This window comes from Schistocerca gregaria, chromosome 3 (genome assembly GCF_023897955.1).
Source record: "Schistocerca gregaria isolate iqSchGreg1 chromosome 3, iqSchGreg1.2, whole genome shotgun sequence".
NCBI classification, from domain to species: Eukaryota; Metazoa; Arthropoda; class Insecta; order Orthoptera; family Acrididae; genus Schistocerca; species Schistocerca gregaria.
Window position 1 is genome coordinate 763,740,332 of NC_064922.1, and position 72,089 is coordinate 763,812,420.

Here is a 72,089-nt window from a genome sequence, read left to right on the forward strand (position 1 = left end):
AAAATCGAAAAGTCCATTTCGATTCCTATAACAATGAAGATTTATTCTGTCACTTTCCTGCTCCTTCATCTCTGACGAACAGCAAAGTCGCAACGTACTTGGGAGTTCGCGTTTAACTGCCAGTTCCCCTGTACCTGCTTGGGTACGTCAGGTTGAAGCACAAAGGAATATAATGGCATACTAGTTCCACGATGGACGTGTCCAATCACTGTGGTGCTCAAATGTGCCTTCGGCTTGTTGGCAGCTTCGCTGTTGTGTGAAACGAAAGCAGAAGAAGGGAAGTTGGCAACACTGTCCGTGTACGCCCGAGAAACAAGAGATAGGAGGCAGTAACACCGAACACTCCAGTACATTTACAAGTGCAGCGTCGTCACTCGCCACACGTCTATACGGACAATAGCCTCGACAGTAGAGGGATTAAACAGTAATTGGCGCTTCTGCTTTACAATGCCATTCTTCTGTGCTATTTTTCCCCAGTATAAAGGGTATGAATCCCTGTTTCTTTGGAATACACTGTCGTCCGGTGCATGATATTCTACTTTTCCTAAATAAATGCCCTTTTTGCAAGTATGTCATCTCGTTCACGCACTCGACAAGCTTTCTACTTTGACATGTTTTAAAACCAAACATATAGGAAGAAAAATTTGTTTCACTGCGTCCTCTCTAGCTATGAATTTTTTGACAAAATCTGTAAATCTTAGTCTTCATTACAATATCACAGAAACTGCTGCCTGATAACGTACGTACCGTTATTGACACTGCACTGCTTGTTGCGAGCATTTGTCTTCTTTTTCTTTGGAGTAAGTACTTGAGTCTCAATCTGCACAGCATCCGCCATCTGCGCACTGACGTCGACTTACTCTAGTTTGAAATTTTTCCTATTTTCATCAACTTTTCCGCCAATACTGTCACTGCTTTCTCCTTCTTATTGTCGCCGGCCGCGGTAGTCTAGCGGTTCTAGGGGAGCAGTCCGGAGCCGCGCGACTGCTACAGTCGCAAGTTCGAATCCTGCCTCGGGCATGGACGTGTGTGATGTCCTTAGGTTAGTTAGGTTTAAGTAGTTCTAAGTTCTAGGGGACTGATGACCATAGCTGTTAAGTTCCATAGTGCTCAGAGCCATTTGAACCATCCTTCTTATTGTCAACAACTTTAATAAAGTTTATAGTAAGTCGAGATGACTGCTTGCGAAGGTATTTTCTGCGATCGCTTCTCACGTCTGCTGTGCGAAGCAACAAGGTGCAATGCTTAAACTACAAAGCAACTGTGCCCACTCACGGGCGCATCTTCATTTGGCTTTGTCTAATAATATGCTGTCACACATCCCGTGGTCAAAACATCTTTTGCGCTGTGGGACTGTGTTTATACCTGACGTGATGCACTTTCAAAATTTTATGGAGATACATAACGTAAGAGAAAATCTGTTCCTTCTGCAGTAACTGTGTAAGTACCAACATAACCAGTATCATACACTTAAACAGGTTTCATGAAGGGTAATAGCACCCAGCCGGTTGCACAAATTTTATTACTTGACCTGGTTTTGATACCGGTTAAGGGTGTCTCCATCAGATTAAGTTACAGTTACCTGTAATTGTCAATCAACATAGGAGAAAACAACCATACCAAAAATCTTAAGTACAATTAGAAATATTAAAAACGCAACAGATCTTACTTAGCTAAGTACGCACTGCATACAGAGATAATAAAATCGTGTAAGCTGAAGTGTTCAAGCCAAGTAGATAAAAGTTATAAAGCCAACATTAAAACCACAAGCATAGTAAGCCACTACGACTGACATCAGACTGATACCCTTTTGTGTAATTCAGGGGTCTACAAAATAATTCGTTATACTTACCCAGTTTATTACACAGAACAGACCGGAAGAACCATCAGTATCACATCTAAATGGCATTTATTACCATAAAGGGTACTAATGTGCATAATTCGTTGTTTGTGGATCATTTGCTGCAGGCCAAAAACCGAAGGCAGCCGATGAAGCTACCATGCTCCATAAAGAAAAGAAAGGTTAGAGGCTTGATATTCTTTAAAAAGTTTACTGTTACCAGTCACTGTTTATTTGTTTCCACGACGCGTTTCAAAGGTTTAAACCTCCATCATCAGGTGGATATACATCAGTTAATATGGCATTTGTGTGTTTGTGTTGTGTTACGATTTCTTTGGAGGAAGTTGTGACACTGTCTCCAGTGGTCACAGGATCCTTTCACAGTCGTAACACATCACATGAACACTATCATATTGTATAAACGTGTTTATACAATATGATAGTGTTCATGTGATGTGTTACGACTGTGAAAGGATCCTGTGACCACTGGAGACAGTGTCACAACTTCCTCCAAAGAAATCGTAACACAACACAAACACACAAATGCCATATTAACTGATGTATATCCACCTGATGATGGAGGTTTAAACCTTTGAAACGCGTCGTGGAAACAAATAAACAGTGACTGGTAACAGTAAACTTATTGTTTCATTTAATGTCAATAACAGTCACGGTAAAGCCTAACCTAAAAATGTTCGCATTTAAAAAAAAATTCTTTAAAAACTTGAAATTTTTAAGCATATGTCTGTTAACCATGCTCTCATTCCTAATGAACAGTTACAACTGGGAAATAAAAATTTTGTTAACGTCTTCAAATAGTTGTTCGCAACTTTTTGACATACTGTCGTTCTTTTGAATAAAGTCTTTAGACACACTTGTCAAAAATTATTTTCGTGCTCTTCTAATAGTTTGTGTTCTATTCCACAGCTGTTATTCCTACTATGCCAAGTCCGTTCATTTTCAGCTCTTTAATGCCATGAGCACTGCTCTTTCATTTTGCACCATTTCCTGTATATTTATTACCTGTTTTTATACTTATTTTATGAAGTATGGTCTCTTGTTGTAACTTCTTCCTTTTGTAATATAAATGTTTTCTTAATTTGTGACGGTCTAAGTTCTTCGCACCCCATGGTTGGCCTGCACTGCACTGTTCCCACTGAGCGGGATGAATACACCCTTAGTCGGTATAAATCAGGTCCTAGCAGTAAAATCTATGCAACCGGTTGGCTGTTTTTATCCTTGATTAAAAATGAAATACGGCTGCTCAAAGTTAGCCACGTTCAAGACTGTAGCATATAAATATATGAAAACTTTACTGCTTTCATTACAGCAAGGGAATAGCTAATTTGTTTAAACAGCTTCGTGGACGACTGTATTCGGCATGACAACGAGACACAGAAGGGTCCTCTAGAAAAAAATCAAACTCTTATGTATTTTGGGGCGCAAAGAAAACGACCTGTGGACTAGTAACCTACTAACGCCGAACATCATGTCGCGACTCAAAAAGTTTTACTTTGGCGGAGAAATGACTAAAATCATTTACAGGACATTGTAAAGAACTGAACGAGTCATATTAAAAAGGCGTCAGTGAAGATTGAAGCGGTGTAATAATTGGGCAGGATGTCGATTAGAAATAAACGATCATTCAAATTATGACCTTCCCAGTATTTCAAGTTGACTGGGTAAATGCAATAGTTTAGTTGGTTGTGATTCCTGTAATGGTGTCACACTTCTTATTGTTTAATTGCTTATGTTTAATTGTGTAAGTTTACTCATTGGCTATAATGATATTGTCGTTTGCTTTTGTGGGTCCTATAATGTTTAATTCGCTTAGATATTTGTGTCTTGTTGTATTATGGGTATTTGCCTCACACCACTTAACTGCCTTTGTGTCATGACTAATATATGAATTTTATATTATGTTGTACTATGTTCGTAGCTAGTATTTTTTTGTGTCATGACCTGTGTTTTAAGACGCGTCGTAATTTTATGGGCGAGAAGAGCACGTTGATTTGTTTGATTTTTTTTTTAGAAATTTATACGCTACCTTAAAATTTTTAGTCATTTGAAGAATTACTAAATTATGTTTTTCACAAATATAACTCTGTCAATATTTGCATACTGAAAAAATATTTGTGCTTAGCCACGTATAAAGCAATGTAGAGAAGTGTAAGGCAGCAATGTAGGGAAAAGTAAGGCAACTAAAATTAATCATCTCCATCACTACAATTTGAATGCTTGTAAATGCGCTTTTCAAGTAAAAAATGTCTTTTATTTGTCATGTTAAATTAATGATCCGATGGAGAGTGACTGAATAAGCAACCCACAAATCGAAGGAGAGCAGATCTCCAATAACAGTGTGACTGTTATAGTACGTAGTGATAATACCATTTGAGAAGTACTCTTTTCCTTTACTTATTGCAATAGATACATACGCAGATGAACAATGGTGCTCTATCTGTAGCCAGTAGTTTTTCAATTCTACAACTTCAGTAGGATCCGACTGACAGGAGGTAGTTTATATCCTCTCTGCGCTCGGCAGACCATATAGAACAAAAGGAACTCTCGCGTACATTCATTCCCCACGCTATTGTCCGTCCGTCCCTAGAACGCTTTCACTTTGAACTACGAAATGCATTCTCCAATAACATCATTGATTTGTGTTTCAATTTAGTCTCGCTCCATCCTTCATTCTGACGGTGGTCTGAAGAGGAAATGAATATACATCGTGGTGAAACCTGTGTTGTAATCTGGACAGGTAATATCCATCACTCTGCCGCGTTGTGCTCCAATAAACGCGGATCCTTTTTTTTTTAAATTTGAAAAACTTATAATGGAATATTTTACACATTATTTTCTTCAAGTACCCAATATGACCTACAATGTTTAATTAATTACAAAATGCCACCTTTGTTTTCATACATAACGAAGTGCAGGGATTAAAAAAGGCCTAAGAGAGGGATGCAGTCCAACAATGGAATTAAAATTCAGGTTAAAAGGATACCAAGGATAAGATTCGCTGATGACGTTGCTCTTCTCACTGAGGGTGAAGAAGAATCATAGGATTTGTTGAATGGAGTGAACAGTCGAATCAGTGCAAAATATGGATTGACAGTAAGTCGAAGAAAGATGAAAGTAGTGAAAAGGCGACAAACTTAACATCCGAATTGAGGATCACAAAGAATACAGATTTAAATAATTCTGGTGCATAGCAGCAAAATAACTAGTGATGTAAGGAGCAAGGAGGACATAAATAAGCAGACCAATAGTGGTAAAAAACACATTTTAGCCAGAAGACTACTACTATCAAACACAGGCCTTAATTTGAAGAAGAAATTTCTACGAATATACTGCCATGGTCAAAAGTATCCGAAGAACCTGAATTGCATTTCGCCTTATTCGCATGAAACCCGCATAACGCAGCTGTGTAGCAGGTCCTCTGTTGCTCCTTGGTACAGTTGTTTGACTATTGAAAATGGTTCCAAGAAGTCACCACTAGGAAACACTGCTGTGTAATGCAATAACTCAAGATGTAAAGTAATACCACGATACTACAAATATCAGGGAACACATTATCACAGCTAAGACTGTCCTTAAGCGTTGTAAGCTCACATTTCTTACAATAAACGACATACCTGATGTGTTAACACACTCATTATTACGTGAGATAGGTAATGCCGGTTGTAGGTTCGTCTGATTTCCTCTTCAAAGTAACATACCGTACTTATTATTTAACACAAAATTAGATTAAAAATTTAAGTTATTCACGAGCAGGTAGTTGAGAATATGTATGAACTTCAAATGACATTACGACTCGTCTCATTGTGTATATGGATTCAAATCCACGTCATGCATTCCAAGCAAAGGTTTCGTGACTGACGGAAACTAACAGTCATTCCTGACCAGGCATACAGACAGGTATATATCTCGATTTTAGACAGTATCAGTTAGCAAATATCATCTCTAAATTACATAACGTAAACATTTTTAACGGGCGCGAATTCCTACCCAGCATCGATTGTCCCTGTTAACGAACTACGAGAGATGTTAAATATTGCTTCTTCACAAGTAACTTGTTTGAAATGCCGTGAGGTAAGGCTTTGTGTTGGACAGGTTCAAAAAATGGCTCTAAGCACTATGGGACTTAACAGCTGAGGTCACCAGTCCCCTAGAACTTAGAACTACTTAAACCTGACTAATCTAAGGACATCACACACATCCATGCCCGAGGCAGGATTCGAACCTGCGATCGTAGCAGTCGTGCCGTTCCAGACCGAGCGCCTATAACCGCTCGGCCACCGCGGCCGTCTGTTGGACGGGGATTCAAAACCACAACCTAATCGGATTCTTATCGAAGCACAATCAACTGTGATGTACCTTTTTCAACTAGTATAAGAAAGGTTACTGGTGATAGTCCGGCCCTGACTAGCTTAGATTAATCAAAAGAAGTCTAGTATTACACGTTACTACTTTAACCACACGTGAGAAAAAATTCACAAAAGTCAATGAATAATTCACATCCTCAGACTGAATCAAATATCGTTCCTAAACTAATCACTATTTAGTTTTAGTGCGCAAATTCATTAGAATCACACTGAAATGTCCTAACGTAACAGTTTAATTAGCTCATCCAGTACATTAGTACAGTTCAAAAACTACTAAATCACGTTCACGATCAGTTAATCACCAAAGCCATACAAATGCGCCATCAAATCCCTGGCTATTCCGTCATTTTGCGGCCGTAATCGAGAATATTTTTAATCAATGTTTCATGTTCCGATATTTCGGTTGAGAACCTTTTTTTCATACTCAAGAGGAGATGCTGCCTGACAACATGAGTCAACAAATGTCAATGGATGTGTGAACATTTCGGAAGGCGAACTGCTCGCTGTTGAGAGGATTGTCGTTACACGTATTGCCAAATGCATTGAGGTTGCCGGACATCATTTTGAGCATTTATTGCATTAATGTGGTATTTACAAATAATCACGCTCTAACAGCATGCGCTCTCAGAATGGATAAGTTCACAAAGGTACATGTCACTCGAACAACCGAAATAAAATGTTCAAACGTACCTATGTTCTGTATTTTAATTTAAAATACCCACTTCTTACCAACTGTTCGTCTAAAATTGTGAGCCATATGTTTGTGACTATTACAGCGCCATCTATCACAAAGCGAAAAAAGTGATCCTATTAAACATTCATATTTCTGTACGTACTACACGAATATGTAATAAAAATGGGGGTTCCTATTTAAAAAGATGCATCTCAAATCCGTTTGACCTATGTCAGCGCCATCTAGCGGGCCAACCACGGCGCCATCTGGTTTCTACCTTCAAGTTAGACAAGTTTTGTTCATCGTAGTTTTGATTCTTATTTCGTGAGATATTCGGCCCGGTCACTATCAGTGGACCACCCTGTATATGTTTACGAAAAGACAGGAATATAGCAATGCGAGAGATAGAGCAACATAAGTCACTTAGGAAAGAAATAACTGACACGTTCTTCGGGAGGACGACGCTTCAATCCCGCTTGCGGCCATCCTGATATAGGTTTTCCGTGATTTCCCTAAATCCCTCCAGGCAAATGCCGGGATGGTTCCTTTGAAAGAGCACGGCCGACTTCCTTCCCCGTCCTTCTCTAAACCAATGAGACGGATGACATCGCTGGTTGGTCTTTTCCCCCAAACAACCCAATCCAAAGCAACTGACAAATTCAGTGAAGCGAAGGGAAAGTGAATGCAGTACAAATCCCAAGATTTTGAAAATGCCATGGTTATCCGAAGGACTGATTCAGTACACATTAAAGTCAATATAGCCATCAGTAAAAAAAAAAGCAATAGCGTCAACATTAAGAAGTCAAGATGAGTTCCTATGGTAAACACAGAGAAGAGGGCCGATGGGTAGAAAGAGTGTAGTGAAGTTCTCTACGAGGGGAGGAACAGTCTGATGGCATGATGAAAGAAGGGTGTGAGATCCTGTGTTAGAATTTAACAGAATTTTGCAAGGCTTGCAGATAAATAATGCGGAAGGCACAGATAAAATTACTTCCGAACTTCTAAACTCGTTGTGAGATGTGTAAAGAAATGCTTATTGAAGTTAGTTTGCGGAATCTATGAGTCTCGATATATATAGTACCAGAATTTTGGAAGAATATCATCCACACAGTCTCCGACGCAGGAAAAATTCTTCTACTAGGGAAAGAGAATAACACGTGACGGACGAAGCAGGGAGGCAAAACAAGCTTACTATCATTGACGAAGTGGGCATTCCTGGCAATGTGAAGAACCCAGGTATCAAACATAGATCTTAATTTGAAGAAGAAATTCCTGACGATGTACATTTGAAGAACCGGAGAAGGGGATCGAAGGTTTTAGAAAATCAGGTGGAAGAGGAACATACGGAAAACACTGACGTGAAGAAGATATAGGCTGATCGGATAGGTGTTAAGCCATCAAGGAATTATCTCCGTAGTACGTGAGGGCACTGTTGAGGGTAGAACCAATATTAGGAGTCAAATATTGATGTATATCCAATAAATAATTGAGGACGTTGTGTGCAGCTGATACAATGAGATGAAGAGGCTGATACAGCAGAGAAAATCGTACCAGCCCGCACTTAGGTCACGGATGTACACATTCTTTTCTCTAAACGTTGATGTGAAACGTAAAAAACAAGAATGGTGATTGTATCTTACACAAACTGCAGAGAAACTTTGTAGCTTCCAATGTATATCTCACAGATGTCCTAAAACAAGATGATAGTGTAGATACCCATACCTTCCAGATCGTATCCATTTGACATTCCTGTCATCTGGCAGTGGGCCTAAGGATGATGACAATCGTATAAATACCTTGTGGTTATAAGTAAATCGCAGCTCCTCACAGAGATCCAGTGTAGATTGTAATAACCGTATGGCAACGAAACTTGTGAAACATACTAATGCGTTAATGCGAACCGATTAGCGCCAGGAAATAATTAGTTCCAGTTCTGGCCCCGTGCATTTTTTTATGACCGTATGACATCGACTCCGTCATTTGACAAGACGAAATGGTTAGTAATAAAACCAACATAATGTCTTTCTCAGTTATTTGACCTTCTCTGCATACATCCCGTTCCTGATCCTTTACCTATCGAAACATTTCTGCTAAGTCTTTCTTGCATTCACTACACCAAATTTGTACCTGGTGGCAAAAATTCGAACTAATTTTTCCCCAGCGTAAATCTGCTCCACATTAATGCATTCGCATATCTACCAGTTTCGCTGCCATACGATAATTAAAGCTGCACTTTAACTATAACCACCCAGTGTATCCTCTGCAGGCTTTGTTATAAATTTATTTAGTATGATACTCTCAAACATTCAGAATAGTTCTTTAGGTATGCTTAAGAAAGCATATAATGTTTTTTTTACTAAGACGTCTACCATCTATCGTCGTAGACACAGGTACTATAATTTGTTTATATATGGTTCAGTAGGTAGAAGAACCTCTGTAGTTAATCTCTGTAGTTAAAGTGAATATACACTTGTATAGATGTTCGTGTAGATAAATAAAACAGGAAAGGTGTTTGTTGTTATTTATTATGTATATCGTCTGTAGACACAAAACAGTTTTGCGACATAAAATATTGTTGTTGTTGTTGTTGTGGTCTTCAGTCCTGAGACTGGTTTGATGCAGCTCTCCATGCCACTCTATCCTGTGCAAGCTTCTTCATCACCCAGTACCTACTGCAACCTACATCCTTCTGAATCTGCTTGGTGTATTCATCTCTTGGTCTCCCTCTACGATTTTTACCCTCCACGCTGCCCTCCACTACTAAATTGGTAATCCCTCGATGCCTCAGAACATGTCCTACCAACCGATCTCTTCTTCTAATCAAGGTGTACCACAAACTCCTCTTCTCCCCAGTTCTATTCAATACCTCCTCATTAGTTATGTGATCTACCCATCTAATCTTCAGCATTTTTCTGTAGCACCGCAATTCAAAAGCTTCAATTCTCTTCTTGTCCAAACTATGTTTCATTTCCATACATGGCTACACTCCATACAAATACTTTCAGAAATGATTCCCTGACACTCAAATCAATACTCGGTGTTAACAAATTTCTCTTCTTCAGAAACGCTTTCCTTGCCATTGGCAGTCTACATTTTATATTCTCTCTACTTCGACCATCATCGGTTATTTTGCTCCCCAAATAGCAAAAGTCCTTTACCATTTCCTAATCTAATACCCTCAGCATCTCCCGACTTAATTCGACTACATTCCACTGTCCTCGTTTTACTTTTGTTGATGTTCAACTTATATCCCCCCTTCAAGACGCTATCCAATCCGTTAAACTGCTCTTCCAAGCCCTTTGCTGTCTCTGACAGAATTACAATGTCATAGGCGAACCTCAAGGTTTTTATTTCTTCTCCATGGATTTTAATACCTACTCCATAAAATGATATTACCCAAGTTTCCTCAACATAGACTCTCGTAATTTTGAACCACAACGCTAATCAGATTACAATTTCATCTTCGTGTCCTTCATTGGTGAGACAGTGAACTTTCCCAGCTGTGTCTCACAGTTTATCAACCCGACATTATTTCCAGATATAAACCCACATTCGTGAAGAGGAATACAGATTTAGTTTCCATGTGCGTAGTACTTAAATCTGACACGAAGTTGTATTTCAGCACCCTCTTCACTTCCGTGTGAGCCATTTCATTCCAAAACAGCCCTAGGCCATGAGTAAGCTGTTTCCCAACACAACACGCGCGCTCCTCCACAGGGGATGCGTTATGCAGAGGGTGCAGCGCCTCGCCGAAGTTAGGAGAGTATATCAGTGTTAGCGCCACGTTGAAGCGTTCTGTTGTTCCATTATGCGCGCCCCGATAACCAACTACTAAAACGTGTGACAAAGATACAAATATGACTTCAAGATTTATTTGACACATCTTTGTCACGCGCTAAAATTAATTCTAGAACACACTCTACTGCCTTGTAAGATATCGTGCTGCATAAACAACGTGTTAACGCCCTTGGCACTTACAATGAACGCATAGTGATTCACCACCTGTTCCGGTAATCATTTCAGTTATTTGCATTGGCACGTATGTCACCAGTCGTTAATTGCAAGTTACTATCCTGCCACCTCTTTAGTACACTCGTAATGTGGATTATTTTCACATTGTTTATATTTCAGAGGTACACAGAGTGCCCCAGTAATTAATGGTAAGATAGAGGAGGATCCTGAACTCAGCACTTTGAGACGAGCAACTAATGGAAATGAATATTTCGTGTGTTTGTTTGACATATTAACATACCTTAGTACAGACGAAGTAGTGGATGCCTTTGAAATGCTTTGCGGAATTATGCTGAAGTTAAGATAGGTAAGTAAGATAAGCAATATTTCGGGTGATCCAGCTGCCCCTACCGACGTCATTTTATGCAACCTGCTATGATATATGTAGCCTTGAAAAACCAAGCGCAGGATTTCTCTTCCTCTCGCACGGTAAGCGCATACTTACAGAAAAAAATAATGAACGGGACCTTTCTGTAGCGCTGTTAAATTCTGTACTGCGATATGTTTTCGCTGGAGGAAACGGTTTTCGGGTTATTCAAGGAAAATCTACAAAAGTAACCTTGAAACGCACCGCCACCCCACTCCCATCTCTCACCAATCAGGATTTCTAGTATGTTGTTAGGTCGCACTCTCTCCTACCACTGGTAAAAAATTAACTTCTACACTGACTATTCCCGATGTTCGACTTGTTCTGGTCCTTATGATTGGGCTGCTACGCCACCAGCATAGTAGGCTATTTCACTACCATCATTAATTGGAAATGCCAGTGAGTGTAATGAAAGAAAGACGACTTTTGTGAACGTTACGCTAAAACAAATTTCGTTGAAAATTCGACCCAAACTTAATCCTTAAAAACACGGTAGTCTTGTAGTCAGCTGGCGTGATGCAAAGAACAATGTAATTGCTTATTTCATTAAATTTCGCAAAACTTCATTTTTACAGTTTTTAAGAGCTCTACTGAGCCGATTGTGTAATAAGGCCAGTCAATGAAGATCAAGAAAGATCGAACGTGAGAAATAATTTCTGTCGTTCAAATTTTGGTTCATCCATAAGAGGGAGTGCCATGAACAACACACTAGGAATCCTGACCAGTAGGGGCTGCGTGTGGGAGTGGAGTAGATTTTAACGTCACTTTTATAGTTTCTCATGCGTAACTAGAAAACTACGGTCTCTAGCGAAAATAAATCCCGATACAAAATACAACTACATTAAATTTCCTACAGAAAGGCCTCTTAATTATTTTTTCTGTAGCACATGTAGGATATGAAAATCTCGCATATAGTTCCTGAAGCCCAGAAATAACATTCCGTGTAGTGCACAACGACATAGGTAGGGACAGGTGTATAAATTGTCAATTTAGACTGGAAGAGTTGATATTTATGGATCAGCTTGACTAAAAAAGTGAGTTTGCGATATAACACATCGTGATACATCAAGAAAGAGTCACACTTTTACACTTAGAACAAAATCGACAAACATAAAGATAATTTCGGTAGTACCACAAGGTAGTGTTGTAGAGCCGTTAGTGCTTCCAGCTGACATTAGTGATCTAGTTGATAGCGCTGGAGGTTCCGTGAGATTATTCGCGGTCAATAGTCTTCTCTGTAGCAAGGTTGTAAAGCAAGAACACTATGGAAGTGCAAGAAGACCCGCAGAACGTTGACGATTCGTGGAGGTACTGGCAGTTGGCCTCTGAAATAAATGTACTTCGTGTAAATAGGCTGAAAGATCCAATACTTCTAGGCGCTCCAGTCCGGAGCTGCACTGCTGCTACTGTCGCAGGTTCGAATCCTGCCTCGGGCATGGATGTGTGTGATGTCCTTCGGTTAGTTAGGTTTAATTAGTTCTAAGTTCTAGGGGACTGATAACCACAGCAGTTGAGTCCCATAGTGCTCAGAGCCATTTGAACCATTTTTTTTGATCCAATACTGTCCGTATTATACGACTGGAGAGAAATCAATCTGAAAAGCAAGTACCGTAAAGTACCTATGAGTAACCACATTGAATGACCACGTAAAAAACAGTAGAAAAAGATGATTCGTTCGCAGAACAATAATTACAACAGTTCAAATGGCTCTCAGCATTATGGGACTTAACTTCTGAGGTCATCAGACCACTAGAACTTAGAACTACTTAAACCAAACTAACCTAAGGACACCACACACATCAATGCCCGAGGCAGGATTCGAACCTGCGACCGTAGCGGTCGCACGGTTCCAGACTGTAGCGCCTAGAACCGATCAGCCACCCTGGCCGGCAATTACAACAGTGATTTGTTGTTTATTAGTACATAAAGGTACATGTAGTACAGTACTGTAGTACTTTATGTGATATGAAGAGTTAAAAAGAAAAGAAACAGAAAAGCAACAGGTTTAATTGGAACTAATGCAGAGTTAATTACATGTATATCATTATCCCTACACCTTAAACCGTTATGTCTGCTTATTTAATACGTGCTGCAGACAAAAAACTGTACCTCTAAATTGGAAGAAAACATAAGTAATATCGATGTTCAAAAAATGAAAAAAATATATGTAAGAAATACAAAGTGAAAGGTGTGTTCCATCTTGAGAAACTTTCATATTTTAGTATCCAAACACATCTCTCTAGCGTTTTCCCATCTTCAATGGTATTTATTCATGATCATAAGTCTGTTCGCTATTTGTTGAATGGCGATACCTATTGCCTACCTGCATTTCAGTTTTTGTAGGTTTAAGGTGTTCGTGCTTCTATAGGGTACTGGTGTGGAGCCCTCTAATGTACACTGTTTCACGGTCTGTGCGATCTTCCAAGTGAGACTTTCTTTGGTGAGAGACTAGCCACGGGTTGACCGCACGGTTGGTTGAAAACAGTCTTGGTTATTATTTTAGATCTTTATTTTATAACTTCGCGTTTCCCTTATTTAGGAATCTTCAAGTTGATCTTAATTTGGTATTTCTTAGAACGATGCTTTAGACAGTGTAGCCAAAGGGCATTGTCGAATGCATCTGGCCAACATCGCCTTCGTTACACTCAGTAAAAACTTCCTAGATAGATGTTGGCCTGTATGTATTGCAACCAAGACTGTTTTCAACCAATAATGTCAAGCACTGGTTCGCTGTAAGCCACAGATGGATTGGAAGAATTTCTTGACCACAAGGCTCCGTATTGGGCCCAGCTTTCTGGAACGTTAGTATGAGCCGCTATTGAACACGTTGCAGGATGAGCCGGCCGTTCTTGTGGCGGACGACCTGGATTCAAGCCAGTTCCCGAAAACAGCTTTAGGAATGGTCCGCGATTGCTATGGAGTGCCAGATGAACCGATGCAGGAAGACCACATTGGCTGTTGCACCAGAAATTTCCAATTATATAATGTTCAAATGTAAGGTGCTAAGAGACCCGAGTATCAATATATCAGGTTCAACAGTAAAACTCCCAACATTCGCTAGATAGCCGGGTGTCCATTTTCACCAGTAGTTGAGCTTTGACTCGCGTATCGAGCAAGTGAGGATCAAGACTTTAGCATTGTATAATAAAATCATCAGCAGTGGACAGAAGAGATTTCATCTCCCCCATTAACTGATTAAAATATATAAATAACAACTTACTGGTATAAGTTGCGGGTTAAGGCTCTAGTGTCTAGGCCCATAAGCTCAGGTTGGTTAGACCAACCATGGCGGTACGAAGAGTGCCACTAAACATGATTATATGGCCGGTAGGTGCCTTTTGAAGCACACCCACCGATGGCCTATGCATAATTATGGGGTAGTGTCCTGTAGATCTGATCATTAGACAACGAGCCATTTAATGGCTTAAAAGGAGCGGTACGTGCGAGTGGAACAGATTATTGGAAAGATATTAAACAGCCAGTATATGAAGTTTGGCAAGGGGATTGGGAACATTCGGGGACAGCACATCAGAAATTTCAGTTTTACCGTCAGTAAGAGAAAGACTAACATTAAAACATCTAAAGCTAACTCGTGGACTGGTGCACTTTCCGTCCGGATATGGTCCGTATCAGTCGTATTTGCAGCGGATGGCGAAAAGACCCAGTCGATCCTATGAATGTGTTGTTGAGATGGGCATACCAGGACATGTTGATTGTCTAGTTTACGCACAGGTTGCCACCGACGAGAGGCAAAATCTTACCACCAACGATATAGATGAAATACTACGTCGTGTTCTTTTATCGAGACATTTATCAGTGTTAGCAGAAAAAATATCGTCCCACGCTCAGCTTCTTTATAAGAGGCAAATGCTGCAGCACGCCGATGAATAGGTAAGAAGAGCCGTGTGTGCCGAGAGTCAGACATGGGCAGCAATCAAACGCCCTGTGTAAGAAATGGAGTCCTTCCCAGGGTGGTCGTTAACGCTCTAGGCAAGGAGCTAAGTTGACGTGGAGTATAGAAGGAAGGGAGACTGCAAGCAGGGTAGGGTCTGGAAGGCATCCCCATCTAGTGAGAGTTAGGTTTCGGAAGTCCGTAGGGAAGGTTTATAGTTAAGGTATTTCCCCTCGCCATCCTAAACATTTAATTCATTATTGTGTTCTTTTAGGGGGTTCTCCAGTGGAAGAGTGTTTGAATATGGCAACAGCGCTTGTTTAGTTAATATTATGTTTTTGTATTTATATTTAAAACAGTTATAAAATGATAAAAATACAGTGGTTTTGCTAATAGTAGACCCCGCCCATTTCCCCTCACATAGGGACGGCTACTGGTCCCCTTCAGGGGGCTTGCTAAGAGTCAGTGAACTGTATTCAACAAATAAAATCATAATAATTATAATGGATTGTAACTTAAGCAAATGCGGTTTAGTGTAATTTCTGTTATTTCTTAATAGTAAGGTCTGTTCTGGGATAACGTAGATAGCAGACCGTAACATAACAGTAACTATAAAAAATGTTATTGCGGAGTCAACCGCTCACATGCTGGCAGTGCAGATGCCGTTTCGATGCGTCAAAGCCATACGCTGAAGACGGTGGCCGTGCTGAGCCCCGTCTTCTTGTGGCCGTTTATGCTCGTGACTGTCGCTGGCAGCAATCATATAACGTACATCGGCTACATTTCCGTCAAGCCTTTCTGCAATAAAGCAGAAAGAACCTGCAGCTTCTCGAAGCCCAGTTACACAACCTCGTACAAGGTCAGTGAGGTGCAGATAACGGCGTCTTTGTTGCCTTAGAGGTGTCCTTGGTAATATCAACTCACCACGACCATTCTCAAAGGTAATTAACGCTCACGAGCGTTATAACGGATATTTAAAGCAACGCGATTTGCAACCACATAGTGACCCCACTAGTGCCTCTCTTTTGTGTCTGTCACCAAATTTGAATAGGCATCATCTTTCAGATGTAGAAACACGCCAGCCAACTTCTGTTATGTCGCACACTCTTTCTTGGTGTTGCGATCATTTTCCGTCAATGAATTTTTACTAAACGCTTAGCCATTTGGAGCTCCCTCTTCTCTGACTTTCATTTCTGGTCGAGTCTGCATGTACCATAAATTTGGACGGTGTGAGGATTAACGATAACTCGTGGTCGTCTTGTCAAGAGAGAGAAAATATTTTCACAGAGTGGCCCTTAGGAGAACCCACCTACACGACGGATGCTTTCCCGCCTTGCTGTGACGCTTTAGGAAACGGAAAGCTTCAATCCGAGGCAAAGCAATCGTCTAGAGCTCCGACCGCTGAAGCCGCAGAAATTACTGTTCTCGCTTCTATGGCAATGAATCCAAACGAGGCTACACCATAACTGGAACAGGAGACTGGCATTGCTACATCCTGCGTACATGTTATTCTAAGACGTCGCCAATGACATTCTTATTACATTTTCCGTAGGTGAGTGGCATTTGTATCTTCTGTTCTTTGAGGTACATTGTACTCTTGTACGTACATAGTTCTTCAAATGAAGGTGAATGAGTGAATGATAGGTGAGCACTTCCCTTGTTTTATGGTTCAAATGGTTCAAATGACTCTGAGCACTATGGGACTCAACTGCTGTGGTCATTAGTCCCCTAGAACTTAGAACTACTTAAGCGTAACTAACCTAAGGACATCACACACATCCATGCCCGAGGCAGGATTCGAACCTGCGACCGTAGCAGTCGCACGCTTCCGGACTGCGCGCCTAGAACTGAGAGACCACGGCGGCCGGCCTTTGTCTTATCATTTGGTTACTTTCATCTGCATCAAGTGCATCAAGTGGACTAATTCCGCTACCGTGGGTGTCTGCTTTGTGTGCTAGTAGCGCAGTGGTATTGTCATTTCTGGGTTAGGTTTTTAATATCATGTTTGCATGTGATACATTGTTGAACAGGGCTACACAGCGTGGACTACCAGATGAAGAATTTAGTTTTCAGTTGAAAAAACTGAACAAGTGAGAGCATGGCTCACGCACTGAGGGTTCCTTCCGTACAAACTTAATGATCTGTATAGACACTTCATCTATAAGCTTAGATGGGTGAGTTTACGGATTTCAAAATACACTGTTCGGACCCATTACTGTGACGGCCTGTCGAAAGCCTGAAAACCCAACTTCTGTAGCGCAGACCACTTCGAGATGAGAAGGAAGAGAGTCAGTGAGGTTCCTGGAAGGTACCGACAGGCATGTGGAGCCATACCGACTCCAGTGACGTAGCCAGCTGCGCTAGTTTTCGGGGTTGAGCGCAATCGAGGTGGTCCATCTGATTCTCGATTGGGTATAAATCTTGGGAGTGTGTTAGCAAGGCCAATACGGTGAATTCATTCTGGTGCTCTTCCAGCCAGGCACGTACATTGCGAGCTGTGTAACACTTTGCACTGTCCTGCTGGGATTTGCCATCGTGCTGAGGAAAAACAAACTGCATGCCCGGATGGACATAGTCCCCAAGGGTAGGAACGTACGACTGTTGATCAGTTGTGACTTGAATGCCACGAAAACTTTCCCCAGACCATAACACTCCCTCCTTCGGCCTGGTCCACAACGACGAGTTTCGCAGGGTGTATGGTTTCAGACTTCTTACGCAGATGGAACATAAAACGTGATTCCACTCAGTGGACGTTCTGTTGCTGTACTGACGTGCAAATTCCAGTCTTCGGTGCCTATAAACAGCAGCCATCATGTGTACATGAACTAGGCGACTGCGACACAGGCCGACCGCTGTGGCCGAGCGGTTCTAGGCCCTTCAGTCCAGAAATGCATTGCTGCTACGGTTGCAGGTTCGAATCCTGCCTCGGGCATGGATTGTGTGATGTCCTTGGGTTGGTTAGGTTCAAGTAGGTAGAAGTCTAGGCGACTGATGACCTCAGATGTTAATCCCTATAGTGCTCAGAGCCATTTAGAGCCACTGCTGCATAGGGCCATAAGCAACAACATCCGCTGAACAGTCGCTGTGGAGGCGTTGCTGGTAGCCCCTAAGGTTACCTGGGTGGTCAGTTGCTCAACGTTGCACTTCTATTCACCCTCCCACGTCTCTGCAGCCGTCGTTCACCCACTTCATCTAAGGGCCGTGCTGCACCACAGTTGCCTGACCGTCGATTTTTTTTGTGTGTGTTTAGGGCGCTCAACTACTAAGGTCATTAGCGCGCAATCATTAACGTTAGTGCAGTAATGGCGTAGAAAAACTCAATGGGGCAACACCAGAAAGTACTTACAAAGTGGTAGACAAACAAAATAAAAGTTCTAGATCTCTTTGGACAAGTCCGTCAATGCAATAAAACTAAGGACACGAGCTTCATCAGCTAAACGTTCCTGTAAGGTAGACGGCAGACACAGGACAACACGAGAGTGAATAAAACGGGGACAGGACAATAAAACATGGCACATCGTCAAAGGATGACCACAGGGGCACTGCGGGGCCGGTTCACCGGACAACAGGTAGCGGTGGCTAAATCGGCAATGTCCAATCCTAAACCTGGCTAAAATGACATCATTTCCCCCGGAAGAGCGTGAGGAGATCGTCCAAGCCGTCAGGAAAGGTTTGGTGGCCCTAAGCTTATTTTCATGGAGAGAGGACCAATCCTCATGCCATAATGATGAAACACGCCGACAAAGAACCCCACTAACATCAGTTGATGGGACACAAAAGGAAGATGTCCGAGGCAGGAGGACAGCAACCTTGGCCGCAACATCAGCAGCTTCGTTCCCAGGCACACCAACGTGGCCAGGAATCCACAGAAAAAATGACACGAGCGCCGGTATCAGCTAGAGACTGAAGGGACCGTTGAATTCGTTGCGTGAGAGGGTGGTCCGAATATGGGTCACGGAGACTCTGAATGGCGCTCAAAGAATCAGACCAGATGGCACAGGGAGAATGATGATGGCGGCGGATATACTGAACAGCCTGAGAAAAAAGCTCAACTGTATAGCTTAAACACTCGTCAAGGAGCCGGTATTGAAAGGTATCAGCCCCAACGACAAAGGCCAGCAGTAGTCTTGGAGCCATCGGTGTAAATAAAGACGTTATTAGCGAGCCTCGAACGAAGCTCTACAAGCCTCGAGCGGTGTATCGAATCCGCGGTCCTCTCCTTTTGGAGCGAGTTCAAGGTGAACGCGAACCTGAGCCTGGAGCCAAGGTGGCGTCGGGCTCTCATCCACTCGAAAAGTCGTAGGGAGGGTAAAATCAAGTTTTTGAAGCAGGCGACGAAAGCGAACTCCACGATGTAGCAGGGCAGAGACATACAGCCCGTATTGGCGGTCGAGAGAGTCGTCAAAGAAGATTTTGGACAAAAAAAAAATTTGCTATGCACGCTATTCTTTAATCATGGAGGCACGCGAATAGTTTAGAAACTTACCCATTTGGGAAATGCTTTTACCCTTCACGTGAAAGCCAATTATCATGCCGTTTTGACTTCAGCTGAACCGCTCCGTTTCCGCATTACGATAATTACTGTGCTATTTTCCGCGTTTACCCAACCTGCCCGATGTTCTTTACATACCTTCCACTGCTAGTGCTGCAACCTGCTGTTGATGCCCGTTGATGTGGAACTTAGCTGGTGGTCACGTTAACGTGACTGCACTGTGTATGTGACATAAATAGCCGTATATTTTACTTGCACTGGCTTAGAATCTTAAAATATTTGCCCTGATAATGAACCATAGGCCTTGTTATTTGGCATAAGTTTATACTTCTACCCCATCCTGAGAAAAAAGTGTCTCAAGAGACTGACAGAGAGACAGGCAACAAAGTAATTTCGTATCAGCACACACTCCGCTTCAGAGGGGAAATTTCATTCTCGCTAATTGTATAAAGGTTTAGATTTTGCCGATTAAGGTTCAGAACCCTAAGATGATGTACTGCTGCCCACATCTTCGTAATGGATGAAATTACAAGCACGGTACTCGTGCTAGTTAATGTATTTTCGTAGCTAAATATTAACTTGACCCACTTTTTATGTTGCTTACGTTTCAGGGTCGCCATATGAAACGTCCCCTTAGAAAAATTATACACGACTGTGCTTAAACTGACACACAATAGTTTTTAGCGCAACCCAATCTGACTTTCAATAATCCCTACAAGAGAATGGCCCTGACTAACATTAACCTATATGTTTCAAAAATCACTTACCTCACAAAAATCTTCGTTACTCGAACTACTGCAATACAGCGAGCGCCACTACTGCCAGCTAACTAAAAGATTCAAACTACGGAAGTCACTACCTACTGATAGGCACAGTTAGCAAATGAAAGATTTTAATAGAGAACAAACAATGTATTTACCTTTATAGTCATAATATATATATCAGTTCATGACACCAATTCTTACAAATTTCAAAACTCCGCCATCTCTCCCCCCACGTCCACCACTGCTGGCGGCTCACCTCCAACTGCGCAACGCTACGCGCTGTTAGCATCCAGCTGCCGCTGCCCAACACTACAATGGCAGACAACAATGCAGACTAGCCACAGACTGCACACGGCACAGCCTGTGACTTTTATACAGAGCGCTATGTGGCGGCGGCGTTACCAATAAAAGAAACCTAAACAGCCTACTTATAACGGACCTTTTTTTTTGCCAGAGTAATTCAGATACACTGCATATTTCCACTCTCTGCCTAGAAGTGTGAGGGCCACCGTACTTCGACGATGCAGGACCACCAGGTTTAATTCCAACGGTCCTCTGATGCATGCAGTGCCGAGTAAAGAGTCGGCTGGCAGCTGGGAATGCAGGCGAATGCGGTACCCCACCTCGGCAGATACTGTGCTCCCCGGCTCTGCCCCTTTAGAAGGGCGACGCCGACTCTCTTTCTTGCGGAGCGCGGCCCGAGTAATGACGCCGGCGTCGATACGGAGTCCCGCCCTCACCTCGGCCCGCCCTCGTCGCCCCCGCACTCGCCCCCGCTGCCACCACCGCCCCCCACCCCCCTCACGTGTAAACACTGCCAAGACGCCGCAGCCGCCGGACGGCGGGCGTCAAGTGGAGCCCCACTAGCATCCAACGCCGAGGCTTCCGACCCTGCTCCTCAGGGCCACGAATAGCAAGACGAGACCAGTCACCACAGTGTTTCAGCTCACACTAACCCATAGGAAATAGGACGGTCGGTAGGTGGAAAGGCTTCGTTTTGTTTCAAGGGTCCTGGTGCAGTGGTGCATACTTCTAAAGAAAATCGCATAGAAGATGTTTGTGCTACCAATTGTATAATCTTGGTCCAGCGTTTGGAGGATTTCGTGAAGTAGGTACGATTACATAACGTCCTCCAGACTCTGAAACAATTCTCTATAAGCAGAACCACGAGTGTCTTTTATGCGTTTTCCTTTAGAAATGGACAGCAATGTATGAAGTAGATATGATAAGATTCCACCCATGAACCTTGGACCTTGCCGTTGATGAGTTAGCTTACGTGCCTCAGTGAAAAAGATAACCGTACCGTAGGTCGTCCCAGTCAAATGTATGGATCCTGGTAAGTGGGTACCAGCCTTTTTAGTAAAAAAAAATTTTCATAAATGTGTGAAATCTTATGGGACTTAACTGCTGAGGTCATCAGTCCCTAAGATTACACACTACTTAACCTAAATTATCCTAAGGACAAACACTTGCACACCCATGCCCGAGGGAGGACTCGGACCTCCGCCGGGACTAACCGCACAGTCAATGACTGCTGCGCCTTTTTAGTAGTTACAAGTCAAACGGTGTGCATGGTTCACTAATCTGGATTTCTAACTTCAGCCAAAACGGCTTTGCTGTGCAAACGGCTGAAAGCAAGGGCATGCAGCTCTACTAATAGGAAGTTTTCTTGAAGGTATTTGTGTGGAGTGTAGCCTCGTGGGGAAGTGTAACATGGGCGATAAACAGTTTAGACAAGAAGCGAATAGAAGCTTTTGAAATGTGGTATTGCAGAAGAGTGTTGAATATTAGATAGGTAGATGACATAACTAATGAAGAGATACTGAATAAAACTAGGAAGAAATAACATTTGTAGTACAAGCTACGTAGAAGAGGGGATCAATTGATGGGACATATTCTGAGATATCGAGGTGTTATTAGCTTAATATTAGAGTGAAGTATGGGTGATAGAAATAGCAGAGGGAGACTTCAAAAAACTGGTATTGGTAAATTTCACTGAATGCGATACATCGTTCGCTATGGAATATTACAACTAGTACACTCTAGACATATTTAAAAACCAACGTTTGCATAACCAATGTAAATAAATAATTAATAACACATGGTTATCGAAGATTAATTTGATTTCAAATACTACTCCGCAAAACTTCGAAAATGTCGAATAAAATGAACTGTTGCCTTTTTGTTCCCATCGCTTATCTTTTTCAACAGATGGCTGCACTCGTAAGACGTCAAATATCTTTAGCATAGTGTAACACACTATCGAGCCTCAAATTATTTTCAGCGTCTATCACGCTTGTCAGTTGCCACAATATTCCTTCCAAGATGGCAAAAATCGGTCAAGAATGCAAAAAAGTGCAATGTTTACGTCACATTGGTATAGAAAACGAGATTGCGACCTATAAAGTAAGTTTCCTAAGGCTTTTTCATGCTTCAACACATATGGCCTGTCAAACATGCAGGTAAGCTTCTTCTAAAATTTCTTTTGAATCATCAGTCTGACAGGTTTGATGTGCCCCTCCCCCCCCGCCCCTCCCTTTCCCATAAACTCGTCTCCTGCACTAGCCTATTCATCTCGGAACAGCATGTTCAGTTCTTTGGTAGATGTATTCAAATATCTGTTTTCCGCTACGATTTTTCCCGTTTACAGTTCCCTCTAATACCAACGAACTTATTCCCTGATGCCTTAATACTTGTCCTATTATCGAGTTCCCCCTCCTGCTCAAGTTTTCCATATTCTTTTTCCTTCGCGATTCTGCAGAGAACCTCCTCTTTGCTTATCTCATCGGGCCACCTGACTTTGTTCTGTAGCACCACGTCTCAAATTCTTCAATTCTCTTCTGTTGCCGTTTTCACAATGTCCATGATTCACTACCGCATAATGCTTTGCTCCAAATGTACATTCTCAGAAAATGTTTCCTCCGATTAAGGCCTATGTTTGATACCAGTAAACTCATATGTCTAGAAATCCCCTCTTTGCCTGTTCTAGTATGCTTTTTATATCCTCTTTGATGTGTCGATCATAGTTAATTTTACTACCAAGGTAGCACAATCCGTTTACTTTGTGATTCCCAACTTCGATGTTCCCTTTCCCACTATTCCCATTTCTGCTACAATTCTTTCCGATTTACTTACAGTCCATATTCTGTACTCACTGGGCTGTTCACTCCATCCAGTACATCCAAGCCTTCCTCACATCCATTAAGGACACCAGCGTCACAGCGAATCTTATCATTGATATCCTTTAACCTCAAATTCTGATCTCACTATAGAAACTTTCTTTTACACTCCTGGAAATGGAAAAAAGAACACATTGACACCGGTGTGTCAGACCCACCATACTTGCTCCGGACACTGCGAGAGAGCTGTACAAGCAATGATCACACGCACAGCACAGCGGACACACCAGGAACCGCGGTTTTGGCCGTCGAATGGCGCTAGCTGCGTAGCATCAGTGCACCGCCGCCGTCAGTGTCAGCCAGTTTGCCGTGGCATAGGAGCTCCATCGCTGTCTTTAACACTGGTAGCATGCGGCGACAGCGTGGACGTGAACCGTATGTGCAGTTGACGGACTTTGAGCGAGGGCGTATAGTGGACATGCGGGAGGCCGGGTGAACGTACCGCCGAATTGCTCAACACGTGGGACGTGAGGTCTCCACAGTACATCGATGTTGTCGCCAGTGGTCGGCGGAAGGTGCACGTGCCCGTCGACCTGGGATCGGACCGCAGCGACGCACGGATGCACGCCAAGACCGTAGGATCCTACGCAGTGCCGTAGGGGACCGCACCGCCACTTCCCAGCAAATTAGGGACACTTGCTCCTGGGGTATCGGCGAGGACCATTCGCAACCGTCTCCATGAAGCTGGGCTACGGTCCCGCACACCGTTAGGCCGTCTTCCGCTCATGCCCCAACATCGTGCAGCCCGCCTCTAGTGGTGTCGCGACAGGCGTGAATGGAGGGACGAATGGAGACGTGTCGTCTTCAGCGATGAGAGTCGCTTCTGCCTTGGTGCCAATGATGGTCGTATGCGTGTTTGGCGCCGTGCAGGTGAGCGCCACAATCAGGACTGCATTCGACCGAGGCACACAGGGCCCACACCCGGCATCATGGTGTGGGGAGCGATCTCCTAGACTGGCCGTACACCTCTGGTGATCGTCGAGGGGACACTGAATAGTGCACGGTACATCCAAACCGTCATCGAACCCATCGTTCTACCATTCCTAGACCGGCAAGGGAACTTGCTGTTCCAACAGGACAATGCACGTCCGCATGTATCCCGTGCCACCCAACGTGCTCTAGAAGGTGTAAGTCAACTACCCTGGCCAGCAAGATCTCCGGATCTGTCCCCCATTGAGCATGTTTGGGACTGGATGAAGCGTCGTCTCATGCGGTCTGCACGTCCAGCACGAACGCTGGTCCAACTGAGGCGCCAGGTGGAAATGGCATGGCAAGCCGTTCCACAGGACTACATCCAGCATCTCTACGATCTTCTCAATGGGAGAATAGCAGCCTGCATTGCTGCGAAAGGTGGATATATACTGTACTAGTGCCGACATTGTGCATGCTCTGTTGCCTGTGTCTATGTGTCTGTGGTTCTGTCAGTGTGATCATGTGATGTATCTGACCCCAGGAATGTGTCAATAAAGTTTCCCCTTCCTGGGAAATGAATTCACGGTGTTCGTATTTCAATTTCCAGGAGTGTATTTCTTTAACTGCTTTTTCGATCTATAGATGGAACAGTAGAGCCCTGCAGCCATAACTTACAGCTTTTTTAAACTGAACGTTTCGTTCTTGGTCTTCAAATCCAGTTGTCCGCTCTTGGTTCTTGTACATGTTATGTATTCCTTTGTTCCATCATCAAGCACACGTGAGAACTGCCTCTCTGATACCTTTATCCCTCCTAAAGCCAAACTAACAGAACCTCAGTTATCTCTTCCATTACTCTGTAGATTATTAGATGCTTGAGCTGTTAAGTGACCATGTGGTAGTTTTCACACTTTTCTGCTCCTCCTATCCGCGAAATTGTGGGAATGATATTTCTTCCGAGTGTGTGATGGTGCGTCGTTCGACTCATAGTTCCTACAAACCGACATGAATAATCGTTCGGTTACCACTTCCACCAACGTTTTTAGAAATTCCGATGTCATTTTATCTATCCCTTCTATTCTGTTTGATCTCATGTCTTTCCGAGCTCTTACACTCTGACTCTAATGCCGGATACTCTATGTTATACCTATCGACTCAAATTTCTTCTTATAAAACGTCATCTTCTCTCTCATACAGGCCTTCAGTATACTCTTTTCACCTGTTTGCTCTCTCTCTCTCTCTCTCTCTCTCTCTCTCTCTCTTCAGTGTTTAACAGTGGATTCTCCAGTGCACTCTAAAGGTTCTGACATTATAGGCTCCGACTAATAGAAAGTTATCCCTTCAGTTTTTCCCCCATTTTTTCTCGTAATCATCTCCCCCTTTGGCAGTCCCCTCCTGGCGATCCGAATGGGAGCTAAAATGGAATCTTTTACCAATGCAGAGATCATCATGACAGTGTTTTCATAGGCCATGTTTCCTGGAGATACAAATTATGTGCCTTTAATGCAGTGGTTTCTGTTGCCTTTTGCATCCTCATGCCGTTAATCATTGCTGAATTTTCTGACTTTAAGGACTAGTGTCCTACCCCAAGGGCAAGAGAATGCCCTGAACCTCTGTCTGCTCCTTCGTCCTCTTTGACAGGGCCATTGTCAGAACGAGGGTGACTTCATGCCGCGCGGTTAGGGGAGCCATGTCACTAATCGTGCGGTCCCTCCCGCTGGGTTCGAGTCCTCACTCGGGCATGGGCGTGAGTGTTGTCCATAGAGTTAAGATAATTTAAGTCGTGTGTAAGCCTAGGGACCGATGACCTCATCAGTTTGGTCCCTTTGGAATTCACACACATTTGAATATTTTTAACTTCTTATGCCGGAAGTCTATAGCCGCCTTTGTTATTGATGTTTATTCCGAATTTATGCTGTTATTTGGCTCGAACATATGGCACCGGACATTCTGATTAGCAGTAAGAGGTTCTAACACTAGACCATGGGTTGAAATAAAACATTTATGTATAAAACATCCTCTCTGTAAACAGTTGCAAACCAAGGAAACAGGCGGCAGTGTTGCGGAGCTACTAAAACGCTTGTGCCGTACATTGTTCCGTGGTCTTACTATTTCACCTACCACTGTGGGCGAGATAAGTCATGCTTATTCAGTTCGTGGCAACCTCCTTGCTGACATGCAAGCCAACTTTGATTTTTGCAAGATGGTGCCACCATCCATACTCAAATGTTCAGAATCCAAGTTCAGTTCTGTCATCTAGATCAGGGTCGGGCAAATATCGTTTCGCGAGTGCGGGGACTCGCAGATGCCTGCAAGTCCTGCCCGCGGCTCTCTCCAACTCTGTAGCAAGCAGTATCCCCCCCCCCCCCCCCATCTACACTCCTAGGCAAAAACGTCACTGCACCACGTGGACCCACTCGGTCAGTTTACTTATGTCGTTTCTATTGTCTGTGTGCAGACATTGCGTTCGCTATTTGTGATAAAACAGAACTAGTGGGTGTAAAAAGGATGAGGAGGAGTTAAAATCGTTGAAACGAGAGTCATTTGAACCTATACTCGTTAATCCACAGTGGGTAGAAGAGCACGTTTTTGTTGGAACGCAAAGCGGACCTCAGTGTGTGATTTGCCGTGCAACATTGCATTCGCGGGAGATGTTCAATGTGAAACCACATTATCAACCGCTTGACGAGAAGAATATAGTCTGAGTACTACAGAAAAAAAAAGCCAAACTTATCGAACTGAAGCAGAAAAAGGAGAAAGACGTACGTGTACATGTAGATAATTATGACATTGATTCACATCATTTCTCATATTAATAATATGTAATGTGCATTTGTCGTCACTTTTGCCTTCTCCTGTACGTATGTACAGGACGAAAACCTCATCATCCACAACGATGCAGCGTTGACAATAAGCTGTCATGTAACTTTTAAAATAAATAAAACAGCACAGTCGTTCACCGATGGAGAACTTCTGAAATAATGTTTCGTTGTTGCCGCAACAATTTTGTGCCCAGCAAGTCTTCCTGTTTTTAAAAACGTTCCTCTTTCACGGAGAAGGGTTTGCAGGCGCATTGAAGAAATGCCACGCGATGTGGAAGCTCAGTTGAGAAACAGGAGCAACGATTTGGTTTTCTTTTCATTATCATTGGACGAAAGCACTGATGTATGTAATGTTGCTCTACTCGCAGTCTTGTTGCGAGAATTTGATGCCCAGTTTAATGTTATTGACTAACTCCTCAATTCAGTACCAATGCGTTACACAACAACGGCCGACGATATACACTACTGGAAATTGAAACAAGAACACCGTGAATTCATTGTCCCAGGAAGGGGAAACTTTATTGACACATTCCTGGGGTCAGATACATCACATGATCACACTGACAGAACCACAGGCACATAGACACAGGCAACAGAGCATGCACAATGTCGGCACTAGTACAGTGTATATCCACCTTTCGCAGCAATGCAGGTTGCTATTCTCCCATGGAGACGATCGGTGAGATGCTGGATGTAGTCCTGTGGAACGGCTTGCCATGCCATTTCCACCTGGCGCCTCAGTTGGACCAGCGTTCGTGCTGGACGTGCAGACCGCGGGAGACGACGCTTCATCCAGTCCCAAACATGCTCAATGGGGGACAGATCCGGAGATCTTGCTGGCCAGGGTAGTTGACTTACACCTTCTAGAGCACGTTGGGTGGCACGGGATACACGCGGACGTGCATTGTCCTGTTGGAACAGCAAGTTCCCTTGCCGGTCTATGAATGGTAAAACGATGGGTTCGATGACGGTTTGGATGTACCGTGCACTATTCAGTGTCCCCTCGACGATCACCAGAGGTGTACGGCCAGTGTAGGAGATCGCTCCCCACACCATGATGCCGGGTGTTGGCCCTGTGTGCCTCGGTCGTATGCAGTCCTGATTGTGGCGCTCATCTGCACGGCGCCAAACACGCATACGACCATCATTGGCACCAAGGCAGAAGCAACTCTCATCGCTGAACACGACACGTCCCTCCATTCACGCCTGTCGCGACACCACTGGAGGCGGGCTGCACGATGTTGGGGCGTGAGCGGAAGACGGCCTAACGGTGTGCGGGACCTTAGCCCAGCTTCATAGAGACGGTTGCGAATGGTCCTCGCCGATACCTCAAGAGCAAGTGTCCCTAATTTGCTGGGAAGTGGCGGTGCGGTCCCCTACGGCACTGCGTAGGATCCTACGGTCTTGGCGTGCATCCGTGCGTCGCTGCGGTCCGGTCCCAGGTCGACGGGCACGTGCACCTTCCGCCGACCACTGGCGACAACATCGATGTACTGTGGAGACCTCACCCCCCACGTGTTGAGCAATTCGGCGGTACGTCCACCGGGCCTCCCGTATGCCCATTATACGCCCTCGCTCAAAGACCGTCAACTGCACATTCGGTTCACGTCCACGCTGTCGCGGCATGCTACCAGTGTTAAAGACTGCGATGGAGCTCCGTATGCCACGGCAAACTGGCTGACACTGACGGCGGCGGTGCACAAATGCTGCGCAGCTAGCGCCATTCGACGGCCAACACCGCGGTTCCTGGTGTATCCGCTGTGCCGTGCGTGTGATCATTGCTTGTACAGCCCTCTCGCAGTGTCCGGAGCAAGTATGGTGGGTCTGACACACCGGTGTCAATGTGTTCTTTTTTCCATTTCCAGGAGTGTATTTTCGTGCTTAAAACAAATGATAGAGAAATACGAGCTATGTTGTGAAAAACGTTCATCGGTTGCAACAGATGGGGCTCCTGCGATGATTCGTGATGTGTCTAGTGTTGTGGCTTTGATGCGAAAAAAGCTGAAAGCCGTCGATGTCCAGCACGAACTACCAGCAATACATTGTTTCCTTCACCGTGTTAATTTGCTAGCAAAATGTGCCAAACTAGTTAGCTCATGTAAATAGTTATAAAAACATTTAACTTTCTCCGATCACACGGTTTGGGGCACGGTCAATTCAAATCGTTCCTAGCAGATCTCGAGAGTGAATATGGCTATGTTCCATATTTTTAGGAAGTGCGCTGGTTGAGTTGAGGTGTTGTTTCAGAACGATTTTCTAATTTAGATGAAGATATAGCGTTATTCATGGACGCGAAAGGAAAAACGGGTGAGAGAATTAGACAACCCACCGTAGATTTTAGACCTTGCGTTTTTATCTGACGTAACCAAGCTTTCGAAGATCTTGAAGGAAGATTTGCAAGGAAGAAATTAGGTAATTACCGAAGTGTTTGACACGATTTTGGCAATCAAGAGAAAACTGTTTTTTTGGGCAAAGCAACTGTCAGAAATCTCGTGTGTACACTTCCAGAGCGTTGCAGTAGTTGTTAGTGAAAACACTTTGGAACAGGAGAAGCTCAAAGAACATTATGATGGGTTTGTAACGGTGCTACAGTCTCTGGAAGGCAGTTTTGATAGCAGATTTGAGAACTTTAACGACTGGAATGCGCGGTCCAGCTGTTGCCACTCCTCTTGTAGTTAACGTTGAAAATGTGCCTTCTGAAATTCAGTTGGAACTCATTGACTTTGAACGCAATCGTGTGCTTAAGGAGAAGTTTCGCACTGCAGAAACCAGGAAAAGGTTCTACAAAAGTTTCCCACATGCCATTTTCCATTTTTATATGAAATAGCTGCTCGTGTGTCTAGTTTTCTGTGCGAAAGTGTCTTCTACATAATGAAACTGACAAAATCAAAGTTTAGGAGTGGTCTTACTGACGGTCATCTGTATGGTGCAGTGGACCTATTGACCAGTAATTTTACACCAAATATCGAGATGCTAGTCCAGAATCATTGTAAAAACATCCAAGATGATGTTTATTAATGCCTATGTCCTATTTGTACGTAGTACCGCAACTCTAAACTAATCTCCTCTATGTAAATATAACGTAACATTTGCAATACAAATGTGTTCGTTTCTTAATCCTTTACGTCTGTATCCTACTTGTGGCCATGAAAGTAGATCGTGTTACTGTGGTCGAACGTGGGTCTTATCCGTACATGGCCAGCCGTTGCATGGCACAGGATACACGAACTTCGTGTAAGCACGTTTCACACTAATGTCCCACACACGCATGTTGTGCCACATACGATAGGCCCCCCGATGACCGTGTACCGGTGCTGTGTTCACCGACACCACACACGCGTGAAACGACCTCTGACGTATGTGTGTTCCACCTGCACTACGTACGTTAGCTTGTCCATAGTCAGCTGTGCGCGCGAAGCGCTCTCACAGCGGCACGGTTGCTCCCCAGTGCAGCCACATCGCTCAGCTCTGCTACCCGCATTACGTGCCCACCCAGCTGCTGAGCGTTGCCCTCGCGGCTCACGGTGCCCGCAGGCAACCATGCGGGCAGCTCTCGTGCCCACCCTTGGCCTAGATAATCGTGCACAGGGCTTCAGATTAACAAATACAGACCCTAAATAGGTCACAACTGAAAAATCTCGTGGGAAGGTCACCCAGTTGTCTTTGGAGAGTAACTTGATCAGTTCAAATGGCTCTGAGCACTATGGGACTTAACTACTGTGGTCATCAGTCCCCTAGAACTTAGAACTACTTAAACCTAACTAACCTAAGGACATCACACGCTTCCATGTCGAGGCAGCATTCGAACCCGCGACCGCAGCGGCGTGGGGGTCGTGGTGAAGGTTCTATTCCTGGACAGGCTGATCAGCAATAGATCTACAAGTTCACTGGTTGAGGCCGGACAGAAAGGTGGAAATAGTTTAACAAATTAACCAGCCCTTCTGATCAATGACGCAGGGAATCGCAAACGTTCAAAAATGGTTCAAATGGCTCTGAGCACTGTGGGACTTAACATCTGAGGTCATCAGTCCCCTAGAACTTAGAACTACTTAAACCTAACTAACCTAAGAACATCACACACATCCATGCTCGAGGCAGGAATAGAACCTGCGACCGTAGCGGTCAAGCGTTTCCAGACTGAAGTGCCTAGAACCGCTCGGCCACACCGGCCGGCTGAATCGCAAACGTATCTATTGACACAAATATAACGGTGGCAGACGTATTATAGGTATCTGCGGTCATCTTGTTTCCAATTCGTTAACATTTCCTCTTGTCTGCCGAATGACTCACGAGAAGGAAAGTATAACTGGTTAGGTGTGGGTGAAACATTGAGCTCGTTCCGAAGGAAAGATATACAAGGAAAGGCCAGCGTTGCAAAAACCTAGCGAGTCAACACTTTTATCGTGGCGAATTTCTTGTGCGTTACAACGAAAATGTCTGCATCTCAAAGACTGCTTTGTGCCTGAATCAGAAGCTGCTAATAACTTGTTGGAAGGGATGTATTCAGACGACAGCTCAAGGACTTTGTTTCCTAATAAATCCCGAAACTCCTCTGCGCTAGACAGATTAGTGTCCAGCATCGAAAATGTCCGCTACAGAGATGAGAAGCATGCTACGACACTGTTTCTAGAACGTGAGAGCAAAAGTCATTCACGTGGTGTGGTAAATCTGTCACGTTGTATGACGAATCTAATGCGAAGTTTCTGGTGCAGCCAGCAGGGCACTTGATGCCGGACAGCCGAATACCGCTAGAGAAGGGTGGGCGCCGTGCGGGCTCAGGCCGTTCTATAGATTTAGGTAGGTTAACAAAACGCTGCAGTAAGGTCAAGGTTCTTACATAGGCTGACTTACCGTTCGCGTGTGCTTCCGTGACCACGCTATTGGTTTCTGGTAATAGTATGTGCCCGGCGAACAGACAATGACTTGTTTTTGTAAGTTAACTTACATACAGAAATCGAGTATGATATGTCGCACTGTGAATGGGCAGTCATTGCCGGCGATGACGGGCAAGGTGCGACTGCATCTTCGTACTCAGAGGCTCTCTTGGGCCGTTGAATTACCATTATTGAAGGACTAAGCACTGTAGAGCTAATACAGTACGATTTTCTTGACCGCAACGGGTACTTTTCAAATTACGTCAGAACTGTCATTATATTCAAATTTAGGCCAGGGAAGAAGTACTTTTTTGTGGAGGCACAGGCAGAAAAGGAGCTTGTGCTCTGCAGAAGCAGCATGGTCACCATTTTCTACTGCCTACTTGAGTTAAGAGCAGGGACGTGCCTTGGAAGTCTTGCGATGGTACCCAGAAGTACTCAGCGATAGGCAAGGAGTCGCCGACAAAATTCAGAATAAGATCTAGTTGACGGATAAGGTGCCAGTTCGGCGGTCGCCCAACTAGATGCCAACGCCGGTAATTAGGAAAATTGTTCATCAGTTATTAGCTGATGGTGTGATTCTACCGCGTTGGAGCCGTACGAATGACTGATATTTTTGGTTCCCAAACCCAGTGGGGAGGGGTATCGACTGGTTGCGAATTGTAAGGCACTGATTCAGGAAACGTACCGTTTCGCAACCTTCACAACTGTTTTATTTGGTTTTCCAGTACACAATATTTCACAGTTCTTGACCTGAATCCACTTAAACCACTTACAGCTTTTTGCACACATTGGAACCTCTTTGAATAAAACCGAGTTCCACTCGGATTGCCCAGCGGGAGTTATCGTGCCTACTGGATTCTGTGCTGGGTGACTATCTACATCTATCTAGGAGACGTGGTTATTTACAGAAAAACCTTCACTGAGCACCTAGATCATGTAGACGAAGTGCTTTGCCGGCTCCAACAAGCCGGGCTGACAGCAAAACCCTCTTGTGCTCGACTTTGAAGTAAACGATTCGAATCCTAGTGTCAGTCATTTTTTCACCAACAGTAATCTGTACGGCGTAGAGAGGAGATCTGAGACAACAAAATTACTTTTCGCAAGGCAGAGCGTCGTTATCATGACTTCCCAAATGAGAATATCAGATGGAAAATCCGGATTTAATATCCCACCTACTATTATGTTACACTACTTTAAGCAACCTTCTTCTGATTTATTGCCATGCTAATTTGGATTTTCTTCCAGGTATTACGTAATAATTACACTGGCACCATTAGCCATGTGAAAGTATTATCTTTTGCCTACAACGGCATGTCCAGTGGGGCTTGAGATTCTGAGTAACATTTATTAAGGTTTCGGTGAACCTTGTCAATGCAGCTGGTTTTTATCCACAACCATTTACACACTTAAATTTGGCTTTTATATGCACTGAAGCGCCGAATAAACTGGTGTAGGCGTCATTATTCAAATACAGAGGTATGTAAACAGACACAATAAGGCGCTGCGGTCGACAACGCCTATGTGACAACAAGTATCTGTCGCAGCTGTTAGATTGGTTACTTCTGGTACAGTGGCAGGTTATCAAGGTTTGAGTGAGTTTGAACGTAGTGTTATAGTCGGCGCATGGGCGATGATACACAGCATCTCCGAGGTAGCGATGAAGTGGAAATTTTCGGTACGACCATTCAACGAGTGTACCGTGAATACCAGGAATCCGGTGAAACATCGTATCTCCGACATAGGTGCGGCCGGAAAAAGATGCTGCAAGAACGGTACCAACGACAACTGACGAGAATCATTCAACTTGACAGATGTGCAGCCCTTCCGAAAATTGCTGCAGATTATAATGTTGGGCCATCGAGAAGTGTCAGCGTGCGAATCATTCAACGAAATATCACCAGCATGGGCTTTCGGAGCCGAAGGCCCACTAATGTACTCGTGATGACGACACAAAGCTTTACGTCTCGCCTCGCCCTGTCAACACCGATATTGGACTGTTGATGACTGGAAACATGTTGCCTGGCCGGACGAGTCTGATTTTCAATTGTATCTAGCGGCTACACGAGTACGGGTATGGAGACAACCTCACGAATCAAGAGGGGACTGTTCAAACTGGTGGAGGCTCTGTAATGGTATGGGGCGTGTGCAGTTGGAGTGATATAGGGCCACTGATACGTGTAGATACGAATCTGGCAAGTGACAGGTACATAAGCATCACCTGCATCCATTCATGTCTCTCGTGCATTCCAATGGACATTGACAATTCCAGCAGGACAATGCGACACCCCACACCTCCGGAATTGCGGCTCCAGGAACACCATTCTGAGTTTAAACACTTGTACTGGCCGCCAAACTCCCCAGACATGAACAGTGTTGAACATATCTGGGACGCCTTGCAAGGGGATGTTCGTAAGAGTTCTCCATCCCCTCGTGCTTTTTCGTATTTATGGACAAACCTGCCGGATTCAAGGTGGCAGTTCCCTCCAGCACTACTTCCGACATTAGTCGAGGCCATGACACGTCATGTTGCGGTACCCCTGCGTGGCTCGCGGTGGCCCTGTTCGATATTAGGCTGGTGTACCAATTTGTTTGGTTCTTCAACGTATAAATTTGAGTTATACATGGTCCAGTGGCTGACAATTTTAAAACTTCGGCTACAGGGGCGGAATTTTTGTCGGCATTCTGCCAGAAACCGTATACTATTCTGTAAGATGTTCGAGGCGACAGCCATTCTTGCAGAAAGAGACAAATTACGTGCTGCAGAGCCAGTCAGTATGCTTGGCTTCAACAAGTAAATGATTTAACTTAAATCCCAATACAAAGAAACGTATTATGTAACACTCATGTGTACCTTTTAGGACACTATTGTACAAAGCACTTAATAAATTAATGCTGTTTGGTATTAGCTGCTCTTCATATTACTGAAAGAGTCTTTGCATCTAGTTTAGTGTCGCGTTCAATGCCATTATTCTTATGTTTTCTGTTCTTGTCGTGCATATAGAAAACGCACCTAGAGGATCGTAGAAGTTAAGTCAAGTAGCCTCTGGTGCTCATACCTCTTCCGCTGATTCTACTGTGCGACGCTGCTGGTAGCGCGACTGCAGGGCCTCCTAAGCGAAGCTGCTTGCGGTCTGCCGCGGAGTGACAACATGATTTCTCATCCACGACCAGCTGTACACCTGCAGCGACCATTGGCGGACTCCTCCTCGCTGGTGCAATAGTTTGTTTTTGCGGGCTCAGTATCATCAGTACCGACACTTACCATCGGGTGATCCATTAGGTCTTCTGCTCGAGGTTATAAATCCTCGTTGTACCTCGCTGCATGCGCAGAACTGCTGGGTGGCTAGTCTGTTATCCAGAAAGGCTCCGGTCGTGACTGAGGAAAGCATTGGTGTGGCTGGACGAAGCCAAATTGGCTGCTTTAAGTTATCGCTCTAGCCTTATCAGTTGCTATATTTAATAGTTCAGCTTGAGAGCAAGCTGCTACAAATTTTATTGACTGTATTCATAAATGTGGATAGTTAGTTTCGTAAAGGAAATTTTTTTGTCTTATTGAGGCTTAATCTCATTGAAGTAACAGCAGTATTTTTTCACCTATTGATAAATGGAGATTTATACATTTGTCTACTGAACTTGTTTTACTATCGTGTCCTTCACAAATTATTGTAGTTACATTTTGTAATTGCTTAAGAATTTGAAGTGTATCCATATCGCTGTTTCAAAATAATGTTTAAGCTGAATGAAGGTTTGAATATTGTTTTCTTTTAATAGGAGTCTTGAAGCTAATATGGTACTTTGTTTGGAAGAAAAGGCTCTGAGCATTATGCGATTTATCTTCTGAGGTCATCAGTCGCCTAGAGCTTAGAACTAATTAAACCTAACTAACCAAAGGACATCACACACATCCATGCTCGAGGCAGGATTCGAACCTGCGACCGTAGCGGTCGCTCGGCTCCAGACTGTAGCGCATAGAACCGCACGACCACTGCGGCCGGCTGGAAGACATGCATCACACACAACTCAACCTACTCCTTCCACTCATTTATTCGCAACAGCTGCAACGTAAATTGAATAAAAAAAGGTGAGACGCTCAATCACGTTAATGCGGAGCTGTAAGACTGGAAACTCTAAATTTCCTAGTTATTCGACTGAGTTTAATAGAAGTGTTGGATCTTCCGTCATTTTAAACTTGCTGAATACGGCGTCAGCGGTAGATTTGCTGCTAATTGATCACTTTCAGGTCTTATTCTACACTCTCATTGCAACATGTGTTCTCACGTATCATGAGAAAGAGTTTTCTTTTTTTTCTCTCTACGGATTTGTAATGTCTCCATGTAGTGAAAATCATTTTCAGGTGTTCAAATCTCAGAAACGGCTTTACTCTCGGAAAAGACGTACGTTTGTAAAAAGCAAATGCCACCGACATTAAATATTGAAAAAGTAAGATGAACATTTCTTCGCTCTATTCGCGAGTAAGATAAATTCGTGTCTGAAAGTATCAGAAAACTAAATTTTTATCTTGTCGTTTATGGAGGGTTCTTTTGGTGTATTAATGTACGAAAAATATGCAAATAGAGTCGTAAATATTTAACAGGAGCATTCTCTTATTTCTAGAGAAGACACCTTTGATCATGGTGTACCCGAAGCTTTTATATACTCACTCACTCAAACTCCTCCAGAGAAAATCTGCCGGCAACTCTTCTTCGCAGTTATTAAACTATCAGCTACGATCGTCAGCGGTCGCCTAGCAGTATTTTAGTTGACAAACCTCTTCCCGCGAATCTTAGTTTTACATTTTAATCCTTAACTCTCAAAGTTCTTAGATCACGACGAATGGCATTATACATTCCGTGCATTGCATACTGACAAAATTACGCCAAGACAACGATTAATTCCAGTGGAACTTACTGAAGACGTTATTTTTTCTTTACACTGTTTCGTGACCATCTATATTTGTTTTAAATTTATTCGTTATTCGTATTTCGTCTGCAAGGAAGCAATTGACAAGCTACTGTTCTTAATTTCCGTGGATTTGGTACATATACATTTCAATATTTAATTTTTGTAATGTGATCACATTGGGTTCATAAGGCTTTCTCTTACATGGGATCACAGTCTTACACATTCTCTATTTTTTGTATGATAACTGCTTAAACGTATATAAGTTTTAATAAAATGATAACGATGATATTAAAATTTATTTGTAACATGATATCAGCATATATAACACCAATGTGAATAACAGTTCTGATTAAGAAGTATTTGCGTTAATATTAGTGGCACTACCACCACCACCACCACTACTACTACTACTACTACTATTAGCACCAATAATAATAATAATAACGATGATAATAATAATAATAACAACAATACCGTTACTTGCAATAATAGTCAGAATATTGCATCCTGCTCACCGAAGGATTAATAAAAGTGGAGTGAGAGAGAGAGAGAGAGAGAGACAGAGAGAGAGAGAGAGACTAATAAGTTTTAGGAAAGTTAAATCTTGTGCGGAACAAACTGATTTCTGGCATCTCCTAACTAGAAGAAAACAAGAAGGTATCCTTATCTCGGAAATTTTCTAATAGATCATACAGCCGTCTAAAAGAGAAATCAAAAAGAAATTTTAAATAAAATGTAAATAAAAGGAGTGATCGATTCTGTTCAAGACCTATCACTAATGACAGTTAAATTCCATCCGAATACAACCAAACTCAGACTCAACAGAAATCCAAGAACTGATCCACATTTCTGAAACAAAATTCGAGCATCTTCAGTACGAACATCAATAGCTGGGAACCTTCCATCTGGTCAGTCCTCACATATACGCTTTTACAATCTTCTCAAAGTACTGTTACACCTCGCGTAAACGTAAGACTAGGTAATGGAATATTATGTATAACAAGATCATACAGCGCAAAATAAAAGCCTGTAAAGATTGAAATTCCCATGAAATGACACAAAATATTCATGAAGTTACCGAAATCCATAAACAAACTTAACCAACATCATTGACTCTGTAAAACACAAATATGATAAAACCAGACTGACAGAAATAAAACAAGAGTTCAAGGAAACTGACACATGGAATTTCCATAGAGACTACCGAGAACAAACGCAACACATCAGTTCCCCTGTCTCTGTTTTAGATGACAAGATGAGGGTCTAAAAATAATGATAATTGTAAACTCTTTGCAAGCTATTTTAAAAGGCTTTTAAACAGTAAAACTCCCGCAGTCGAAGTCACATCTAAAAAATCAGACCCAAACACAGAATCATAACCTCCAATAATAACAGAAGCTGACAAAGCAATATCTGAACTCCAAAACACTAAAACACTAGGAGAAGATGGGATAGTAGCAGAAATTTGGAAAATAGCTTGCAAAAGCATTACAAAGAAAATTGATGAAGTCCTTACAGATGTTAATCTGGAGAAATCGATCCCGGGAGAATGAAAATGTGTCAAAATCCACCATCCTGACATAAATAACTACAGACTGATTTCATTTCTGCCAGTTATTTACAAAGTTATTTCAGATACCGCACTTAAAAAGCTTCAAGAACAAACGGATCGCTTAACTGGCGAATATCAGGCAAGTTTTGGGAGAGTTGAATCTCGTGTGGAACAAACTGATTAAACACACATTCACTAGTGCCATATCAAAGATTATATTCCAAACTGAAAGGTCTGAACGGTTCTATATAAGAACATGAATCTGAAAGGGAAACGGACTGTCCCCCTCACTGTTCAATGATGTACTAGAAAAAGTAATTACCACACGAAAAAATAAAGTAAAAGTAATGGCCACTCGCAGACTAGGTGAAAATAAAATTCATTTGCGATGTTTAGATTATGCAGATGATCAAGCAGCCTTTTCAAAAAGCTCAGAAGAGACTATTGTTGTTGTTGTGGTCTTCAGTCCTGAGACTGGTTTGATGCAGCTCTCCATGTTACTCTATCCTGTGCAAGCTTCTTCATCTCCCAGTGCCTACTGCAGCCTACATCCTTCTGAATCTGCTTAGTGTATTCATCGCTTGGTCTCCCTCTAAGATTGTTACCCTCCGCGCTGCCGTCCAGTACTAAATTGGTGATCCCTTGATGCCTCAGAACATGTCCTACCAACCGATCCCTTCTTCTAGTCACGTTGTGTCACAAACTCCTCTTCTCCACAATTCTATTCAACACCTCCTCATTAGTTATGTTATCTACCCATCTGATCTTCAACAGTCTTCTGTAGCACCACATTTCGAAAGCTTCTATTCTATTCTTGTCTAAACTATTTATCGTCCATGTTTCACTTCCATAAATGGCTACACTCCATACAAGTACTTTCAGACACGACTTCCTGACACCTAAATCTATACTCGATGGCAACAAATTTCTCTTCTTCACAAACGCTTTCCTTGCCATTTCCAGTCTACATTTTATACCCTCTCTACTTCGACCATCATCAGTTATTTTGCTCCCCAAATAGCAAAACTCTTTTACTACATTAAGTGTCTCATTTCCTAATCTAATTCCCTCAGCATCACCCGACTTAATTCGACTACATTCCATTATCCTCGTTTTGCTTTTGTTGATGTTCATTTTATACCCTCCTTTCAAGACACTATCCATTCCGTTCAACTGCTATTCCAACGCCTTTGCTGACTCTGACAGAATTACAATGTCATCGGCGAACCTCAAAGTTATTATTTCTTCTCAATGGATTTTAATACCTACTCCGAATTTTTCTTTTGTTTCATTTACTGCTTGCTCAATATGCAGATTAAATAGCATTTCTTTTGAATACTCCATCAAATAGCAGCTGAAACTGGACTTACAAAAAAAATGCGGGATGAGTCACATAACATTACCGCTGGATATATTTCGTAAACCGCATCAAATACTGATAAATCGATTCCACAGACCGAACGTGAGGAGAGGGGCCAGTTTAATTGGTTAATACAAACCATAAAAAATGCACGGAAGGATGTTTTTTAACAAAAACCTACGTTTTTTTAAAAAATGGAACCCCGTTATTTTTGTTAGCACATGTGAACATATAAACAAATTCGTAATCAGTGCCGTTCGTTGCAGTGTAAAATGTTAACTACGTCCGGAGATATTGAACCTTAAGTTTGCGCTTGAGTACCACTCCTCCGCGGTTCGATCGCGTGTAAAGGAGAGCACCGAATTACGTAAGGATCCAAAGGGAACGGTGATGGACCTTAGGTACAGAAGAGACTGGAACAGCACGTTACGTCCACATGCTAACACTTTATTGGTCTTTTTCACCGACGCACATGTACATTACCATGAGGGGTGAGGTACACGTACACACGTGGTTTCCGTTTTCAATAACGGAGTGGAATAGAGTGTGTCCCGACCTGTCAGGCCAATAGATGTTCAATGTGGTGGCCATAATTTGCTGTACACAACTGCAATCTCTGGCGTAATGAATATCGCACACGCCACAGTACATCTGGTCTAATGTCGCCGCAGGCTGCCACAATACGTTGTTTCATATCCTCTAAGGTAGTAGGCACATCACGGTACACATTCTCCTTTAATGTACTCCGCAGAAAGAAGTCAAGAGGTGTAAGATCAGGAGAACGGGCTGGCCAATTTATGCTTGCCCCACGTCCTATGAAACGCCCGTTGAACATCCTGTCAAGGGTCAACCTAGTGTTAATTGCGGAATGTGCAGGTGCACCATCATGCTGATACCACATACGTCAACGCGTTTCCATTGCGGCATTTTCTAGCAACGTTGGCAGATCATTCTGTAGAAACGCGATGTATGTTGCAGCTGTTTGGGCCCCTGCAATGAAGTGAGGACCAATTAGGTGGTCGCCAATGATTCTGCACCATACATTTACAGTCCACGGTCGCTGTCGCTCTACCTGTCTGAGCCAGCGAGGATTGTCCACGGACCAGTAACGGATGTTCCGTAGATTCACTGCCCCGTGGTTTGTGAAACCCGCTTCATCGGTAAACAGGTAGAACTGCAACGCATTCTCTGTTAATGCCCATTGACAGAATTGCACTCGGTAATGAAAGTCATCACCATGTAATTGCTGATGTAGCGACACATGAAACGGGTGAAAGCGGTGACGATGCAGTATGTGCATGACACTACTTTGACTCAGTGTACTCATGTGTGGGTTCATGGCAACAGCAGCTAACACACCAACTGCACCCGCTTCTCGTGTGACGGGCCTGCTATGGACCCGTTTGCGTGCTACGACCATACCTGTTACATACAGTTGGCGGTAGATGTTTTGCAATGTGCGGCACCTTGGATGTTCTCTATCCGGGTACCGTTCTGCATACACCCTGGAGACTTCAGCTGCATTTCGTCGACACTCACCATAAAAAAGTATCGTTTGTGCCTTTTCAGAGTTCGAATACACCATGGTCACAGTTCCTACAACACTACACTATCACAGACGTCTGGTAACACGGTGTACTACAGTTGGTCTACGTGCGGAGACGAATGCAGAATATCAATAGCAGCAAGCCCTACATGCGGACACTGCGACAGCTAGACCAAACCACAACAGTGCACTACAGCCATACTCGTAAACACGGTAGTCATGGTAAACATGTCCCTGCAGATGCTGCTCGCCGACCGTGGCCCGTGTTTGTTACAACACGCAGCTGAACGTCGGAAGTTTCAAGCATCAACTTTAGGTTACAATATCTCCGGATGTAATTAATATTTTACAATGCAACAAACGGCACTGATTACGTATTTGTTTATATGTTCAGATGTGCTAACAAAACTAACGTGGTTCCATTTAAAAAAAACTAGTTTTGTGTTAAAGAACATATTTCCGTGCATTTTTGTATGGTTTGTATTAAACAATTACACTAGCCCCTCTCCTCACGTTCGGGCTGTGGAATCGGTTCGTCAGTATTTGATGGGGTTTACGAAATATATCCAGCGGTACGTTAGGTGACTCACCCTGTATATACCAGGATAGACAATCCGCGTGTATACAGTTTGGAAAAAATCTCAAATATCCAAATCAGACTATCTAGGAGAAATCATCCAACCCTCAGGTTTTATCCAGCAGTAGTTTTTTAAACAATATGACGCGGTAATATACCCAGAAAATTTACGTCGGTTAAATTTCAGGATGTTTATTCGCGGTCAAGTCACAGTAATGTGACCGCGACATGTGTTCGACGTCAACGTGCAATAACTACTCAAAGACGGCAGGTGGCAACACTATCAGTGGAAGGTATATAAAGCGTGTCGGGTGGTGGGGGAGAGGGGCGGGGGGAGGGGGAGGGTGACGGGAAAATGGCACTCCTTGTATTGAGGGCCTGACCCAAAGCGGCAGGTTCATTAGCTTTCAGGTTAATTGTGGTAGCATTTCCGAAACGGTTAAGTTTGTAAACAGTCCGTGCGCCGTTATGGCTGAAGTATACCATGCGTGGCAAAATGGTGGTGGTATCCGGAACCTGCGCCGAAGCACGCGCTGTGCATGACGGGGGGGGAACGACAGCAGAGGAGATGTCTTCAGGTGAATAGACGTGCAACTATAGAGCAAATAACCACCCCGATGTCTCCTCAACGCCCGATGAGCGAAAGTTATTGCGTATGGCCCTCTGCAGCAGGATCCTGGTTTCCCATGTTGACTGCTGTTCATCGGCTAAGAAGGCTGGAATTTTCACGCCAATACCTCAATTGAACGTCCACTCAGTAGCAACTGGTGGCCTTTCATATGGATTATGCTCCATCGGACTGGTGGCCGACAACCTGCAACTATGATCGTAAGCATACTGACCGGGGGGAAGGAGCTTTGGGAGCTGTTGAATGTTTTCGTGGTATTTCCTGGGTGATCTCGTAATTCTCGGAGGCACATTGTGTCAACACAAGTACACACCTGTTCTTTCGTGGTATTTCCTGGGTGATCTCGTAATTCTGGGAGGCACATTGTGTCAACACAAGTACACACCTGTTCTTGAGCACAATTTCCGCTACTACATGCAGTTTGTTTTTGCTCGGTACGCGATGGCATCTACCGCCACCCACACCTCCCGGTAATGCAACGTGTCATATAGCCTGCGTAGTAATCGTGTGGTTCGAAGAGCGCCAGTATGGGTTTACCGTACTCCCTCCGCCAAAAAATTCCCCGTATTAAAACTGACTCGGGAATACGATATTTCAGAGCCCGTTTTATTCTCAATTACGATGAAAATTCCTTTGGACATGGATACCTGCTGATAGGAACTTTGCAGTGTAATCCAGAATAACACAGACACTGCAATATCATATTTATCAGCCGACACTGGACAAGCGAAATACAAGTAAAACGCCTCACCTTTACGTGAATATATAGGGTGTTAAAAAAAGGTACAGCCAAACTTTCAGGAAACATTCCTCACACACAAAGAAAGAAAATACGTTATGTGGACATGTGCCCGGAAACGCTTACTTTCCATGTTAGAGCTCATTTTATTACTTCTCTTCAAATCACATTAATCATGGAATGGAAACACACAGCAACAGAACGTACCAGCGTGACTTCAAACAATTTGTTACAGGAAATGTTCAAAATGTCCTCCGTTAGCGAGGATAAATGCATCCACCCTCTGTTGCATGGAATCCCTGATGCGCTGATACAGCCCTGGAGAATGGCGTATTGTATCACAGCCGTCCACAATACGAGCACGAAGAGTCTCTACATTTGGTACCGGGGTTGCGTAGACAAGAGCTTTCAAATGCCCCCATAAATGAAAGTCAAGAGGGTTGAGGTCAGGAGAGCTTGGAGTCCATAGAATTGGTCCGCCTCTACCAATGCATCGGTCACCGAATCTGTTGTTTAGAAGCGTACGAACACTTCGACTGAAATGTGCAGGAGCTCCATCGTGACTGAACCACATGTTATGTCGTACTTGTAAAGGCACATGTTCCTGCAGCACAGGTAGAGTATCCCGTATGAAATCATGGCGGGGAATCGAGGAAGTACAGTACACACTGACGAAACTAAAATGAGCTCTAACATGGAAATTAAGCGTTTCCGGACACATGTCCACATAACGTATTTTCCTCCTTTGTGTGTGAGGAATGTTTCCTGAAAGTTTGGCCGTACCTTTTTGTAACACCCTTTACATACTACATGTACGAGTACAGATTATGGACGCATAGTTGACGGCATATGAAACTTTGAGTCTGGCCGTGAGTCGTGTCTGGATAGCCAAATTTTACGGCGACCACTAGCGATAAACGAAAAATCCAAGTTCTAGCCCAGCTCCGGGGCAAATTTTCATTGTCGTCATTGCCGGTGGCAGTGTCCGAATGGTTCTGGGCGCTTCAGTCTGGAACCGCGCTGCTGATACGGTCGCAGGTTCGAATACTGCCTCGGGCATGGATGTGTGTGATGTCCTTAGGTTTGTTAGTTTTAAGTAGTTTCTACGTCTAGGGGACTGATAACCACCCTTAGAGCTTAGGGCCATTTTAACCACTGTCGTCGTTCTATTCTACAGATGATGATTATTGGTATTCGCTATTGCGAATACATTTAATATGTACAATCGAGAATATGTGTTGCCACCTCGATCGAGCTGTTCGCGCCATGGAGCCTCAATAGTCGGCATAGCTGCACAACTCTGTCGCTACTTTCCAGAGTCTCATTGACGCTTTTCTTCTGCGTCTCGCAGCGGTCCGCGCTGCAAAGCGTGGTTATTCGGGTTTTTGACCTGTGATCGCATTAATGTGACTGGATAGAGTAGAATCACCTGGAAAAAAGTACAACAAAAAATCAGTGTCTCGTAACTAAAAATTAGAAACATTACAGCACTGAAGCATTACACGAGTCAGAGACATTTGGTGGTAGATATTTGGCTAGAGACACAGATAAAGAAGAAAGAAGAGTAATGAGGAATCTTGAGGACATCCATATAAGCCTATCGGATTATTTCAATTTTTTTTTAGAAATTTCGGATAGTTAAAGGACGAGAACATTTGAATTTTAGAGCCACGTTAAGTAAAAATCAATAGGATAATTGAAATTCAAAAAGATCTTCATAAAAGAAGCACTTTAAACAAAATTCTACATGATAGACTGCAATCAAAAATTTAAATGACAGTCGTCAGGTATGATAAAAAGAAATAAATTAAACCAGAATTAATACATAAAATTAATTAAATTTACATCCACAAAAATTCCAAGTTAAACAAGAATGATATAAAGAAAAAATTTAGAATAAATTTAAGAGTTCGCAAGACGATTCAAACAATGTAGGAAAGAAAAAATTACATTTAAACCAGTTGACAGAATAAAAATAACGGTCAAAATCATTTCGAAAAAAAAGTTAAAATAAAGAGACTTAAGGTACCTGTCTAGTTTCGAACCCATGCTCTTTTGCACATGAAAGCCTCAGCCTAACTATCGCACCTGACAACCAGCGTTGTGATATTTTTTTGAATACTACTGACGAACACACAAAATTTCGAAACTGTGTTCGTCGATTACTCGCAAACGAGGGCGCACCAGGGTGAATGGATGCATACTGTGCTACCTGCGACGTTAACGTTACTTCACCGTATGTATAGATGGTTTCAAAAAGTCGGTTCCACGGCTGGAGACTTCTCGTCGTAAGTGGCCTTGAACACATGAAAGTAAGAAGCAGCACAGATGAAGAGGTTTTGTGAGAAGAAGAATGCTGGCGCACGAGCGAAATAATTTCTGTCGTGTTCACTAGCTGGCCATAACGATGTCAGAAAATAACTGGAAGATAGAAACGTATTTTTGAATAAATAAAAGTAATAATTTTCGGCTTAGTGAGTGTCGATAGAGAGAAATTTAGATATATTGCAGCAGGTACAGCATTTCGAAAATGCGGAGTGTCAGATGGAAAAGAACGGTACTTATATATATTGGAATAACGCGTCAGTACAGGACAAGCCTCACATTATTATTGTTTTAGTAAAGATGCCGTTAAATCTCTTTTGAAACTGGAGAAATAATTATGATATAAAATTGACGAGATCACTCCAGGCTTTGCTTCCTACTGACAAATAGGAATTAGAGAGGGCGGTTGAGCGATGGAGACGCACGGAAAGGACCTTGCTCTGATGGAAACGAGTATTTCTGCTGCCTTATTTTTATATAACACTCTATGATTACAAAAGAAGTAAAAATGGTTGCAGAGCAATGCTGAAAAATTCTGTGTCGCAAATTACATTGTTTGCAAGTGTTTAATGAACCAAAGACTGTTATCTCTATCCGGACAAAATGTGTTCAATAATTTCACACGCACTTCTTTCGTAAATTACAATTACGGAAGAAATTACGCATGGATGTGAGTGATGTCCTTAGGTTCAGATGGTTCAAAGGGCTCTGAGCACTGTGGGACTCAACATCTATGGTCATCAGTCCCCTAGAACTTAGAACTACTTAAACCTAACTAACCTAAAGACATCTCACAACACCCAGCCATCGGTTCGTTAGGTTTAGTTAGTTCTAAGTTCTAGGCAACTGATGACCTCAGAAATTAAGTCGCATAGTGCTCAGAGCCATTTGAACCGTAAGAAATTATTTTCTCTTTTGTAATAAGCCCTTTCTCATGATTTACTTACCCGTACTGCTTATTTTAGGACCAATTTGTTTGTGAGAAATATCTGCGCATCCAGTAACAGCTAGCCCTGGCACCTGGAAATCTAACTCCTCCTCTGTATAAAAGCGGACTCCTACTCTACACTGAAGGGCAATTCAGAGAGGGATGTTTAACTATCAGCTAAGTACAAAACCTCTCTCCGTGCATGAACCTTCCAGCTGCAGAGTTTCGATGGCCATGCTAATTTCTATAACCCGTGGTAGGCGACGAACGAAGATACATGTGTTGGGTGCTCTTCCCCTCCACAGCTTTAAGGTAGCTGTGTGTGATATGGCTGCTCCTCTATTCTTGTTGTCTATTACTGAACTGAGGATTGTCTTCAACACTTTTTTGCCGCCGACGGTAGTCGCCGAATTCAGCTGTTCGAGTCAGAGTCTTTACACGGAGACACATGAAGAACACGAGGGGTGTTGGCCCTCGAAGACGGGCGAGCAATCCACAATGTGGTCTAATGCGCTGCTCTTACCCGTCCTACTATCACGTGTCACGGTGAGGCTAATAAAAAGGGAGGACGCCCTGTTCCGGTCTCTGTGACCTCAGGATATCCCACGCCCAACACAGCCGTTATCAACATGTAGTTCCTCATTAAGAAAGTAGGAAACGAAAAAGCGTACTAGGTAATCCTGTTGTTTTTGTTGTTGTTGTTGTGGTCTTCAGTCCTGAGACTGGTTTGATACAGCTCTCCATGCTACTCTATCCTGTGCAAGCCTCTTCATCTCCCAGTACCTACTGAAACTACATCCTTCTGAATCTGCTTAGTGTATTCATCTCTTGGTCTCCCTCTACGATTTTTACCCTCCACGCTGCCGTCCAATACTAAATTGGTGATCCTTTGATACCTCAGAACATGTCCTACCAACCGATTCCTTCTTCTCGTCAAGTTGTGCCACAAACTTCTCTTCTCCCCAATCCTATTCAATACCTCCTCGTTAGTTATGTGATCTACCCATCTAATCTTCACCATTCTTCTGTAGCACCACATTTCGAAAGCTTCTATTCTCTTCTTGTCCAAACTATTTATTGTCCATGTTTCACTTCCGTACATGGCTACGCTCCATACAAATACGTTCAGATACGACTTCCTGGCACTTAAATCTATACTCGGTGTTAACAAATTTCTCTTCTTCAGAAACGTTTTCCTTGCCATTGCCAGTCTAGATTTTATATCCTCTCTACTTCGATCATCATCAGTTATTTTGCTCCCCAAATATCAAAACTCCTTTACTACTTTAAGTGTCTCATTTCTTAATCTAATTCCCTCAGCATCACCCGACTTAATTCGACTGCATTCCATTATCCTCGTTTTACTTTTCTTGATGTTCATCTTATACCCTCCTCTCAAGACACGGTCCATTTCATTCATCTGCTCTTCCGTCCTTTGCTGTCTCTGACAGAATTACAATGCCATCGGCGAACCTCAAAGTTTTTATTTCTTCTCCCTGGATTTTAATACCTACTCCGAATTTTTCTTTTGTGTCCTTTACTGCTTGCTCAATATACAGATTGATTAACATTGGGGAGAGGCTACAACCCTGTCTTACTCCCTTCCAAACAACTGCTTCCCTTTCATGCCCTTGACTCTTATAACTGCCACCTGGTTTCTGTACAGATTGTAAATAGCCTTTCGCTCCCTCTATTTTACCCCTGCCACCTTTAGAATTTGAAAGAGATTATTCCAGTCAACATTGTCAAAAGCTTTCTCTAAGTCTACAAATGCTAGAAACGTACGTTTGCCTTTCCTTAATCTTTCTCCTAAGATAAGTCGTAATGTCAGTATTGCCTCACGTGTTCCAGTATATCTACGGAATCCAAACTGATCTTCCCCGAGGTCGGCTTCTACTAGATTTCCATTCGTCTGTGAAGATTCGTGTTAGTATTTTGCAGCTGTGGCTTATTAGACTGATTGTTCGATAATTTTCACATCTGTCAACACCTGCTTTCTTTGGGATTGGAATTATTGTTCTTCTTGAAGTCTGAGGGCATTTCACCTGTTTCATACACCTTGCTCAGCAGATGGTAGAGTTTTGTCAGGACTGGCTCTCCCAAGGCCGTCAATAGTTCTAATGGAATGTTGTCTACTCCGGGGGCCTTGTTTCGACTCAGGTCTTTCAATGCTCTGTCAAACTCTTCACGCAGTATCGCATCTCCCATCTCATCCTCATCCACATCCTCCTCCATTTCCATAATATTGTCCTCAAGTACATCGCCCTTGTATAGACCATCTATATACTCCTTCCACCTTTCTGCTTTCCTTTCTTTGGTTAGAAGTGGGTTTCCATCAATCCTATTAGAAGGAAAAGAAAAACAGAGAACGTTACAAGGGTAACTGGAGGTAAAAGAAATGAATCTCAAGAGAGAGAGAGAGAGAGAGAGAGAGAGAGAAAGAGAGAGAGGGAGAGAGGGAGAGAGAGAGAGAGAGCGGGAGAGAGAGAGAGAGTCTGAGGGAGGGGGGGGTAGAATTTTCTATTTTGCCCTTCATCGCTCTTTCATTCTTTCGCCCCCGGATTGCCAATGGTATGTTTGGCAGCTATTCAACCATAAGAATTTATGCTATAACAAATGGACATAAAGATACTAAAGAGGTAAAATATATACACGGTTTTAGAAATTATTAAAAAAAGATTGTGATTTTTAAAACAATTACGAAAAAGTGACGAAGAATGCCATTGTACTGAAACTTAAAATAGCTGCACTGAGAATAGATTATTTAAAAGAAGATAGATTTAGTGGTTCTGTTGGTTTATAATAAAGAGTGGTAACGGGGCAAAAGGTTGGTATCTGAGCCTGAGTCAGTTTGGGTGGCGGTATATTGGACAGGATGGAACTAAGATTGTGAGGAGGGAAAACAGGAAAGGATGAGAAGGAAGAAGATATCGTGATGTCGATTAGATAAGAGGGTGTATTGGATGTGGTAGGAAAGGCGGATTTCGTCTTCTGAGAGAATTTTAAAATTGCGCAGATAGAAGAAAAGGAGAGCGTATAGCGGTAGGGTTGAGAGGAGGTGAAAAATAATATTTGGGTAATAGTACGTAAGCAATTTCTCCTTCATTATTGTATCTAACATGGGACAAACACTGAAAAAATGCAAAGAAGTAAGCTCTCCTACAGTGATTCCTGTTTTCATTTCCTCATTGGCAAATCACTTTCCCTAGTGTTCGAGCCAAACCGCGTTGATCCTGGGCTTTGCATAACAAATAACGAGGTCGTAGCGCCCGTGCCGGCCAAGCGGACGATACCTCCGGCCGTATATTGCGCCAGTGACGCTGGCGCCACCGCCACCGGCTGCCTCCAGCAGCCTCGCTATCTCTCGGCGGACAGCAGCGACCTCGCAGGAAAAAACAAGAGGCGGCAATTTTCTGCTCGCCAGAGCCAGGCCGGGCAGTGGCGCCAGCCAGCACTGGGAACTCAGAGATGCACGCGTCGCCCTGGGATGATTTAGCCGCGCTTATTTATTGGCACGCGCCGGCGCTCGTAAAGGAGAATCGCGGGAGGCAGTAAAGCCCCGGCGCCCTAAACACTGGTGCGCCCCAGGCTGGCGAGCCGGGCCCGGTCGAGGCGCCGCCCTCGTAAAGTGTTTATGCGACGGCCGAGGCCCTCCCGGACAAGCGTTAGGGCCGGCGGCAGCGCGCCTCCATAAAACATTGCCTTTATTGATTTGACAGCAACAGCCTCCATGCTGCCATGGCAACTGGCCCAGCCATTTCCCGAGACGAGGCACTGTTACTCCCCTAGTGGGCAGACAGTGTCGCCATCTGAATTCGCAAGCAGCTTGCTCCACTATTATCTTCGGCACTGCGCGATCCATTACTTCCCACAAGGAAAAAAACCTTCAGAGTGACGAAAGTCGTGAAATAAACAGTGGCAAGCACGGCAGCAGCAAACATAAAGAATTTATATTGGTGGTCTCGATGTTCATAATACGAGAATGTGCTGAAAAATAACGCCAACTACTTTTCGACATCACTCTACGACACCACATCCCAAACGCTTCGGTTCCCTTCTGTTCCGATTTTCTCACAGTTGATGAGTCACTAACATACAATACTGTGCTCCAAACGTACAGTCTCAGAAATTTTTTCCTAATATCGAGACCGACGTTTGATACTTGCAGGCATCTGTGTCATAAATGACCTCTTAACCTGTGCTAAGCTGCTTTTCAAGTTATGCTTGCCTCGTCGGTCTTGAATCATTTTGCTTCCAAGTTAGCAGAAACGTTCTGCGAGCAAAAAGAACAGAAAACCAGAGAAGGCGGTGAGAAACGTCAGCCAATACCCCTCAGACCGAGCCGCACCACTAGCGCCCCCAGCAAGAAGTGAATATAAGCGCCTCTCCTAATAACCTCGGACAGCTCTGATCGGCTCCGTATACGGACAACAGTGGACAGGATTCGTCGAGCAGTATTAGTGACGTGTGTCAACTTCCAGGAAAATTCATCATTATATGCATGTTGCACCTCGTTTGCGACTACTACTTGTAAGTGTCCAAGTTAAGTACTGTAAATCTGCTTATTTGAAATAAAACTACTAATGTTGTTTATTTGAATTGTTGTATAGCATTCCGAGAACGTAGCATCCTTTAGGCACCCTATAAGCGAGTTGTGGACAAGGTCCAACAAGAATTCCTTAACTTCGTCTGCTTCGTAGACACATTATCGCAAATGTTTTCTAATTACCTTGGTTATTTTTTCGATATACTCTTAATCCATATTCTGTACACATTACACTGTCCATTTCACTTAGCACTTTCACTGTGGATAGCAATTTCATCAACGAATCTTATCAGTGATATACACTCCTGGAAATGGAAAAAAGAACACATTGACACCGGTGTGTCAGACCCACCGTACTTGCTCAGGACACTGCGAGAGGGTTGTACAAGCAATGATCACACGCATGGCACAGCGGACACACCAGGAACCGCGGTGTTGGCCGTCGAATGGCGCTAGCTGCGCAGCATTTGTGCACCGCCGCCGTCAGTGTCAGCCACTTTGCCGTGGCATACGGAGCTCCACCGCAGTCTTTAACACTGGTAGCATGCCGCGACAGCGTGGACGTGAACCGTATGTGCAGTTGACGGACTTTGAGCGAGGGCGTATAGTGGGCACGCGGGAGGCCGGGTGAACGTACCGCCGAATTACTCAACACGTGGGGCGTGAGGTCTCCACAGTACATCGATGTTGTCGCCAGTGGCCGGCGGAAGGTGCATGTGCCCGTCAACCTGAGACCGGACCGCAGCGACGCACGGATGCACGCCAAGACCGTAGGATCCTTCGCAGTGCCGTAGGGGACCGCACCGCCACTTCCCAGCAAATTAGGGACACTGTTGCTCCTGGGGTATCGGCGAGGACCATTCGCAACCGTCTCCATGAAGCTGGGCTACGGTCCCGCACACCGTTAGGCCGTCTTCCGCTCACGCCCCAACATCCTGCAGCCCGCCTCCAGTGGTGTCGCGATAGGCGTGAATGGAGGGACGAATGGAGACGTGTCGTCTTCAGCGATGAGAGTCACTTCTGCCTTGGTGCCAATGATGGTCGTATGCGTGTTTGGCGCCGTGCAGGTGAGCGCCACAATCAGGACTGCATACGACCGAGGCACACAGGGCCAACACCCGGCATCATGGTGTGGGGAGCGATCTCCTACACTGGCCGTAAACCTCTGGTGATCGTCGAGGGGACACTGAATAGTGCACGGTAAATCCAAACCGTCATAGAACCCATCGTTCTACCATTCCTAGACCAGCAAGGGAACTTGCTGTTCCAACAGGACAATGAACGTTCGCATGTATCCCGTGCCACCCAACGTGCTCTAGAAAGTGTAAGTCAACTACCCTGGCCAACAAGATCTCCGGATCTGTCCCCCATTGAGCATGTTTGGGACTGGATGAAGCGTCGTCTCACGCGGTCTGCACGTCCAGCACGAACGCTGGTCCAACTGAGGCGCCAGGTGGAAATGGCATGGCAAGCCGTTCCACAGGACTACATCCAGCATTTCTACGATCGTCTCCTTGGGAGAATAGCAGCCTGCATTGCTGCGAAAGGTGGATATACACTGTACTAGTGCCAACATTGTGCATGCCCTGTTTCCTGTGTCTATGTGCCTGTGGTTCTGTCAGTGTGATCATGTGATGTATATGACCCCAGGAATGTGTCAATAAAGGTTCCCCTTCCTGGGACAATAAATTCACGGTGTTCTTATTTCTATTTCCAGGAGTGTACTTTTACCCTTAATTGTAATCCCACACTTGAAATTTTGTAACAGCAGTCTCCGTTCCTTCTACTTTTAGATTGAAGAGTAAGGGCGAAATGTCACATCCCTTTCATCTTTTTTGTTCCGACCATTTCGTTCGTTTTCTTACATTATTATTTTTCCCTCTGGGTCCTTTCACATATTGCATATAATCACTATTTTCCAGTAACTTACTACTACTTTTCGAAGAATTTCGAACTTCTTGCACAATTCAGCATTGTTCAGCCCTCCTTCAGGGTCGACAATTCCAATGAACTTGAATTGATTTTTTTTAATTCTTGCTCCTATTATCAAAACATAATCGTCAGAACTGTTTTCTATAGCTCTTACTTTACTCAAAATGAAACCAAGTAGATCCTTGATTGTCCTTTCCATTCATCTTACATTATTCTTGTCAGCAATTTTGATGGACCAGCCGTTAAGCTTATTGTGGTATAGGTCCCGCACGTACCTACCCTTACTATCTTTGGCATTATGTGGACGATATTTTTTCCTAAAGTCTGATGACATTACTCCAAATTCATAGAGTCTACAGAGTAACTGGCACTTTTTCTTGATTGCTATTTCCTCGAATGACTTTAGGTATACTTAGTTGAGCGATGTAGCTTAGAGCACTTAATGAAGATAAGTCTTCTATTGCAGACGGCATTCCAGAAAGGTCCCTTTCAGAGTATGCTGATATAAGAACCCGATACTTAGCAGTCATATACAACTGCTCGGTCGGCCAAAGATCCATACCAAAAGCCGCTCAGGTGACACCAATGTTCGCGAAAGGCAATGGAGGTAATCCGCTTAATTAAATACCCAAATTACTAACGTCGATTTTCAGTATGAATGTGGAACATGTACTGTGTTCGAACATTATGAACTACTTCGAAGGAAGCGATTTATTGACCGACAGCCAACTGTGATTAAGAAAATATCGTTCTTGTGAAACACGACTTGTTCCTTGTTCTCACGAAGTAATGAGTACTAATTACAGTGGATGCCAAATTCATGCTATCTTTTATATTTACAGAATGCCTTTCCGACCGTTCCTCTCAAGCGACGCCTAATCAAATTGCTTGGCTGCAGAGTATCGTCTCAGCTGTGTGTCTACACTAGTGACTTACCGTCAGAAAGGTCACATATCGGAAATTCATCGGGCAAAACAGAAGTAACATCTGGCATACACCCAAGGAACAGTTGTAGGCCCAGTATTGTTCCTGATCCAGATATACGATTTAGGAGATAATATGAACAGCTTTCTTATATTATTAACAAATGATACTGTCAATTACCATACAATAAAGTCATCTGAAGTTCAGTCCCAACTGAATAATGACTTAGACAATATATCTGTATGGTGCGAAAAGTGGCAACTGTCTCTCAATATAAGGAATAGTGTGAAATCATCCACATGAGTAGAAAAAGAAATCCGATAAGTTCCGGTTACACTATAAATCACACAAACTTAAAGGCTGTCTATTAGGCTAAATACCTAGGAGTTACAACAAGGAGCAGTTTAAGTTTATAAAAATTTGTTGTTAAGGGGAAGGCAAACCTAGGACAACTTTTTATTGGCAGAACACTTAGAAGATGAAACATGTCAACTAAAGAGTCTGCCTGCCCTACGCTTGTTCCTTCTCTGGTAGAATATTGCTAAGCTCTGTGGGATCCTTAGCAGACGGGATTGAAGGAAATCGAAAAAGTTTAAAGAAGGGCAGTTCTTTTTGAATTTTCAGTAGACATGTGTTGAGTGCTAAAGATATGACAAGGGAGATAGGATGCAAATCGTTAAAACAGAGGTTTTCGTTGCTCAGAGATCTATTCATGAAATTTCAATCATCAGCTTTATCCTTTGAGTGTGAAAATATTTTACTATCGCCAAATCACGTAGGAAGAAATCATTATCACAACAAAATAAGAACAATCAGAACTGATTCATATTCATTGTTTCCATATGCTGTTAGAGAGCAGAACGGTAGATAAATAGTCTCAAAAGTACCCATATAAATGTAGATACACGAGTATAATAAAAAAATCTCGGGTTTCAAGCTGCGTCAGTGATTAATTGCCCACGAGCTTTCGGCAGTGATCTCTGCTGCCGTACTTACATAACCTCTACGCAGTCAGTGACGTCACTGATGACAATGGTGCCTAGAACCGCCCCATATGGTAATGTTTTGGTTGCGCGACCTCCGGGCACCCCTTCATCTCTCCATTACGGGATCCTAGGCCGTGCTCAGCTGCAATCCACCGTCTTTATTGACAGTGTTGTGCAATATTCTGATCTCTATAGCTTTATGCATTACGCTTTCGCAAAATCCGTTATTCCGTTTAATAATAGAAGTGTCGTCGAATGCAGTTCTGTGTCCGTTTTCCAGAGCATGCTTCTCTACAGCTAATTTCTTGGGATAGCATAGACGAAAGCACATTTCATGTTCGTGCGACGCTGTTCAATAGTTGGTCAGCCTGACCGAGATAAAACTGCAAGGAACCGCCCTTTCCTATTTCCATAGTGAATTTTATATGGTTGTGGACGTCGCTGATGTGTTCCAGAAACTCTTTGAGGCCATACGACGAAGGTATCGTCGGCGTAGTCATAAAAACAACCAGGGTTTGCAGGAGCCGTGTCTAAGGCGATGTCCTTAAAATGCTCCCTAAAGAGTTTTGCTATAAATGGAAATAATGGTCTTCCCATCGCGACACCGTTTGTCTGGCTGAAATGTTGTCACAATGTAATAAATACGAAGAGGTCAGGTTATGTTGAAATAGACCCACGATGGTGTCGTCAAAGTGCCGGAACAGCAAGTTTATTCAGCCTCTGACAGGCACACATGTTAGTGGGGAAACCACGTCTAAACTAATCATAACATCCCCTTCACCTTGGCGTAGACGATTAATTCGATCAGTGAAGTCCGCGGTATTCTTTATATGGTGACCCACGTGAGTCATAAGGAACGTCACTGGCGGCGGCGCGCCTGTATAAGCACGGCAGCAGCTTTCAGACGAGAGTCAACCACTCGACAGTGGCAGAAGAGATCTCTACCGGAAGCTCGTGGGCAGTAAACACCTGAAGCGACTTGAAATCTGAGAACATTTTATTAATTGATATTGCCGCGAAAGCATGCACTCTTACGCAGATGTAGAAATTCCGAAGGAATGTTATCTACCCTCTATCCATACTTGATCACAAGTCTTCGAAAGGTCTACTATACTCTGACTCTAATACTGTGTCGCCATGTTCTCCATATCGACTCTTGTTTCTTCTTCAATCACCTCATTAGGTAAGTGTATCCTTCATAGAGGCCTTTAGTGCTCTCTTTCCTCTTATCTACCCTCTCCTCTCCACTTACCAGTGGAATCCACGTCGTACTCTTAACAGTGAAGTTCTTGTTTTTAATTTCACAACAGGGTGTTTTGACTTTCCTGCATCCTTAACCAGTCCTTCGTATGATAATTTTTTTTCCAGTTTCTTCACATTTTCCCCTCAGCCTTGGCCCCCCTGCACTTCTTATTTTCATACCTAAGTGACCTATATTTCTGAATTTCGATTAGTATTTTTGCTCTTTTTCAGTTGAAGTTTTTCTTGTCTTAACCAAAGTTTATTAGCGATTACCTTCCCTGTACCTATCGTTGTTTGCCCAACTTCTGTCATTGCCTTGTTTAGATATGTTCCTCTGTACCTGAGTGCAGTATTCATTATCGCAGTTGTTGTAGCCTTAGAGAAATTCAAACTCATGTTATTACACCTCAGTACTTCAGCTTCGCACTTCTTTGTACACTCATTCTTCCGGACAGGTGTCTTAAGCATCAGCCTACTATTTATCATTACTAAATTGTGATGTAAGTCTATATGGGCTGCTGCATATACCTTAAAACGCAACATATGATTTCATAATCTCTGTCTCACCATGGTGTATTACAGTTGGAGTCTTCCAGTATCTCTGTGTCTTTTCTTAGTATACCTACTCCTGTTTAAACTTTTGAACACTGTATTCGCTACTGCTAGATGATACGTGTTGCAGAGCTTCATTATTCTTTTTCTTCTCTTATTCCTATTACCAAACGCATATCCTCGCGCTCCAGTGACCCTTCAGTATTAGATCATAATCGTCTTTCACATATCGGTTTACCCGTTCACTATCCCCATATACTTTCTCTACTGCTTTCATTTTGCTTGTGACATCGGCATGTAAACTTGAATTACTTTTAGTTTACTGTCGATTCTGTTGACAATAAACCTTTCAGTGAACTGTTCAAAATAGCTACCTTACAGTTCACAAGAATCCTAATCCCCTTTTACTACTTTCTGCCGCTGTTGAATATTACCATGTATTAATCCGGCCACTTATCCTTATTTTCCTCCAGTTTCACTTCGCTGACCGCCCACAGTATCTAGATTCAACCTTTGCATTTCCTTTGTTAGATGTTTCCATCATCCCTACCAAGTTCAATCTCCTCACATCTTATGATCTGACAAATAGAACAATACCCTTTCTCTTTTCCTTTTTCAGTCTTTTTCAGTCGCTCACCGCCACATTATCATCCACCCCGGACCCCTTCCCCTCAGTGGGCATCCTATCGGACTAATGCGGAATATTTTGTGACATGGAAGATCGTAATAACACTTTTCCATTACAGGGCAAATGTTATACGGACACACTTTGTATGTCTTTAATGCAGTGGTTTTCATTGTAGTCCGCATCCTAATGCAGCTGAGCGTTTTTAATTCTTCCCCTTTTTTATGGACAGTTTTGCAACCCAATGGCAAGTGTGTGTGCCTAATCTCTGTCCGGTTCTCTGCCTTCTTTGAATGACGTTTGGTACAATGATGACTCCTTATTTAGAAAGTCTTCGGCCACTTTAGCTGGTAATTTTTATTCAATTTTTGTTATATTTTGGGACTCGAGACGTTTCTACTAGCAATCAAAGATGGCAACCCTGGACTAAGGGTGTCTTTCTTATCGAAGTGGTAGGTACTATGAACATCGTTAAAGGGTGACCAATACAATTTCTTCAGATCTGGAAATTGCAGAACAGTTGTGGTTACACTTGAAAGACAATATAAATCGCGGTTTAGAAAAACACATACCAAGTCCAATAATACTGTATGTCAAAGACCCATATTGGATTAGTGATTCCATTTGAAGAATGGTCTGAAAACAGAGGCTGCTACACTCTCGCTCACAGAAACTGCAGGGAAAGCAATTCGAGCATTCTTAAGAAAGTTCATGCGTGAAACCTAAAACAACTCTTTTTCTTTAGTCAGATCTGGACGAAGCGTTTACCAGAAAATCATAGAAGCCTCTAGTCGCACATAAACTCAATAAACCGATCTAAACCATGCATTCCATTTCTCGGGATGGTGCTGAAGTATGACTATAAAATTCAGAATTTAAAAACATAGTTATGCAAGAGTACCGCACAACATTACAGATACAGAAATCGAAAAACGTTTAAGACGACATAAATCGGACGAGGCAGTAGCCTCTGACTGTGCTGCGATTTACACTGAGACCGTTGAGGGATTAGATTTCGCTGCTCATATTTACCTAGTATCTGCTTTACAACCCGCGTTGTAACCAAACGCGTTGTAAATCCTCATCACCTTCCTATCCATCTCCTCCTTATCCCTCTCTTTGTCCACCCCTTGCTCCCTCTCTGTCCATCTAATCTTCCCTCCTCTCATTGTCACCTCCTCTTTGATTTCTCTGTCCATCTTAGTCTCCTCGCTATCTGTGTCTCTTCTGTCTCCTTCTCCTTCCTTCTCTTATCATGTTATCTGACCCTCACCTAAGTAAGAGGTTGCTGGTTCATACCGTAGTCATATCTTTTCTTGATAGGTGCCCCAAGTGTGGCTTAAATCGATCCAAAGTTTCAAGAGGCACTTTTTACCACTGCATTGCCTTTTTACACACATATCGCATATATTTCACATATTTCACATATGTGTGTGCACATATTTCATCTGTATCTCTAGCTAAATTCGGCCTTGCAGTTTAGCTTCCACGAAGCTTAATGACTATATGTCGTACAGGGCTATAAGTTAGTAGGTACGTCCAGTGGGATCTTGGACACTATCAGCGAAATATGTTGCGGATATAGTTATTAGTAAACAAGTAAAAAATTAAAAGCCATCCAAGATGTGGCAGTTCAGTGTTCATGACGTTTATCTTCTCAACTATGTATCGTATAATAATATATTTTTGGAAGTACATTCAGTGTTATATCGAAAAACTGCTTACAAAATGTGTTGAAAGTAGAGTTAAAAATAAAGAAGTAAGAAATTAAAACGTCATGTCTGTTTCGCAGTTTTTGAATGATCAGCGAAAATTTAGTTTTCTATTCATCCTTTTGTGGGCGTGTGAGAGAGAAAAAGTCTTGTAAAAGTTTGAAATTATGAGTAAAGTTGGTAGCAAGCCACTATGTCCTCATATTCTCAAACAGTGGATAAATATAGAATGGCTATTTGCGCGTGGTCTAGGGGCAGCCGGCACGGTAGCTCAGCGTGTTCGGTCAGAGGGTTACGCGCCCTCTGTAATAAAAAAAAACCTCAGTCAATCGATCAACAACGAACATAAATGGATGTCTTACGACGTCCGCCCCGAGCAGATGCAACGAACATATGCGAACAAAATGAGATTATAAAAAAAATGGGGGGGGGTGGGGGTAGCGTCTTTGATTCATAATCAAAACGTCTACGGTTCCGGGTTCGATCCCCGCCACTGCCTAAATTTTGATAAATAATCAGCATTGGTGGCGGCCGAAGACTTCCGGCATAAGAAGTCAGCCTCATTCTGCCAACAGCCTTGTCAAAGAGGGCGGAGGAGCGGATAGAGGTTCAGGGCACTCTCTTGTCCTAGGGGTGGGAAATTACCCCTAAAGGCGGAAGAATCAGCAATGATCAACGACATGAGTATGCAGAAGGCAATGGAAACCACTGCATTAAAGACACGTAACGTGTATCCACAGGACATGTGGCCTGTTGTTGAAGAAGTGTCATGATGATCTCTCCATTGAAAAAAGATTCTGGAATAGTCCCCCATTCGGATCTCCGGGAGGGGACTGCCAAGGGGGAGATTACCAGGAGAAAAAGATTGAATAATCAACGAAAGGATAATGTTCTACGAGTCCGGGCGTGCAATATCAGAAGCTTGAATGTGGTAGGGAAACTAGAAAATCTGAAAAGGGAAATGCAAAGGCTCAATCTAGATATAGTAGGGGTCAGTGAAGTGAAGTGGAAGGAAGACAAGGATTTCTGGTCAGATGAGTACCGGGTAACAGCAGCAGAAAATGGTATAACAGGTGTAGGATTCGTTATGAATAGGAAGGTAGTGCAGAGGGTGTGTTACTGTGAACAGTTCAGTGACCGGGTTGTTCTAATCAGAATCGACAGCAGACCAACACCGACAACGATAGTTCAGGTATACATGCCGACGTCGCAAGCTGAAGATGAACAGATAGAGAAATTGTATGACGATATTGAAAAGGTAATGCAGTATGCAAAGGGGGGCGAAAATCTAATAGTCATGGGCGACTGGAATGCAGTTGTAGGGGAAGGAGTAGAAGAAAAGGTTACAGGACAAAATGGGCTTGCGACAAGGAACGAAAGAGGAGAAAGACTAATTGAGTTCTGTAACAAGTTTCAGCTAGTAATAGCGAATACCCTGTTCAAGAATCACAAGAGGAGGAGATATACTAGGAAAAGGCCGGGAGATACGGGAAGATTTCAATTAGATTACATCATGGTCAGACAGAGATTCCGAAATCAGATATTGGATTGTAAGGCGTACCCAGGAGCAGATATAGACTCAGATCACAATGTAGTAGTGATAAAGATTATGCTGAAGTTCAAGACATTAGTCAGGAAGAATCAATACGCTAAGAAGTTGGATACGGAAGTTCTAAGGAATGACGAGATACGTTTGAAGTTCTCTAACGCTATAGATACAGCAATAAGGAATAGCGCAGTAGGCAACACAGTTCAGGAGGAATGGACGTCTCTAAAAAGGGCCATCACAGAAGTTGGGAAGGAAGACATAGGTACAAAGAAGGTAGTTGCGATGAAACCATGAGTAACAGAACAAATACTTCAGTTGATTGATGAAAGGAGGAAGTACAAACATGTTCCGGGAAAATCAGGAATACAGAAATACAAGTCGCTGAGGAATGAAATAAATAAGAAATGCAGGGAAGCTAAGACGAAATGGCTGCAGGAAAAATGTGAAGACATCGAAAAATATATGATTGCCGGAAGGACCGACTCAGCATACAGGAAAGTGAAAACAACCTTTGGTGACATTAAAAGCAACGGTGGTAACATTAAGAGTGCAACGGGAATTCCACTGTTAAATGCAGAAGAGAGAGCAGATAGGTGGAACGAATACATTGAAAGCCTCTATGAAGGTGAAGATTTGTCTGATGTGATACAAGAAGAAACAGGAGTCCATTTAGAAGAGATAGGGGATCCAGTATTAGAATCGGAATTTAAAAGAGCTTTGGAGGACTTACGGTCAAATAAGGCAGAAGGGATAGATAACATTCCATCAGAATTTCTAAAATCATTAGGGGAAGTGGCAACAAAACGACTGTTCACGTTGGTGTGTAGAATATATGAGTCTGGCGACATACCATCTGAGTTTCGGAAAAGCATCATCCACACAATTCCGAAGACGGCAAGAGCTGACAAGTGCGAGAATTATCGCACAATCAGCTTAACAGCTCATGCATCGAAGCTGCTTACAAGAACAATATACATAAGAATGGAAAAGAAAATTGAGAATGCGCTAGGTGACGACCAGTTTGGCTTTACGAAAAGTAAAGGCACGAGAGAGGCAATTCTGACGTTACGGCTAATAATGGAAGCAAGGCTAAAGAAAAATCAAGACACGTTCATAGGATTTGTCGACTTGGAAAATGTGTTCGACAATATAAAATGGTGCAAGCTGTTCGAAATACTGAAAAAAGTAGGGGTAAGCTATAGGTAGAGACGGGCCATATACAATATGTACAACAACCAAGAGGGAATAATAAGAGTGGACGATCAAGAACGAAGTGCTCGTATTAAGAAAGGTGTAAGACAAGGCTGTAGCCTTTCGCCCCTACTCTTCAGTCTGTACATCGAGGAAGCAATGATGGAAATAAAAGAAGGGTTCAGGAGTGGATTTAAAATACAAGGTGAAAGGATATGAATGATACGATTCGCTGATGACATTGCTATCCTGAGTGAAAGTGAAAAAGAATTAAATGATCTGCTGAACGGAATGAACAGTCTAATGAGTACACAGTATGGTTTGAGAGTAAATCGGAGAAAGACGAAGGTAATGAGAAGTAGTAGAAATGAGAACAGCGAGAAACTTAACATCAGGATTGATGGTCACGAAGTCAGTGAAGTTAAGGAATTCTGCTACCTAGGCAGTAAAATAACAGATGACGGTCGGAGCAAGGAGGACATCAAAAGCAGACTCGCTATGGCAAAAAAGGCATTTCTGGCCAAGAGAAGTCTACTAATATCAAATACCGGCCTTAATTTTTTAGGAAAAAATTTCTGAGGATGTACGTCTGGAGTACAGCATTGTATGGTAGTGAAACATGGACTGTGGGAGAACCGGAACAGAAGAGAATCGAAGCATTTGAGATGTGGTGCTATAGACAAATGTTGAAAATTAGGTTGACTGATAAGGTAAGGAATGAGGAGGTTCTACGCAGAATCGGAGAGGAAAGGAATATGTGGAAAACACTGATAAGGAGAAGGGACAGGATGCTAGGACATCTGCTAAGACATGAGGGAATGACTTCCATGGTACTAGAGGGAGCTGTAGAGGGCAGAAAATGTAGAAGAAAACAGAGATTGAAATACGTCACGCAAATAATAGAGGACATAGGTTGCAAGTGCTACTCTGAGATGAAGAGGTTAGCACAGGAAAGGAATTCGTGGCGGGCAGCATCAAACCAGTCAGTAGACTGATGACAACAACAAAAAAAAAAAAAAAATTGCGCGTTGTGAGCTAAGTTTCTTCTCCACTTCGACTCCTACTCTGCAAGAGGTCGGTGGTTCTGACAATGACAGTGGTACCTTCCAGACAGTAAGTGATATGTGCCCCAAGTGTGGCTGAAATCGACCCTGTGCTTTGGGAGAAGATGTCACACGTGCATACATACGTACACAAATACAAACACACGCACATACATCCACTTTTAAGATACATATGTATGACATCTTCCGAACAGATGTCAGTGAACAGATGGACGTCGTCTCCCAACTTTTTGGAATGTATTCTATAGTGTGCCATATTTTCAGTTACTAACCATGTGTATAGTAGGTATGCTCTGGTGAAGGATGGTTCGGAATGAGTGAGAAGACATTTGTATGTAGCACAATGCCTTTATTTATTTATTACAACCTCAAGTCCATGTCTCTAGCGGCAGGAAGGTGGACACTGATTAAGAACTTAATGGCATCGAAGCACTGTAGTAGGACACCAGCTTGTGTCACGGATCGTCTGATTCCTGTCCGGCCGTGGCATGTGATGGGTGTAGACATCCAAGGTGTGAGTCTCAGACTGGTATTTGGCTGGCGGTCTCTTGCACTGGCTGTTGGCACAGTGGCTGGGAGACCCTCAGTTCGACCCCTACCTATCAGATGGCGGCTGGACCCCCTTGGCTGGTGATCGTGCGATGATGACGTCAGGGCGGCAGTGACCTCAAGTTGGAAGCCGTCTGGTTGACACTTCGGTAACTTGTCAGTTCAAGCGACGACCATCCGGGCCACACGGTCAGTATTTATACTCGCCCGGCGGATCTGTCACGAGGTTGAAGCTGTTAGTCACGTACGTTGGATGCCGAAGCCCTCATCGTTTCGGTAATCGTATGGGCACAGACCTGCAGGCAGATGTTGGCGCCTGTTGAGCGCTGTGATGCAATACTGGGTGAGCAAATTGCCACAACTGGTCTGCTTTACAGCATCGAGCCCATCTGCCTAGAGTCCTGCCTACAATCATAAAAGGATCTTACATTCTTCAAAGACACTTGATTCACTAGACGAAAATTTGAGTAATGGAACTCACTGTGACAAATGTTAAAGAGAAGTGCAATTAAAGATATCTGTGTCGTAGGAGTCGTAATTGGACTTATAATGTTCCCAAAGTTAAATCGTGTAGGATCGGGAGAACTACAAGCTACTTGCTGAATATTCAGGAAAACGTCTTTTCTCGAAGGTCGTAACAAAATGCTGAAGTGTTGGACAAAATTTCCACTTGGTGTAATTAAAGTCTTTAAAAATGGATAACTGCGAAATAATTGTAATGAAGAGGAAAGACCCGATAGAATTTAGTTACAAGATTAAAGTTGGTCGTCACGTTGAACGAAGTATTACGAGGTAATATTAAGAAGCAATACGAAATGGGACGTTCACGTAAATACAGTATGGAGGAAGGTCAATGAAAGGCTTAAATTGGTGGGAATATTTCTGCCTAAATGCGCTGCAACTCTCAAAAAATCACGTACAAGATGCTATGCGAACGATTCTACAGTATTTTTCCAGGCATCGAATGGATTCGGGCTGCTACTACCATAACAGGTTAGTGCAGCCCATACAAAAATTTAACAGAAATTATCAGGTAACTTAAACGGGAATCCTGGAAAGAAAGGCGACGCAGTTCTCAAAACTCCCTGTTGCCTATTTTCAGAGCACCTGCATGAAAAGACCCACCATTTCCCAGCCAACATTGTATATTTCGCGTTGGCGTCATGACACGAAGAGAGACACGGCTGTATAGAGACCTATATAAACAGTCATTCTTACTTCAATATGGGAAAGATATGGACAAACTCAATAATACTAGTACTGACTACCCTCCATCATGAACTGTACAGTGGTTAGCGGCGTATTTAGATCGTCCGGCAATAGAAAGTGGAGTACGCATTTATACGAGTATCAATACAGCTTTGTACATGTACATACCATCGGCGGGTATACAAATGATTAAGCTTCAGTTCCCTGTGGCAGATTGAACGACCACCGTAACTGACTAGTTTTGATCGTATTCAGCATTTATACCAGGCCTGGTAGGATACATAAGAGGCATGAGCAGAGTCAGTGGTTGAGTGATCACCATTAAGGACACAGAGACGCCACGTACTCGTGTGAGACAGCATTATCAGAGTGTCGGCGTGGTTTGAGGCGCCATGTCACGGATTGCGCGGCTCCTCCCGCTGGAAATTCGAGTCCTCCCTCGGGCATAGGTATATGTGTTCTTCTTAGCATAAGTTAGTTTAAATAGTGTGTAAGTCTAGTGACCGATGACCCCAGCAGTTTGGTCCCCTAGGAATTCACAAATTTGAACATTTTTTTCTGTCAAGGTTTTGTGTCGAAATACTCCCGTGGTCAGCAAGTTCCTTAAATCTGTCCCTTATAAACCACATTTGGGGCCATATCGGATGTCAGTTCTATCTCGGTGCATAGGATATTAAGGACATTACAACGGTAGTATACAATGGCCAAAAGATACTCTTCCCAACCGATGCTTCGAGGACAAAGCGTTAATAGTGAAAAGCGGGCTAACACTGGCACGTTCTATCTAAACTGGACTAGAATTTGTGATTACTGAAATAATACACAAAACGCCTATGCCCATGAAGTTTCATTTCGTTTCCTTCTGCACTTTTGGGTATTTCACTTCTTTCGTCAGGCGTGGTATGTTCATGCAGAAAAATACTCACCTCGACAGATAGAGTAATAACCTTACAGTATTAGTGGGCTTTGTGTGAAAATATAACATAGACCCCTGAGGTCTGGAATCATACTTTTATAATCAAAGTTTCCTCTTCAACACAAAATTCCCCTAAAACGAATAGAATGTCAGTATTCATGCCGTTTTACAAGGTTTCAAATTTCTTATTAAAATGAGGCTACGTTTAACGCGGAATATTAACCCATTCAAATAGGAAACGTGTCCTCTCCTGTTCGCCTTATCTTCCACGTACAACTGAAGGGGAGTATTCTACTGTCGTGAGCGAGAAACGGAAATGTACGTCTTAAATCTCATTCTCAAGGATGTATCCTTTAATACGCTTTACACAAACAGAACGGGCATTCATAACACAAAGTTTAGAACAGAGGCCGAAATTAACGTCTTGGCTGTGGTAATTACTTGGTTAAACTTTGCCCTATTTGCTTCCAGTAAATCAAGCAGTATTACGCCCCAGCCGAATTAGTAACTCTGTTCTTCATCACGAAGTTCTGTACCAAACAGACGTTTATATTTCACAATAAGAGAGGCAAAGAATTAATTTTATCGTTATACGACGGAACAGCGCTGAGAAAACTCTCATTTAGTGTTGAAGTAAAGAACACTTCAACCAGCACAGGTCAAAACAATTAGAGGATCAGGCGATATATAACACATCAAGCGTGGTAATGCTTTTCATTAAGTTTGATCTAACGTATTGGATGATGTATTTAACAGCTATGCTAGAATACACAGATCCGGATTCGCGTTTCATTCCTAGATATTTAAAGTGCCATCGCCATTTTGATAAATTCTGGACTGAACTTACATCTTCTTAAGAAGACAAAAGAATAAAGAATTAAAAATGAGTTATGCGCTTCACATCAAATATTAAAGTTATAATCCGCCTAGACTGTAGGGTTTTCTCAAAAAATAAAAGTTGCTAATAATTACGTCTATCTCCTTCCTGCCTTAGAGGCCACTTTCAGAGTGATAACAGGAAGCTACCAAATACACCACCTATTGTTAACCTAAGAAACAGAGAATCTCACATGCGTCGAGCTCGTTCTGGTGCTGCCAAATGTGACGTATTCGTTCTGAAGGTTATGACATGTGATGCATTTGGTAGCTTAAAAGTCGAAACCAGTCAGTCTTAGCATAACGGAACCAAAAAGAAAATGTTAAATTTTAATGAAAACTTGTAACTCTGGCATAACCTCGCTTTTAATTTTTATTAAGATTATGCTGGCTGCGAAACCGACGCTGAAGTTGATTTATACCCATATAGCTGGAATTGAAGGGCTAATACCTTGTAAAATACGGTAGTTATTGTTGTGTAGAAGCACCTACCAGTCTTTCGTTGCAAGGTTACAGTGCTTTCTTTCTCAAAATCATGTTGCACGTCTTTTGCTCGTGCCTTCCTTCGTGAATTTATTAACAACAAACAAACGCACAGAGTACTAAGGAATATGGAATTTCATGCATACTCTACACAATATTTCCATCTCTGACTACGCAGGTAAGTGGAAATATCCGAAATACCCTATGGGCTAAAGTGGATTAAAGCTTAAATATTTACGATGATAATGATGATGATTACAATTGATGTAAGGAAGTATACGACGAGATCATTAGTGGCAAATTTTAGTATACGAGAAAATTTTGGAGGAGTTCCTTTTCATTCAGCGCACGTGGCGTGAGATTTGACCGAACTGCTGCTCCTGCCCAACATGGAATGTTACAAAATTCTGCCCTATTGACGTGGAGCGTTCGTCGATGAGAAATACAGTGACCCGAACTGATAGTATATTTTAATGACAGTTGATGGTGTTCGTTGCCATATCTTACCACCTTTCCCACATTACTATGTCACTCCTTGATTTTTGTTTAGTTCTTTCGTAAATTTGTCCCTGCACGGAAGGAGAAATCCAGCAATATAAGAGAGACCACGAAACAAAACGCTGTCGTCAATTTGAAACGTTTTCATAAATAATTACACATTTGTATACACCGATTCGTGACCAAGGGTGAATGGTGGAAAACTTCTCATTGGGTAAGATGCAGTGTAACAGTCCGACACTTTTCGACGGATCGAACAATATTAGCTTTTGTCTTCAGATTTTCGTGCTCACTTAGAAAGATGCCCTACTGAGGAGCTGGAGGTTAATGGACTCATGCTGCTTGCCACTATTTTATGATTGGTTGAACGTATCAAGTACTTGTAAATTACGTTATTCGAACGACATAAAGTTCGTTTATCACTAAAAAGAAAAAAGAAAAGAATTACATGGCCTTTGGTATTCGTTGCACATACACAGCAGTCTAAAGTTTTTACAAATGTGTTCTGTTAATGCCAAATGAGGTTTAAATGTACGAATGTGGGTAAGACAAGGTTTGTGGCTGAATATATGTCCACCACATTAGTTTTATCAATAGTCAAGACAACATATAAAACAGAAAGCGTAAAAGAATTCTTCGCCGTTTATTTCCTCAATCTCCCTTTGGGTTTTTGGTGCACTAATAGCTGCCGCACTTACAGGGCACAATGTAACATTGGGTTGCAAATAAACCGACACATATTCTATGGGATTCAGGCCGGGCGATTTTGTGAGCCCGTCGACTTGTGATTAGGTGTCTCAGTGTTCGTCGAACCAAGAACGAATGCGTGCAACCCTGTAAACAGTGTTGAGCGTTGAAATATAGACATCTTGTTTCATTTTCACGGTAACCTTCAATTGATAGCTCAAGTCATGGTTGCGAACTCCGCCTTCCACGAACTGCAGATTAAACACCTCATTGTGCCGTCGGTGCTCTCGACACTTTGTGTAATTAGGAAAGAGGCAAAACCGCAACTCGTCCAAGCACACGGTACGACTTCAGTCAGGTTCGGTCCTGTATCTGCGTTATGCCACTGAAGAAGTGGAGCTCCATGTGATGATGTGAGGATTGTCCTTTTGCGAGGTACTCCACTTAAAAATGTCCATTACTTGCAGTTCTCTTTGTAACGTTTGCATAGAAAGTCGTTAAGATGGACGTACATTCACTGTCGGGTTTCAAACCTCCGACTTGACACTCGTCGTCTGTGGGGGTTGGAGGACTTCCTTCGGTGCATTATTGTGTTGTAAGTTGGAGTCAAATGTAATACAGACGGATGTAAAATGTAAATAAACTGTTTTATATTTCAAAAGTTACTACATTTATCTCACAACAAGGCGGTGAATGCCCTCTTGAAAAAATGTTTGCAGTTGCCTACTGAACCATGACTGTATCTAGACGTTCACCTCTTTGTCTGAAGCAAATCGACACCCACGAATGTCTTTCTTCGATTTTCCATAAATATGGAAATCGCTTTGGAAGGTATCCGGCCTGTATGGTGGATGCTTAAGGGCTTCACAGCGAAACTTCTGCAAAGTACTCGAAACAACATGTTGGCCGACCAACAGTCTAATCAGTGCCGAATACGGATTGAGAGTTAACAAAGAAAGACAAATGTAATGAGGGTGCTCAGAATTGAGATCATCAATAAACCTAATGTTCAAATTGATGACCGAGAAGTGGACGAAGATAGAGAATTCTGCTACCTTGGGAGCAAAGTGACACATGAAGGGCGAAGCAAGGAAAACATGTAGAGCATATTAGGTCAGGAAAAGACAGCATTCCTTACCAAGAGAAGTCTGCTAGTATCAAACACCGACGTCAAGCTGAGGAATATATTTAGGAGAATGTAGGCTTGAAACAGAGCACGGATTGTGGGCCAACCGGATGACAGGAGAATCGAAGCTTTATAGGTATGGTGCTACAGAGTAAAAGTGAAAATTAGGTGGACTGATAAGGTAAGGAGGCTTCACGCAGAATCCCGTCATTACAGTAATCTTATAATGCATGCCAGTCGGATCAGACGGAAACTTGACAAAGGGTACTGCAGGTGTATATGTAGGTTTCAGGCACATGTTTCTATGTTATTTCCACTCACTTTCCATTTTCTATAAATGTGTCACCTACAATGAAGACATTGCATCATTTTACATCCGTTGAAAGCACTCATCTTGATGGTAACTAGTGCCGTTGCAAATGATTGATATCCTGCTCACTTACAGTCCATACCCTGTGCTCGTTTGTCCATTCAACAGGTTCAGTAATTCTGATGACACCGAATATGTTATGTATCTATGCGGTTTTATCAGAAACGGTATTGTTTTAAAACTGTAATCTGACGAACTCCGGAAAAGTCGTGAAGACCTTTTAATTTAACTGCAAGGGCTCATTACTTGTCGACGTTCTAGAATACGGTGTTACAATTAACGCACAGCCTTACATGGACGCTTTCGAAAATCTGCCGTCAAGTCCAAACGACCAGGAATATTGATGCTCATCATCTTTCTGTTGCAGGATAATCCCTGTCCACATGTTGTCAACGTTGTGGAAGAACGCGGCAGGGCTAAATGGATCCAAAGATAGCAGTGTTTATAACCCCAGGGAAATCCGGTGGCCTTCGGACAGCTGGGCTTTGTTACGACATCCAACATATGTCGGACGCTGCCGTAAATACAACGATGTACCTATGAAACAGCTGCCAACTGTGTCACCACGTCTCGGACCTTCGACTAATGTCCGACTACCGAGGTCCTTGCAAGTCCTACACTCAGCCGCCGCCGTAAGGATCAAACCGCCTTTCCACATTTATGGGATGGAACTAAGGTCTCCCCATCCTAGTATCGCTGGTGCCAGATGCAGCGGTTAATCCTCTATTGCTGGGTTCGGGGCGCTGTTTAGCCCTGCCGTCGTCTGGCTGTCTTCATCGAGACAACGACAGACGCCGCGGATGGGTCTGTTGCAGAATCGTTTTCACAAGATGTCTGCGGGGCGTGACGCAGCACCAGCGGGCGCTCAGTACGCACCGCCGCCGACCAGGGCGGTTCTGTCGGACAGCCATGCAGTGAAACGCTGCGGTGGCGTATATGCTGTACGCGTCGTGGTACAAGAGATCAAAACCTGTGGAAAAAAAAAAAACCACTGAATGATCATAAATAGTAAGTAATGAAGCGCGTGAGGTGGTGGCCTATTTCAGGCCTTTCTCCTCACATTTTGTCCTATTTACGTGCTCAATTTGCATACGAGACACTCTTGCTTCATTTACCCGCCAGGGTAGCCCAGAGCGCTAACGCGCTGCTTCCTGGACTCGGGTAGGCGCGCTGTCCCCAGGTCGAACCCGCCCGCCGGATTAACGACGAGGGCCGATGTGCCGGCCAGCCTGGATGTGGTTTTTAGGCGGTTTTCCACATCCCGCTAGGTGAATACCGGGCTGGTCCTCATGTTCCACCTCAGTTGCACTCATTGAAGACATCTGAACACATCCACACTATTCCCTGGATTACGCTCGACGCAGACGTTTGGGGTACACTAATTCCATCCCGGGGCGGGGGGGGGGGGGGGGGGCGGGTAAGGCGTCGCGGCAGGGGAGGGCATGCGGCCACCCCTTAAACATTGACATGCCAAATCCGATTAACGATGGCTGACCCTGCATAACTACGAGACAAGGCTCAAGCGATACATAAACACTCTTGCTTCATTTCCTTTCCAATTCAGTTTAATTTTTCGAGTTTCCACTTGCATTGTGGATGTTTACGTAAGTGGTTATGGATAGCTTGCAGTAACGTGGCTTACCCTCCTCTCTGTGGTTAGCCTGACATTGTTGTAGTACACTTTTTTTATTTTTTTATTGCATGATGCATCGGATATTGACCTGGTCTTCGCTCAGATGGAAACAGGAGAAAATTTCACACTCTCTGGAAGAGCTGCCATTCACTCAGAAGGCAGCTTCTATGCTAGCAGACCCTAGGAGAGCCTTACAGATATTATCCTCCTGGCTCAGCCCTCAGAGACATTGAGTGGCGGAATGGAAGCGACTGGTGTTCTCTATAGATGAACAGGAAACCACTGTTGGAAGGGGTGAATACTCTGCCTGTTGGTATCGTTTGTGCATAGACCTCAGCTGTCCACTTGCCGTTATCCAGTTAGGTATGGTCTCCAAACATTTACCCTTAAGCGAAATAAACAGCCTCTCGTTTATTCATTTACAATTTCCTTATACACAAATCTCATTTGGGGAGACATATTTAACTTTATTGCGAGAGCTAGGAAACGGACCTGAGTGAGGGGGCACTTGGGCCCTTCCTGGGACTGGCTAGAAAAGATTGTGCGGAGTACCTTTTTGAAATCCTCACTTCACCACAATGACCAGTCTCTGAAGTTTCACTTTAAACTTACCTGCACCTGTAACGGGTGATCAGGAGGATGTTGAGATCC